The following is a 70,355-nucleotide window of genomic DNA, read 5'->3' on the forward strand; positions in this document are numbered from 1 at the left end:
CGCGTACGCAAATGGCGGCCCCCATAGGGAGCCGCCATTCGCATTCCTTATTTGGTCGCTGTAGTCTACGTAAATGTTTACGTAGACTACGGCGAAAATAAGGGCAACACAAATAGCGTTGCCCTTATTTTCGCCGTAGTCTACGTAAACATTTACGTAGATTACAGTGACCAAATAAGGAACGGGAATGGCAGCTCCCTATGGGGGCCGTCATTATCCGTATGCGCTTTTTTTTTTTTTAAAGTCACCCGTGATAGGCTACGTGACGATTTACGTAGCCTATCACGGCTGACTTTGCAAATCTAGCCGTGATAGGCTACGTTAATCGTCACGTAGCCTATCACGGGGGCGTTTTTGTTTTTGTTTCTTTTATTGCAATGGCGGCGGCAGCAGCCGGTCGAAAGATCGGCTGCCGCCCCCGCCCCTGACGAAGACCCGACGAACCGCCGGCCGGACCCGCCGCCGGGAGGGACATTCGGCAAAGGTAAGTCCCGTCCCGGGGGTGTGTGCGGGGGGTGGGGAGAATTTCTCCCCGAAACTTGTTTGGGGGGCCGAACACGTTGGCGCTCGGCCCCCCGAAGTTTCGGGGAGAAATTCTCCGCCATCCCTACTCCAGGGAGAAGATACAGAAAAGCTTAGATCAACAGAGCTGTCAGTTATAATAACCTCCCAAACTGGGGAGGAACAAGTTGTTTGGACAGGCATCTTTATAGATCTAGTGCAGAATATCTCACTTCAAATGTACTGTTTGGGTAAGGAAGTTGCACAGAGCCTATGATCACCATGGGACTTCTGAAAATACTGCTGATTACAATAATTATAGTAATCCCAGTGCAATTTATCTGTTTTAACAAAGTCCTCCGAATGAGGAAAAAAACATGTCCCTGTGATCCCACCCTGAGTTATGGTTGCTCCATCGTAGAACAGTACAACTGTATAGGGAGCTATGTTGGGCTGGTGCAACCTCTTGGAGAGTTGGCCTAACTTTCTGATAAGGATTGGCACAGGAGCAGTGGGATGAAATGGGATGGTTGATGTCCAGCCAAAATCCCTCTCCTGGTCAAGGACATTGGAAGCTTCCTTCTACTGAGTCCGGCCAGGAGTTGTCTTTAGCCTTCTCTTACTATTAAGGGTACTCCCAAGACTCTGAAAGGCTCTTTCCCTGCCATGCAAGTTTCGATCCTTTTAACTGGATCCTTCATACCTTTTATGATCATTCACTCTGCTACTGAGCTATCTCCCCTCATTCTTTCCCGACCAAACATTGGTCCTGTTTGCCCAGCAAAACAACCAATACACTGGGTTGTGGTGTGTGCCAGTGTTTATTTTAAATATTCGAGCCATGACTGCAGCTTGTGATGTAGTGTGAACCTAGTAGGGTTGTGTGAATGTTAAACAACCCTTCGAGATCCCATGGGTTCTTTAACCCTTGCACGACCCACCCGCATTGGGTTTGGATGACCTGGCAATCTGAAGTCACAGCTTGAATTCTTAGGATGGCACCCACGTGTACCATGGTTTGTTGTGGCTTACATATTCCATGATGAGCTGCAGCTATTGTGTGAACCCAGTCAATGTATCTTCATGGGTCCTGATATGCAGGAGCGTTCTAGACAGGCCTCTTTATGTCATCTAGTAGTTTTGATGTGGCTCATATTGTAGAAGATGGATGCCACTCATTTTCTAATATTCAATAAGCAAAAAGGCTTATGTTCAACGAGCCCCCCCCCCCAGTTAAGGTTAAACACCTATTGACCAAGTACCAAATGCAGGGAAATTGTGAGCTCCTGTTTTGGAGTTCCTTGGTGGATCACATATGTTCTATCCCAATTCTGGAAAAGAGTATGCCAATGGACGTGCTGACTGGCAGTGATGGGAGTTCTGCAACTCTCCTCCTCGCTTTCCAGGAAATGTAAACCAAATGCTTGGTTCTATGGCATGAATAACATTATCCTCACAACAATCCTGTGAGGAAGGTTAGGCAAAGAGTAAATGAGTCAGGTTTGAAAGAGGCAGGGATTCTAATCGTCTTGTTTTAAACAACTCTTTCTCCCTAAAACTTTCACAAGTCTTCTTGCAATTTTCAGGTTATGTAAAACCAACACATCTTTCTGGCAGCTGTAAGATTTGTCAAACCATTTCGATTCTATGAAGGTTATAATGAGTCACCTCATCAACTTACATGGACAGAACACACATTTTACTGACCACCTTAACTATAGCTGCTCTGGCGGTGGCGGCTATAATCTAACCACTGTATCTTATCCCTTCAGTATAACTCCTGCATTGAGCAGGAGGTTGGACTCAATAGTGTTATAGGCCCCTTCCAAACCTTCTATTCTATTCTGTTCTGTTCTATTCTATTCTATTCTATTCATGATTCTATGAGTTTTCTCAAGTTCTGTTTGGTGGGTTGTTTGGCAAACTGTGGGGCTGGAGGGTTGGGTGCAGGTTGAATGTCCTGGTAAATCAGACTGTGATGAGAGTCCAACTCATGGACCAATATCCCAGTAGAATCGGGGTGGGGTGGGGCTCCATATCACCCAACCTTTCTTAGCAAATTCAGCCCCACCGCAAACCTAGGGATGGCGGAGAATTTCTCCCCGAAACTTTGGGGGGCCGAGCGCCAATGTGTTCAGCCCCCTGAACAAGTTTCGGAGAGAAATTCTCTGCCCCCCCACCTCCCGCACCGCCCCCCGGGACAGGACTTACCTTTCCCGAATGTCCCTCCTGGTGGCGGGTCCGGCCGGCTGTTCGTCGGGTCTTCGTCTGGGGCGGGAGCGGCAGCCGGTCTTTTGACCATTCCAATAAAAGAAAAAAAAAACACGCCCCCGTGATAGGCTACGTGATGATTAACGTAGCCTATCATGGCTAGATTTGCAAAGTCAGCCATGATAGGCTACGTAAATCGTCACGTAGCCTATCACGGGTGACTTAAAAAAAAAGAGAAAAAAAGCGCGTACGGATAATGGCGGCCCTCATAGGGAGCCGCCATTCACGTTCCTTATTTGGTCGCTGTAGTCTACGTAAAGATTACGTAGACTACGGTGAAAATAAGGGCAACGCTATTTGCGTTGCCCTTATTTTCGCCGTAGTCTACATAAAGATTTCCGTAGACTACAGCGACCAAATAAGGAACACGAATGGCGGCTCCCTATGGGGGCCGCCATTTGCGTACGTGCTTTTTTTTTTTTTTAAAGTCAACCGTGATAGGCTACATGACGATTTACATAGCCTATCACGGCTGACTTTGCAGATCTAGCCATGATAGGCTACGTTAATCGTCATGTAGCCTATCACGGGGGCGTTTTTTTTTTAAACTTTTAATTTCGTGGCCGGGCGAGGCGAGGCGCCTCCTCCCTGGCCTGAATTTCGGCCAGGCGAGGCGGGAAGCCTCCCCCCCCCCGGCCTGAACTTCGCGGGGAGAGCAGCGAAGTGCCTCCCCCCCACCGCAAAAAGCTGAGAGACCAGATAAGTGACTTTCGTGCACCCCTACGCAAACCTACCAAACAGCATAATCATCTCTTTCTCCTTCTCAGCCACTGATAATATGAGCTAAATGACAGGGTTTCTGCCCACCCTCTAAATCAGCTGTGATGAGGGAGAGGGAGAGAGAGAAAGAGCAAGCGAGCAAGAGAGAGATTGCTAATGGGCATGTCTGTGCTTATTGTTAGTCCCACTGACTACATGTACAAAAATTTTTTTTTTAAAGGACTAAACAAAATGGAATGTCAAAAAAAAAAAAAATCCCACCAACTCCAAAACAATACAAAGACAAATCCTTCATGGTTTCTGTTTTAAAATCTCTGGTTTCTTCAGGAAGCAGGACAAAAGAATGGTTGCCAAACTTATTTCAAAGTTATTTTTGACAGAGGGTGCAGGTATAAGGAGCATATGTCTGCTCCTTATACCTGCATTGAGGTATAAGGAGCAGACATCTCTTGTTACATGGCTCCCATTCTGTTTCTGGACACAATTCAAAGTGCTTTTCATGCCTATATAGTCCTACATCAATTGGGACCTGACTATTTCATACACTGCATTCTTTCTGTATGATTCTACCCAGCTTTTAATGAACTGCCTTTCCTAAGGATGACATCACTTCCCCTCCCAGTTCTAAACATTATTTCTTCTTACTAACTGCTCTCTGGTGTTCAGCTCAGGCCTTAATATAATAATGTAGAACTTGGGGAGGAAGATACAACCCAATAAGCCAGCACCAGAGGCCAAGATGGAGAAGACCTCCACAGCCACCATGTATTTCCCCTTGGTGCTCAGGTAGGTTGGCACAAAAGACACCCAAACACTGCAGAAGACCAACATGCTGAAAGTGATCAGCTTGGCTTCATTGAAAGTATCAGGCAACTTCCTGGCAAAGAAAGCCACAGTGAAGCTGATGAGGGCCAAAATCCCCATGTAGCCCAGGACAATGTAGAACGCGAGGGCTGAGCCTTCATTGCATTGAACTATGATTGCGCCAACCTGGGAGTGCCTGTCAAACTCTGGGAAGGGGGGAGAAGTTGCCAGCCACGCAGCACAGATGCCAGCTTGAATAAGAGAAGAAACAATGATAACTGATACTGCAAGTCTCTTCCCTACCCATTTCCTCATCCTGTTTCCAGGCTTTGTGGCCATGAAGGCCAAAACCACAGTGATGGTTTTTGCTAACACACAAGCAACAGCGATAGAGAAGATGATGCCAAACATTGTTTGTCTCAGAAGGCAGGTCACCTTCCCAGGCCATCCAATGAATAAGAAAGAGCAAAGAAAGCAGAGGAGCAGAGAGGAGAGCAGGGCACACGTGATGCTCCAGTTGTTGGCTTTGACAATGGGGGTTTTCCAGTGCAGACTGAAATTCCCAATCACAACAACTGTGATCACAGAAAGGAATACAGCTAATGAGGCCAGAACGACTCCCAAGGGCTCCTCATAAGATAGGGAGCTCATTTTTTTGAGAATACATTGGTCCTGGTTCTTGTTTGGATACTGATCTTCTGGGCACGTCTCACATTGGTCTGCATCTGAAAATAAGGAAAGTCTTAGTATTGCCAGAATAAACAAAAAACTTTTGCTTTCACCTAATGTCATCTTGCAGTTTTGCAACATCAGTGATGGTTGCTCTATCAGGTTGTCCTCTGTGTTAGGGAAAGCTTTCATATACTTGTGTGTAAACAAAACAGACTAGAATTGTATTAAAGCAGGATTTAAAAATTCTGGATACGTTTCCAAGTAACTTACCCTTCTGGGTTGAAATCCTCCCTTTAGAGCACTCAAGGCAATCATAGCAACAAACTTGCTTCCCCTGCTGGATGAACATGCTCTGCCCAGGGTGGCAGCTCCCCACACAGGTTGAACTGGGCAGCATCTAGTTGTAACCACAAAGAAGGACATATCAGTTGGAAACTGCTGTAATAAAACTTCTGAAGTGTTCAAAAGTTACTTTATGTCAGTGGTTCTTTTGTCCAGTTGAACCTGTTCTGGAGGGGGTTGCAATTTTCCTAAAGGAGCAGGTTCATTATTTGGGGTGCTCTTATATTCAGCTTTGTCACAGAGGCGGCTTTGATGGCTCCAAGTGCCTTTTTTTAAGGTTACGCTGATATACTATGACCCTACATGAACCAAGATAGCTTTGTCACAGTTACTCACACTCTCATAATCTCTCATTTGATTATTATAAAACATTATGTCTTTGAAAACAGTCCAGAAATATCACTTATTCCAAAATAATGTGGCTCAACTGTTAACTGGGACTAGCTGATGTGATCATATAATGCCAGTATGTCTTCATATGCACTTGCTGCCAGTCCATTTCCAGGCTCAGTTAAAAGCGCTAATTTTAACCTTTCAGACTCTAAATGGTTTCGGGTCAGGTTACCTGAAGGAACTTCTCCTCACATATTTAACTATTTGGACACTAAAAGCATCATCTGAGGCCCTCCTCCAGGTTCCCCTGCCAAATTAGATTAGGCAGGTGCCTAATAGACAGATGGCTTTTTAGTGGTGGCACCCCATTTATGGAATGCTCTCCCTAGAGAAGCTCACCAGGCACCTAAATTATGAACTTTCCAGTGCCAGGTGAACATCTTTGTATTCTCCCAGGTATTTTAATACTGTTTTTAGTGCTTTAAAATGCTGATTTTGATGTTGTGATGGTTTTATTCTTTGGTGCTGGTTTTGTCAGGATGTTTTTTTTTGTTTTATTTTGATGTTTGTACTGTGTAGTTTGGTGTATTGTGCACCACCCAGGAAACTTTAGTTGTTCAATGGTGTAAAAGTACAGTTAATAAGTAAATAAAATCTGGGTTACTGCACATTCCACTTCCCACAAATGAAACCCAGACTGTTTCATTTATTCTTCATTCAAGATAATTGGGACCCAGAGCCTCTAACTACAATCACCCAAACAGCTATCTCAGCATTGGCAACCACAACCAGAGAACCCCAACCTGTTCAGCCCCTGATCCAAATATTCACTCTCGTCTCACAATTCAGTCTTTACTACACTAATACAGTGGATTTTTGTCCCTTCTGTAATTCTCAGAATTTCCACAGGAATGTAAAATCTTGGCACCAGTATCCAAGGTCAGCATCTCAGAAACCAAAGTCTTAGTACTTCAGCATGACCCATCTCTAGACTGAGATATATTCAAAGAGTTATAAACAGAGCAAAAGGATTTCTCTTATCCTTAACCTTGAAAATAAAGTTGTTGGAGCTTTTCTATTCATGTGTATAAACATATATATGAACTAATATTTTCTTATCTGCTAATAGTAGCAAAGCTGTTCATTGCTAAGAAGAGGAAAAATGCAGAAATAATTACACACAGAGAATGGATATCCAAGGTTTGGGAATTTGCACAGTTAAAGCTTAATAAATGGTAGTCATCAGGATCTGAAATTTGTAGAAAGTTGAGTCAGTTTATTGATCATTGGAGGACAAATTATGAGGTGGAAAATAATGTGTATTCATTCATCACTATTGTGTATGTAATTGTTTAACTAAACCTAATAATTTTGTGGAATTTCAGAAGTGGATAATATATAGAGTGATTTTGTGTAGATTTTTGTATTTTGTTGACACTTTTATTCAGCATTTTTAACATGAACATATAAGTCACAATAAAAGAGAGAAATAATCAGCCAAGCCATGCACTGCAGATCACTAGTGGAAGATATACTGGTCTCAAGTTGTAGGTTTTGTCAAGCCAAGGGTGTTAGGCAGGCCAAAGGGCCAATCTGGGTCTGAGGGGATAAATTCTATGTTGTGATTTGAGTTCATCGATCAAATGCGTCGCCCAGCTTGAATTCTGCCATTCTGGAATTCATCAGTAAAGAAGCAAAGACTCCTGCCTCTCTTTTTCTCCAGTGCAAAAAGCCACTCTTAGTTACTTGAAGGCTTCTGATAACTATTTTAAAACAAATGGAGGTGGATTAATAGTGTGGCTTGAGAAATTTATCTCCCTCATACCTAGATAGCCTAGCTGCAACCGAGCTACAGTGAATTTAGCCTAAATGTATCACTGCCTTGTTGTGGCGAAGGGGCTTGCGTAACTCTGTGAAGCCATAAGCTACACTGTGCAGGGCCATCCAAGACGGACAGGTCATGGCAGAGAGTTCTGACATAATGTGGTCCACTGGAGAAGGAAATGGCAACCCACGCCAGCATTCTTGCCAAGAAAACCCCATGGAACGTATCACAAGGCTAAAAGATATGATGCCGGAAGATGAGCCCCTCAGGTCGGAAGGTGTCCAATATACTACTGGGGAAGAGCAGAGGGTATTTCCAAGTAGCGCCAGAAAGAGTGAAGCGGCTGGGCCAAAGCTGAAAGGACACTCAGCTGTGGATGTGTCTGGTGGTGAAAAGAAAATCCGATGCTGTAAAGAACAATATTGTTTAGGAACCTGGAATGTCAGATCAATGAATCAAGGTAAGCTGGAGGTGGTCAAACATGAGATGGCAAGATTGAACATCGACATCTTGGGAATCAGCGAACCAAAATGGACAGGCATGGGCGAATTTAATTCAGGTGACCATCATATCTACTGCTGTGGGCAAGAATCCCTGAGAAGAAATGGAGTAGCACTCATAGTCAAGAAAAGGGTGGGAAAAGCAGTACTGGGGTACAATCTTAAAAACGATAGAATGATCTCAGTACGAATCCAAGGCAAACCATTCAACGTCACAGTAATTCAAGTCCATGCCCCAACCACTGATGCCGAAGAAGCTGAGGTTGATTGGTTCTATGAAGACCTACAACACCTTCTAGAACTAACACCAACAAAAGATGTCCTCTTCATCATAGGGGATTGGAATGATAAAGTAGGAAGTCAAGAAATCACCAGGATAACAGGCAGGCATGGCCTTGGTGTACAAAATGAAGCAGGACAAAAGCTAATAGAGTTTTGCCAAGAGAACACGCTGATTATAGCAAACACTCTATTCCAACAGCACAAGAGATGACTCTACACATGGACATCACCAGATGGTCAATATCGAGATCAGATTGATTATGTCCTTTGCAGCCAAAGATGGAGAAGCTCTATACAGTCAGTCAAAACAAGACCTGGAGCTGCCTGTGGCTCAGATCATGAGCTTCTTGTTGCAAAATTTCAGCTTAAATTGAAGAACGTAGGGAAAACCACTAAACCATTCAGGTATGACCTCAATCATATCCCTTATGAATATACAGTGGAGGTGAGGAATAGATTTAAGGGATTAGACCGGATAGACAGAGTGCCTGAGGAACTATGGACGGAGGTCCATAACATTGTTCAGGAGGCAGCAACTCAATCCATCCCAAAGAAAAAGAAATGCAAGAAAGCCAAGTGGCTGTCTGATGAGGCTTTACAAGTAGCTGAGGAAAGAAGGGAAGCAAAAAGCAAGGGAGAAAGGGGAAGATATATCCAACTGAATGCAGAGTTCCAGAGAATAGCAAGGAGAGACAAGAAGGCCTTCTTAAATGAACAATGCAAAGAAATCGAGGAAAACAACAGAATGGGAAAGACTAGAGATCTCTTCAAGAAAATCGGAGATCTCAAGGGAACGTTTTGTGCAAAGACAGGCATGATAAAGGACAAAGAAGGCAGGGACCTAACAGAAGCAGATGAGATTAAGGAGAGGTGGACAGAATACACAGAAGAACTATACAGGAAAGATCTGAATGTCCCTGATAGCCATGATAGTGTGGTCACTGAACTTGAGCTGGACATCTTTGAGAGTGAAGTCAAGTGGGCCTTAGGAAGCATGACTAACAACAAAGCTAGCGGAGATGACAGTATTCCAGCTGAGCTATTTAAAATCCTAAAAGATGATGCTGTTAAAGTGCTGCATTCAATATGCCAACAAATTTGGAACACTCAACAATGGCCGCATGACTGGAAAAGGTCAGTTTACATTCCAATTCCAAAGAAGAGCAATGCCAAAGAGTGTTCAAACTACGGCACAATTGCGCTCATTTCACATGCCAGCAAGGTTATGCTCAAAATCCTACAAGCTAGGCTTCAGTAGTATGTGAACCGAGAACTACCGGAAGTACAAGTTGGGTTTCGAAGAGGCAGAGGAACTAGAGATCAAATCGCCAACATTCGCTGGATCATGGAGAAAGCAAGAGAATTCCAGAAAAACAACTATTTCTGCTTCATTGACTACGCTAAAGCCTTTGATTGTGTGGATCATAACAAACTCTGGCAAATTCTTAAAGTGATGGGAGTACCAGACCACCTTACCTGTCTCCTGAGAAACCTGTACGAGGGTCAAGAAGCAACAGTAAGAACCAGACATGGAACAACCGAGTGGTTCAAAATTGGGAAAGGAGTACGACAAGGCTGCATATTGTCGCCCTGCTTATTTAACTTATATGCAGAGTACATCATGAGAAACGCCGGGTTGGATGAATCACAGGTCGGAATTAAGACTGCTGGGAGAATTATCAACAACCTCCGATATGCAGACGATACCACCCTAATGGCAGAAAGCGAAGAGGATCTCAACAGCCTCTTGTTGAGGGTGAAAGAGGAGAGTGCAAAAGCTGGTTTGAAACTCAACATTAAAAAAAACGAAGATCATGGCATCTGGCCCCATCACTTCCTGGCATATAGAAGGGGAAGAAATCGAAGCGGTGACAGATTTTCCTTTCTTGGGCTCCAAGATCACTGCAGATGGTGACTGTAGCCATGAAATTAAAAGACACTTGCTCCTTGGGAGGAAAGCTATGGCAAACCTAGACAGCATAGTAAGAAGCAGAGACATCACCTTGCCGACAAAGGTCCATCTAATCAAATCGTTTTCCCAGTAGTAATATATGGCTGTGAGAGCTGGACTATAAGGAAGGCTGAGCGCTGAAGAATTGATGCTTTTGAACTGTGGTGCTGGAGAAGACTCTTACGAGTCCCCTGGACCACAAGGAGGTCAAATCAGTCTATCCTAAAGGAAATCAACCCTGATTGCTCATTGGAAGGACAGATAATGAAGCTGAAGCTCCAATATTTTGGCCACCTAATGCGAAGAGAAAACTCTCTGGAAAAGACCCTGATGCTGGGAAAGACTGAAGGCAAAAGGAGAAGGGGACGGCAGAGGATGAGATGGCTAGATAGCATCACGGATGCAATGAATATGAACTTGAGCACGCTCCGGGAGAGAGCGCAGGACAGGAAGACCTGGCGTGCTATGGTCCATGGGGTCACGAAGAGTCGGACACGACTGAACGACTGAACAACAACAACAACATAGCCCAGTTGCAGTGAATTTATACCCATCATATCTGGATAGCCTAGTGAGTTGCATGTGGAGCTGCCTCTGAAGATGGTCTGGAAACTTTGCCTAGCACAAAATATGGCTGTGAGAACTCTAACCGGGACCAGGTGTTATGATCACACCACACCACTCTTTTTTCATCTGCACTGGCTCCCCATTTGTTTCTGGACCCAATTCAAAGTTTTGGGTTTGATCTATAAATCTCTGCATGGCTTGGGATCTCAGTACCTGATGGAGCACCCCCGTCCCCATACCCAGCCATATTTTATTGTAATCCACCAAAGTCCTTTCCCAAGTGCCTCACATACTTTGACTTTGAGGATAGCAACAAGAGAGAAAGCTTTTTCAGTGCTGGCCCCCCTACCTATTAAAAGCTGTTTCAAAGAAAGTTCACCTGGATCCCACATTGCTATATTTCCTTGGCCAGGCTAGGAAACTGTTATTTTTGAAGTACTGTAGTCTTCACATTCTATTATTTTCATCCCTGCAATGTAGTTTTTCTCTTCTTCTATCTGATGGTTATTTTTTAAATTCTTATTAAAAGATGATGATAGTTGTTGTTGTTGTTGTTGCTGTTATTATTGTTATTGTTATTATTTATTATATTTCTATACCGCCTCATAGACGAAGCTCTCTGGGTGGTTTACAAAAGTTAAAACATGAAAATACAATATACAAAGTTTAAAAACCATTGGCGTAAAACATGCGGACAAACAACATATAATTAAAAACAACTTTGAACTAAAAACAATTTGTTTAAAAAACCCAACAATGAAACACAGCTTAAAATAACACTGCTTAAAAATAATATACATAAGTCAGCAAAAGGAACAAGAGTCCTCAAAAGGGAAGGCCTGCCGGAATAACAGCATCTTTCATGCCTGCTTAAAAACCTTCAACGAGGTCAGCAGGCGCATTTCAACCGGCAGGTCGTTCCACAACTGAAGGGTGGCAAAGGAGAAGGTCCTCTTGCATGTGGCTGCCGATCTCACATTAGGCAGCCGTGGCAGGGAGCCCTCCGAGGACCTTAGGTGGCAGACTGGGACGTAGGGGAGAAGGCGCTCCCTAACACTGTATGTGTGTGTAGTTTTTATTTTGAATTTAGGGTGCAATTTTATGGCTGCTAGTCAGTGGCTAGACGGCGATAGGATTGGTCAGTTTCCGGGAACTGACTGCGCTCTGAGGTTTCCCCACTCCCTCCCTTGCTGCCTTGTAGGTGGCATGGATTGCCCCCAGGCTCCACCTTCATAAGAGCAGCATGGAGTGGGGCAAAAGGGGGAGTTCTCAGGGGCAGAACAGGGTGGGAAGTGTGGAAGTGCCAGTACGATGCTTCCTATGCATCGTCCAGCCTCCCCACCCTGCATGTTCTGAGGTCCCATGGCTAGACAGTTGAAATCGTCCGTCTAGCCATGAATGCAGGAGACATGCTCCTCCCACCGTGCGTTGGATAGGCTCTCGCCTCCGAGTTCAGAGGCGGCTGCCTCTGCACATAGGATTTCTCCCTCACATGCACTCCTTGAATTATTATTACATCTTGTACAACACCCAGACAGATTTGTTTATGGAGCATTTAAGACAAAAAATAAAAAAGAGTACGAGGACCACGTAAGCTGCCTTGGGTTCCTTACAAGTTGGGATAAGGCAGGATATAAAGGTAATAAATAAATAAATAAATAAGACAATATTATTTTATTTATTATTTTATTTAAATATTACTAGGCTGCCTTTCCAGCATATCCTGCATATTCCGATCAAGAATCAACCCTCCTGGATATCACTCTCTGGAACGTGTTTATAAAACTCTGCTGCTGATGCCGATGATGATGAAAATAATAGGGATGTACGAAAGTCACTTACCTTTCCGCGGATTATGTTGATGGTGGGGGGGGAGGTGTTCCGTCCCTCCCCCCGGAATCCTCGACAGGGAGAGCGATCCGTTCCTCCCTCCCGGAATCCTCCACGGCCGGCTGTGCTCCGCGGAAGCTCCGCGGAGCAGCCAGCCAGGCCCAGCCAGGCCAGAGCCATCCGCAGCTGGATTTCTGGCCGCGGGGGGCTCTGGGAAAAAAAACCGCGTACGCAAATGGCGGCGGCTATGGCCATTATTTATTTTTGGCCGTCTTAATCTACGTAAATATTTACGTAGACTATGACAGCGAAAATAAAGGGGAATGCAAATAGTGTAGTGGACGCTATTTGTGTCCCTTTTAGATTCACCGTTTTAGCCTACGTAAATATTTACGTAGGTTAAAACGGCAAATCAAAAAGGGACGCAAATAGCGCCCGCTATGCTATTTGCGTTCCCCTTTATTTTCGCTGTCATAGTCTACATAAATATTTACGTAGACTAAGACGGCCAAAAATAAGGAATGCAAATGGCGGCAGCCATAGCCGCCGCCATTTGCGTACGCGTTTTTTTTTTTAAAACCCAGCCATGATAGGCTATGTAAATCTTTACATAGCCTATCATGTCGTGTTTTTTTTTAAACCCAGCCATGATAGGCTATGTAAATCTTTACGTAGCCTATCACATCTTTTTTTTTTTTTTACAAGACTGCAAATGGCGGTGGTGAACCAGCCACCGCAGCTGCCACTGGAGCTGCCACTACTGCCTGGAAGATCCACCCCAGGTAAGTCTCGTCCCGGGGGGGATCCGTGGGGGGGCGGGGAGGTGGCAGGCCATTCCGCCACGGAGTTCGGGGGGCTGAATGCACTGGCATTCAGCCTCACCGAGACCCGTGGCGGAATTCTCTGACATCCCTAGAAAATAAAAAAACAATAATCATTCCCACCTGACTGAACTTGTGATTCCACACAATTCCACTTCCATGGATGGTGAACACATCCTCTGGAGTTGCCTCAGGGTCTATCCTTCCAACTCGGATTCTCTGGAAAGATTCATTGGGGAAGGTGACAAAGTTGATGAGATCATATCCGCCTGCCAGGTCGCCATTGTCATCAAAAAATATTTCTTCCCCAGCACTATTATTAAAGCAGATGCTTCTCAGAAAAGAGTGAAGCTGGATTGGAGGGAGTAATTTTTTTCACAATTTAGTGTTGATATATTTATGAGAAGAATTTATAAGCAGCCCTTATCCTTACACATACCGGGGTGGTGAGACAGTCAGAAATGGGTAATGTTATTTCCATGGAACTTGCCAGATTGTGACCTTTAGGATGCTTCCTACTGAAGCTTTCATTATGCAATTACTCTGCCTCACAGAATTTTATGGGGGGTCCAGACAATGTCACCTCACCTTCCATTTGTAAGTCCCCCCCTCAAACTCCTCCTGCTTTTGCATCATTTTTTCTTTCTTTCCACAGACGATCTGTTAAGAAGGGAAAGATGGAATAGCTGCACAGTGTCGTTGGAAGCACTAGAAGCTTCCCTCCAAGAAGTACCCTTTGGCTTTCAGGGAGGGAATAGGCTAGGAGTATACAGTGACATGTATTAGCCAGTCAAAAAGGGCCATAAGAGAAGATGCACATGCCAGAGACATCTCGGGAGGGACAAAATGTAGAGGTGTTTCTATGCAAATGCTAGAAGCCTTTGGGCCACAATGGGACAGTTGGAGTGCCTTTTTTTTAAAGGTGAACCCAGATATAATGCGCAATTCAGAAACCTGTTGGAATGGGACGGGGGGGACGGACACTAGTGAGATGCAGTCATCTCTTGATATAAACTATCGGAAGGACAGGAAAGGAAGTACTGAAGGTGTTGCACTGTACATCAAAGAGGGTCTAGCATCAAGCAGACTAGAAAACCTAAAAGGGATAGATTTCCCAACAGAAGGACTGTGCAACTGAAGCACTGTTTTAATACTGGGCTCCAAAAATAATTTAGTACTAGGGACATGCTATTGTGCCCCTGATCAGAATGCTCAGCATGGTCTTGAGATGGAAAACAAAATTAGAGGAATTTCTCAGTGCCCTAAATGACTGTTCCCTATATCAGTTGGTCATGGTATTGGCCAGATGGGAGGCAACCCTGGATTTAATCCTAAGTGGTGCCACCCAGGACCTAGTACAAGATGTAAGTGAAACCAGTTTGAAACCGGGACCACAGCGCTCTCAGATTTAATAGATATTTAAGTGGAAATTGCCAAGGAAGTCCAACACAGCCGTATTTGACTTCAAAAGAAGACTCTAAAATGAGGGAACTGGTAAAAAGGAAGTTGAACGGGGATCTCAAGAAGGTTAATTCCCTTCAAAATGCTTGATTAGTCAAAACTGCAATAAGAGAAGCCCAGCTAGAATGTATAAAACAGGTCAGGAAAGATACCACTAAGTCCAAGGGGTCACCAGCATGACTAATGAGCAGTGTTAAGGCAGCTATTAGAGAAAAGAAGGCTTCCTTCAGAAAATGGAAGTCTTGCCCACATAGGGAGAACAACTTGGAGCACAAACTTGCACAATGGAGATGCAGGCAGACAACAAGAGATTCAAAAAAGAATTTAAGGAGCATATCGCTAACAATATCAAGGTCAACTAGGGATGTAGTTGAACTACTGATCTATTGAATCCAGCCCCCCAAAGTCTGTGGAGGATCGGATCTCCTACCACCGCCTCCCCTGCGAAGTTCTCGCCGGCGGATCCTGCCTGCTGCTGGCTCCGAAGCCCCAGCGATATGGCCGCCATTGCTGTATCACTGGCTGGACTGACAAACTGCAGATGCAAATGGCATCTGGCGTAGCGGACGCCATTTGCATCCCTGCTGTTTGACATGATAGGCTGCATAAAGGTTTACGTAGCCTATCGCGCAAAGGAACAGGGACGCAAATACGCCATTTGTGTCCCTGTTCCTTCGCGCAATAGGCTACATAAAGATTTATGTAGTCTATCACATCAAAGAGCAGGGACGCAAATGGTGTCCGCAGTTCGTCAGTCCAGTAGGGATGTCAGAGAATTCCGCCACGGATCTTGGGGAGGCTGAATGCCAGCGCATTCGGCCCCCCAAAATCAGTGGCGGAATGGTCTGCCCCCCCCCCCAGGACGAGACTTACTTGGGGCGGATCTTCCTGGCGGTGACGGCGGCTCCGGCGGCAGCTCCGGCGGCGGCTCTGGTGGCGGTTCGGCTGCGGCGGCCGGTCTTCCGACCAGCTGCCACCGCTGCCATTTCCAGTTTTAAAAAAAAAAAAGATGTGATAGGCTACGTAAAGATTTATGTAGTAGCCTATCACGGCTAGGTTTAAAAAAAAATGTGATAGGCTACATAAATGTTTACGTAGCCTATCACAGCTGACTTAAAAAACAACAACAACGTGCGTACGCAAATGGCGGTGGCCACGGCCACCGCTATTTGCATTCCTTATTTTGGCATGTCTTAGTCTACGTCAAGATTTAAGTAGACTAAGATGGCAAAAATAAGGGGAATGCAAATAGTTTTTTTTTTAAGTCAGCCGTGATAGGCTACGTAAACATTTACGAAGCCTATCACGGCTGACTGCAGGGACGCAAACGGCGGTGGCTACAGCTGCCGCCATTTACGTCCCTGCTAGCCAGCGGCCGGATGTCCAGCTGCTGGCAGAGCTGGCCGGCGGCTCCGCAAAATCCCTGCGGAGCACAGCCGGCCGGCCGGCCAGGATTCCGGGGGGGGGGGAGGAACGGACCGCCTCCCCCCTCATCCAGGATTCTGGGGGGAGGGATGGAGCACCTCCCCCCCACCATCAACATAATCCACGAAAGGTAAGTGACTTTCGTACATCCCTACAGTCCAGCCAGCAATATGGCAATGGCGGCTGTATCACTGGGGCTCCGGAGAAGGCCGGTGGCTCTGTGGAATCGCCGTGGAGTGGAGCTGGCCAGTGAGGATTCGGGGGAGAGGGATGGATTGCCTCCCCCCCGTGGACACCCCCCCCGCCGGAACGGCAGGTAAGTAATTCGTACATCCCTAAGGTCAACAATACAGAATTCTTTAAATGTATCAGAAGCAGGAAACCAACTAGGGAGGCAGTTGGACCACTGGATGACGATGGCGTTAAAGGAGTACTGAAGGAGGGCAAGGAGGCTGCAAAGAAATCAGTTGCTGCAGGACATGGGTGGCAGTGGCGGGTGCTGTTGTATCTATGTCCTGCTTGTGGTTTTCCAGTTGGTTGGCCACTGATTGGCTGCTATGGTTGGCCAATGCTGGACTAGATGGACCTTTGTGTGATCCAGCACAGCTCTTTTTATACTCTTAGGTCATTGTCAACATTACCAAGCTAGATGGTTCAATGGTCTATGTTCCTAATCCAGGGATTGGACCTTAGAACTTTACTATGTGATGGCTGTTGTCTATGACTGTGCTATAACTCCCCCCAGTGGCAGGGACCATGTTGCCAGGGAAAAAGCCCCATTGCCTGTTTTCCATGCCAGCCTCGAAATATATGAAGCAATAGAAAAGAAATAGTCAGGGATGAGTCCAAGCCCCTCGAGATGTGTGACAGCTCTGATTCTGAATCAGAGGTGGAATAGCTAGAGCAGAGCCTGGGGAAGGAACTTTCCCCAGAGTCCCAAGGTTTTGACAAACAGATGACCCAGGCTGAGTTGCTGCCTCCTCCCTCCACCTCAAGAACTCAAGTTTCCGAGGAGGAGGAAGAAGAGGGGTGTGACTTGAGAGACGCTAGAGAGCGTTGCAAGTCGAAGCAATAGGAGTTAGGGAAAGGGCTCAGATGCTCTGCCAGGATAGGCACTCTTAGAAGCCAATGTAGGAGGGAGCCGCTGTAAGGGAGGGGCATCACTGCAAGGCAAGTTTGGCTGTGAGGTTCACAGGCAAACTGTTGGCAACTTCACTACCCTCTGGTTCATCTTCTTTATTTGGAGATTGCAGATTAGTTATTCAGAGCCTGGGGCAGTCTGAGAGCTTCCTTGAATCTGTATTAGTAGAAAGGCTAGTCTTTAGCAAAATAAAGTCATAATAGCCTGAAGCTTTGATTCCCTGTGGTGTTAATTGTGAAGTGGGAGGACAATCTATTTGTGACAGAAATTAGTATTTTCCCCTCATCCAAAGAGCTGTCACAGTCATCTTATGGTGCTTTATGATTCGTAACTGCAACAACCTGCCATCGCTGAACTTTCCAGAGGTTCCATGTGTCCCCATCTCCTGTTGATTTCTGTTTGGCTCTTGCTAGATACATGGCATGGAGAGCATGTGCAACAGCATACACAGCATTGTAGATATTGTAGCTTTGGCCCGACATTCCCATTTCAAACACAGATCCAGGAAGGATTCCCAACTTCTCCTCCCTAGTGCAGTTTTTCTTGCTCCATGAATAAAGGTTATATTGTGGGAGGGAACAGGAGAATGCTGTCATCCAGAACTCCTGGATGAGATAGATATTAGACTGATATGGATTTATGCTTTTGAGGAAGTCCAGAAATCTTGGCACCACATTTGTATGGAGATTGAAGGATAAGGTACCATTGAAGGATTTTGTGGTGAATTTAGTCCCACCCAATACAGTAGTGTAATCCCATTCAGCTGTTGTGATCCACACCCTCTCTATAGGATGCTTATCATAAATTTCATAGAAGTACAAAACTATTTGTAAACCCTCCAGAGACTGATGGTCTCCATGGATAAGAATCACATTGACTTCACTCAGTGAGAGAGTCAATTGAAGTGGTCTCAATTTTTCTTGAATTGTTTCATCTGATAAAAACTGAGACACTACTGGGATCATCTGCATCCAAGCAATGCAGATATTACTCTGCAAAAGCCTTGGTCTCAGGGTTCGAAGGAAGGTTTCTCCACTGGCATCATCTGCAACAATGAGTCCGATCCAGTTCCATCCAAAATGCTTGAGGAGATGAACAATCCCAACATACTGAGGACCTTCATTTGGGACCATCTTGTAGAAAGAAGGGAACTGAATTTTGTCTCCCAACACTGGATCAAAGGAGCCATAGTTGAGCTAATGGGAAAGATATGATGTTTCTTAATCTGAGGAAACCATCCCTTTCTTCTCCATCACAAAGTGACTCTATTGAAATGTCTGTCAATGTTAAAATCTTGATCTCATTAAACAGGACCTTCTAGCCAATGCTGTGGTTTCTAAAAGTCTGATCTTACACTTCCTAGTAAACTTACCTTGTGCTATCAGTATTCAAGTTCTGCAATGATATTAAGCAGTATGTGGAAAAAACCTGTCTTTCTCAAGGTTTACATTTCTGCCATGCATCATTCACACCTTGGATTCTTAAGCTGCAATCCTATATAAATTTAGATGTGAAAAAGCTGTAATGGAGCTTTTTTCAGAGTAGACATAAAGGATTGCACTGTCTGTGCTGTGGTTTCTTGTCCAGGAACCACCATAGATGTTGAAATGGCAATGCAGCCAATTATGAGGTCTGAGGGCTGGGCAGAGACTTTCTCCTTAGAAATGTCGATGTGTGGCAAAGTAGATCCAATCACTCTCACTGTGGTCACCATCTAATTCTGAATACATACCTGTGGTATCTTGTACGTATTAATGACACTAGCCATCTGGATGGAATTTTGGGAGGTAAGACCACCAACGACAGCCATTAATTTATCTTCCCTGGCACAGTTGTAATTGGGAGGATCCCCTTGCCCCATGAAGAGAAGACGAAGCATGTTAAAACAGGATTGCCTTGGATTAAATCCATTCTCATAAATCTTGTATCCTAGCGTGGTGTTGGGTAACAATTCTTCATCCTTGTTGATTTCATGAATGGCGAAAACAAAGGCAAGGACATGTTGGTAGTTTTTAGGTATCATGCTGCAATGAGATTGTCATATCATTTCAAATCTTGACATCAGAGATCCAAGTGCATTACAGCTTTTATTGTGGTTTGGCAATCTAAGATCCAGTGCTCTGCAGTGGCTAAACTGTTAGATTGGGATGCGAGAAACCAAAAACCAAATCCCCGCTCACTTGTGAAGTTCACTGAGGCTGCAATTCTTTTCCTACTTTTCTAGTTGAACCTCATGGAACACAGTAGAACTTGCTACTAAGTACATTTCCTCTACTGTCTCCTCTGAATAGCAAGGGTGCCCACATGATTCTGAAAGGTCTGTCCCTGCCATGCTACTTGAGGTCCTTCCAACTCGATACTTCATCATTTTTCTGAATACAGATCATGACCTGTGCTACTGGACTATGGATCCTCATGATGATCTAGCCACTGAAATGGATAGTTATATTTATGTATTTATTGAAAGCAGTTTTACTCTGCACTTTAGTCAATAAGGCTCCCAGAGTAGCTTACAAACCAACAACAACAACAACAACAACAACACAAGACATTGGCCTGTTTGGCATGATCAATTTGAATCAGAGTGGCTTTGAGTCCATGGGCACCCATTCCATAACCCAACCCTCGCTGGTAGGTTGTCGTGTCATCCAAACCCAGTGGGGGGACATGGGGTTGGCATGGTTAACAAGCCACCCATAACCCTAAAACAGCCCAGGGGTAATGGACTGTTCTTTCTCAATGCCAAACCCGCATTTTTGCTGGGTTCAAAAATGTGCGAGCAAGGGTTGGATTACAGCACGGGTGCCCATGGCCACTCAGCATAGGCCACAAGCTATGGTGGCTTATGTAAGCCACTGTTGCTCAATAGGACCTAGTAAACCTGGCCATTTCCTTCTCTCAGGCTTACAATCCATATGAAATGACACAAGAGGGAAAAGGGATGGGAATGGAGGAAGGAGGGAAACCAAATCTCCGACAACAGTTCTTAAAGTTACAGCATTCTTATCATGATCCTTTGAGACTGAAAGAGTTGAGACAGAAGTGGAGAAAAAGGAGCTGGTATATCAGGGGTGGTGGTCAGTGTGACAGGTGGGGCTTCGAGCACATCCGTAGAGGAGGAGCCAGGGGCTCACGAGAGGATTCCCCACCCACTCCCTGGCAGAGATACAATATAATATTAAAGACATTCAGTTAGATTTTAAATAGTTTATAACAATGTAAATTATTATAATATATTATTATATAATATAAATTAATACATTAATAAATTAATAAATTATAATGAAATATACAGTGTGTGTGTGTGTGTGTGTGTGTATGTATGTATATATATATATATATATATATATATATATGATAGCAGAGATGCAACAGAATATTAAATTCATTCAGAGAGATTCCCCCCCCCCATTACTCCCAGGCAGAGATGCAATAGAATATTAAATTTATTCCAACAAATTTTCACTAGTTCCACAGCTTACTCTCAGGCAGTGATTCAATAAACTCACCAAGCAGCTCTACTGCTTAAAAACAACAACAATAGGCCAATGTAGGGATGTACATTTGGTTGGGGGCAGCGGTCCTCAGCAGGGAAATCCATGCTGCTTGGAACCCCATGGATTTTCCCAGAGCCTTACCGCGTCCCTCGGATTTCATGGGGCAGCTCTCCTCCATTCTAAACTGCGTGATTGGCTAATGGTGGCTGACATTAGCCAATTGCGCTGTTTAGAATGGAGGAGAGCTACCTTGCAGGAAAACCGATGGACACGGAGGCAAGTGGGGTGGGCCTGCTGCGGACTTTGCAGGCCAGGTTCTTGAGAATCTGGCCTTATTTGAGTCTGCAGTGTATTTCTCCGCCATCCCTAGGCCAGAGAGAGAGAGAGAGAGAGAGATTTTTCCCCTCACATCCATTCATTCTGCTGCTACTGTTGCCTCTGCTTCCTCCCCCATTGCTGAGAGAGTACAGACAATGACATAGACATGGAAGGAGGAGAGAACTGAGGTACTATTCCACCATTTGCCTTCACCAACACCCTTCTGACCCATCCTTTTGGGAAGGATCAGGGTCAGATTCAATTGGCTGCCCCAGTCACAAATGTTATGCTTTTGAAGTTTTTTTTTTTTTTAAGAAATAACTAACCCCCAGTTTCAGAGGTGCAAGCCCTCCAGGAAGGGATGCCTTTTTCTTTCTTTTACTAGTGGTGTGTGAGTGCATGCAGAGTTTTCAGAATGATGCAGATGCCACCTGTCAGACCCGTAATTCTTTCCTGGTCTGTCACTCCTGCAGCATAGCAGCAACATCTGAAATGATGGAAGAAGAAGAAGCCAGTGAGGCATGGTGTGGACTTGCCCTCTTGTGACTTCTGCAAACCCTTGGCCTCCTCAGCCCATGTCCTGGTTCCAATCAACTTTAGCTAAACTTTTGACATTTTGGCTGGTACTGACCAGAACAACATCAACAAAATGTTCTTTCCTCTAGGAACCTGCGTGAAAGGCAAAACATTGACATATGTAGGTTTTCAAATCTGTATCTCTGTGACATGATAAATATTAGCAGCTCTTCCATTTCTAAAGGCCAGAGAGCTGTTAAAGGTTAGAGCCTCTATATTATCTGGGATGCCTTGAGGGGATTGCAAAGGCAAGGTCTGCTAACAGTGACTGGATACAGTAAATACTTTTACAGTGTGTGAGCGGGTCTGGGGGCAAAGGCCCATCAAAACCTCCTTGGTCCATGGACTCCATCAGACACACAGCAGCTAGAAATAGGCTTTAACTCCAAAGTTTAATAAGAAAGACTCTCCTAGTTGTAACAATGGTAGTTTCCGGACAGAACATAAAACAACTGAGGAACAGCTCATTCATTAGATGAATTCTCTCCACCTTCACCTACGGCTGACACCGGGCAGGTAAATAATTCCCGCACAGTTTGTCTCTGCCAAATGCACAAGGAGAAACCGTGCCCACAGCTGCTAAATTCTTCTCTGATGTTTCTCCCAGGTACCATTCCTTGAGAAAAGGCCAACCCCTCCAGCCTTGGGCAGTTAAGTCCATTGAAGCCTTTTTGGAGCTTGCTCTTAAAGGGGCAATGTAGGAAGAGGGGTAGGTCTCTTCTGACCCCAGTATGTTAAGCGACTCCTGACAGGTGACTCCTGACAGGCGTATAGAGGAGCAGAGGTTGGTGTTTCCTATGTAAAAAGCCATTCCTTCCTCCTGTCTTGCTTCTGCTGCTCCTGCTCTCTGTGTCTCTGTTGATCTCCCTGTCTCTTCTCCACCTCCTTCCCAGCTATCTCCTTTCCCCTTTTTATCCAGTGCCACCATGCTTTTCCTCCTATCATCCTCTTCACCCCCTCCCTCTTCTGGGTGAATGGCACTGCTGTGTAAGGGCGAGGGTCACCCCGGCAACACAGGGATGGGTATGACAGGTGCTGGGTCTTGGTAAGAGACGGCGAGCCCTGCTGATCTCTCACACAGTGCAATGCTATAGATGTCAGACTGAGCTCATAGGATGTACCTCCAGATCAGTGTATATAGGCTTGCGGACTTCACATCTTGGAACCTATACTCACCAACCACAGTGTCCTAAGTGTATTGCTTGAAGAAGAAAATGTATCTTCTAAAAAGCAAGGAAAAGAATAATTTGCATTCAGGAATGTATTGACCCTGAAGATAAAAAGGGTCATGATTAACTTACTCATATCAGCTTGCCCACAGCAACAGAGGCCCTCCTCACTTCCCACCTTTGAGGCAGTGGGATGTACAAGTACACAAGAGAAGCTCTTTTCTTCAGTGGCCCCACACGTCTGGAATGGGTTGCCATCAAGTGTCCCTCAGGCCCTATCAGTGCAGGCTTTTAGGAAGGCCCTGAAGACCTACGTGTTTATTCTGGCCTCCTGATTATGTGTGTGAGTTTTTATTGTTGTTTTATACATTGTTGTTTTTATGAAATTGTATCTATTTTATTTGTTATTGTAACTATTTGTGCTCACTTAACATGCCAGCAAGGTTATGCTCAAAATCCTACAAGCCAGACTTCAGCAGTATGTGAACTGAGAACTACTGGAAGTACAAGCTGGGTTTCGAAGAGGCAGAGGAACTAGAGATCAAATCGCCAACATTCGCTGGATCATGGAGAAAGCAAGAGAATTCCAGAAAAACGTCTATTTCTGCTTCATTGACTATGCTAAAGCCTTTGATTGTGTGGATCACAACAAACTGTGGCAAATTCTTAAAGAGATGGGAGTACCAGACCACCTTACCTGTCTCCTGAGAAACCTGTACGAGGGTCAAGAAGCAACAGTAAGAACCAGACATGGAACAACCAATTGGTTCAAAATTGGGAAAGGAGTACAACAAGGCTGCATATTGTCGCCCTGCTTATTTAACTTATATGCAGAGTACATCATGAGAAACGCCGGGTTGGATGAATCACAGGTCGGAATTAAGATTGCTGGGAGAATTATCAACAACCTCAGATACACAGATGATACCACCCTAATGGCAGAAAGCGAAGAGGATCTCAAGAGCCTCTTGTTGAGGGTGAAAGTGGAGAGTGCAAAAGCTGGTTTGAAACTCAACATTAAAAAAACTAAGATCGTGGCATCTGGCCCCATCACTTCCTGGCATATAGAAGGGGAAGAAATGGAAGCAGTGACAGATTTTATTTTCTTGGGCTCCAAGATCACCGCAGATGGTGACTGTAGCCATGAAATTAAAAGACGCTTGCTCCTTAGGAGGAAAGCTATGGCAAACCTAGACAGCATAGTGAGAAGCAGAGACATCACCTTGCTGACAAAGGTCCGTAGAATCAAAGCTATGGTTTTCCCAGTAGTAATGTATGGCTGTGAGAGCTGGACTATAAGGAAGGCTGAGTGCTGAAGAATTGATGCTTTCGAACTGTGGTGCTGGAGAAGACTCTTACGAGTCCCCTGGGCTGCAAGGAGGTCAAATCAGTCAATCCTAAAGGAAATCAACCCTGACTGCTCATTGGAAGGACAGATACTGAAGCTCAAATATTTTGGCCACCTAATGCGAAGAGAAAACTCCCTGGAAAAGATCCTGATGCTGGGAAAGATTGAAGGCAAAAGGAGAAGGGGACGGCAGAGGATGAGATGGCTAGATAGCATCACCGATGCAATGAATATGAACTTGAGCACACTCTGGGAGAGAGTGGAGATCAGGAAGGCCTGGCGTGCTATGGTCCATGTGGTCACGAAGAGTCAGACACGACTTAACAACTGAACAACAATCTATTTTATAGTTGTAAGCTGCTTTGGGAGGGCTCCTGACCTGAAAGGTGGCCTTGAGATAGTTCAAATGAATAAATAGACATAAAAGCAGAAGAGTATAGGAAAACCTTAGTGAATGTAATACCGGAAAATTATAAGACATCGCCTATTATTCTTCCTTCTTTTTCTTTTATAATTTTGTTTCTCATTTCTTTAATTGATAAAATAAAATAGTAATAAACCAAATGAGATGTATTTCATTTTTTCTTGTTTGTTTGTAGGGTGGAAATGAATTGGTGGTGTTTTTTTTTCTCATTTTTCTTTTTAAAAAATTGCTTTCTAAACTATGAAATCTTTACTGTTGATCTGCTCCATCTATATCTGGTGATGTGATTCTGTACATGTCTGCTCAAAAATAAGTCCCATTGAGTTCAATGTGGCTTAATCCCCAATAAGTGGGTACAAGATTGCAGCCTAAATCTAAACCATTGTGAGCTCAATGGAACTTACTTTAAAGTAAGGTTGTACAGTGGGGGAACAGGGGAAGAGGGACACACTGGGTGATATGGAGTTGTTTCTGCCTCCCACCCCCCTGCATAATCTGGAAAAAAATAAAATAAAGAGATAAATGGCATCCATAGTGGCTGCAGAGTGCCCAAACAGTGACAATTAGCTTGTTTGCAAGCTACTTTTGACGTTTTTGGTGCTCCAAAACCACTACAGCTGGTATTTATTTAATTAATAAAAGAACTTTGGGAACAGTGGGGAGCAGGTGGCAGGACCCACATGCATCCTGTAGGTTGCATGCTACCCATCTGTTGTAGGCCTTACAGCCCTGTCTTATACATGGCTCTGTAGAAGTCCCATGGAGGGAAATTTAAACTGGGCTTGGAAGTTAAGGACAACTTCTGATTTTGATTTTAGACTTCCTTCAGCATCTCCAAAAAGCATCTGGACTTTTCTACCTATGAATATCTACATCTGCAGAAACAAAACACTGTACCCACAGAAAGTAGAACTGGCATTTTGAGCAACTCCATTGGAGGACTATGGATGAGCGCGTATGGATATGTTCCACAACAATGAATATCCTTCTTCTTTCTCAAGCCAACTCCAAAAACATCTTTATTAATTGAGACCTGGAAAAATTTGAATAAAGACCAAATCTACTCTTGACCTGCTGATGGTGGTTTCTACTAGCTGGAGTGGTGGAAAATTAATCTGAATGTACATCATCAAGGTTTAGAGAAGAATGCAAGAGTGAAGGGAGAAATAAGGTCATGCTTAACAGAAGTAATTTATTTTCTGCTGCTAATAATTATCATTGCACACAGTACATATGTGTGTGTGTGTGTGTTCAAAGATAAGAACAACTTACGCAGCTGTCATTTCAGAGACATCTGGCAGTTTCGTAAACTCTGGCACATTGAAGTTCATAAGTGTGATGGATACAAATTCACTAATGATCACTTTATCTGTAGAACTATATGAATGAGTTGCAACTCTTGTTCTCCAACTGCATATGGAAGAGTGCAAACTCTTGCTGGAAGAATAATGCATCAGGAGCAGAAGCAAAATCAGATGGGATGCTGACAAATCTGGGGCCAAGCCCCAATTCAGCCACTTCATTATAACCAATGCCCACCAGCAACACTATCAGTCTTGGCAGAAGTTACAGAAAACTTGGATTGACAGACCTGTGCCTGCCACACTCTGATCGAGATTGGGGTGGAGCAAGTCATCGGCACAGGTGTCTTTGTAGACTGAACGTAGCATAAAAATGGGCTGCTTTTGGTCTACGTTTTGCATGTTGCCTCTGATGGCTCATAGGGCTTCCCAAAATAGCACTGTGGATCATAGTAATTTTCATGATTAAAGGGCAGATAATCTGTTTTGCTGAAGTCTTCTAGTGTCAATGCAACCAAAGGAAATATGTTGGTGTTATTCCATAACAGGACATGATCTGCTCCATTTTGGGGCAGTAAAACTATATAGAGTTATGTAGTGGGGGGAAGCAGTCCCTTGGGGATTTGATCAAACTTTCTGAATAGAGAAAGATTGCCTTGGGACCAGTGGAAAGAAAGAGGCTGGTGATTGCCCAGTCTATATCCCTATCCTGGTCAAGTTCACCTGAAATTGCCTGCTAAGAAACCAGATCATTAGTCCACCTATTCCAGTACTGTCTACTCTAACTAGCAAGGATGTGCCAAGGTCTCTCAGAGGTCTCTCCCTGCCATGCAACCTAAGACCCTTTCAACTGGAAATGCTGTCAAATGAACCTGGAGTGTTGGGCATGCAAAAGATGAGGTCTGCTATTGACCTGTGGACCCACCTGCCCTCAGAGCTAGTCACTTAAGCAGACAATTATAATAGCACCCCAGGTAACAGTTCCCTTCTGCCACCTCCTAGAGATGCCCTCTTAGATATCATTATGGTCTCTCCCAAAAGCAGCCTAAGGATGCTACATTCCATGACCACTTTTGTCCTAGTGTTTTCAATCTACGGCGATTATTGGGTAGGGATGGCACAGGTGTCTGGTGGGGGCTTGAAGCTTGGCCATTTCTGGATGCAGGGAATGCTGAACAAATTTGCGGATGACACAAAATTGGGCAGGATAGCTAATACTTTGGAAGACAGAAACAAAATTCAAAGTGATCTTGATAGACTGAAGTGCTGGGCAGAAAATAACAGAATGACATTTAATAGGGATAAATGCCAAGTTCTGCACCTAGGAAAAAGAAACCAAATGCACACTTACAAGATGGGGCATACATGGCTCAACAACACTACAAGCGAGAAGGATCTTGGAATTGTTGTCGATCACAAGCTGAATATGAGCCAACAATGTGATGTGGCTGCAAAAAATGCAAATGCTATTTTGGGCTGCATTCATAGAAGCATAGCTTCCAAATCCCGGGACGTACTAGTTCCCCTCTACTCAGCACAGGTTAGGCCTCATCTGGAGTACTGTGTCCAGTTCTGGGCACCACACTTTAAAAAGGATGCAGATAAACTGGAGAGGATTCAGAGGAGGGCAACAAAGCTGATCAGGGAACTGGAAACAAAGCCCTGTGAAGAGAGACAGAAAGAACTGGGCATATTTAGCCTTGAGAAGAGAAGACTGAGGGGAGATAGGATAGTGCACTTCAAGTACTCGAAAGGTTGTCACAGAGAGGAAGGCCAGGATCTCTTCTCAATCATCCCAGAATGCAGGATGCGGAATAATGGGCTCAAGTTACAGGAAGCCAGATCATCAGGAAAAACTTCCTGAGAGTTAGAGCAATATGACAATGGAACCAATCCTAGGGAGGTGGTGGGCTCTCTCACACTGGAGGCATTCAAGACGAGGCTGGACAGACATCTGTCAGGGATGCTCTGACATGGATTCCTGCATTGAGCAGGGGGTTGGACTCGATGGTCTTGTAGGCCCCTTCCAACCCTACTATTCTATGATTGCTTCATCCCCCAGACACCAGTCCTGGGATCCCCAAGCTTGCCCAACTCGGTGCTTAAATGGATCACTTATGCCTGTAATGCTGTGTCGATGGCTGCTTTAAGGCCACCATTTGCGTAAATGGCCCTTTACAAAAAAGGGCAAGCTGCCATTTTCATGCAAAATGGTGGCTTGGCAAGGGAGCAGGCAGCTGCGCTCCACTCACTGGGTGCCTGCAGACTGCGTGGCTGGCGGGGGTCCAGCGCGCAGTGTGTGGGGCGAGCTATGGTGAGTCTGCCCATCCCTCCTATCAGGTGCAGGTGCTACAGTGTGAATAACATGTCTGTAGCACAGGGCCACCAGAGGCTACACCTAGAAATCATTCCTCCATTATATTTTGATATTCAATTAACAAAAAAGTTAAGGTTAACCAAAAAATGTGAAAGCTATACAGTTTTCAACCAAGCAGCAAAAAGCTAAGGCTCACAAACCTTAACACCACATCTTCCCTAAAGAGGCAGAAAGTGCAGGTGAAATTCTCATTCTCCCACTGCAGATGAACTATGTGGACGGGATGAAGAATATGATATGCAGAGGTGACTGTGGGGTTGTGGAAAACTGATGGCGAAAAGCTTTGGGCCACCTAATTCTCCCTTTTTTAGAGTAGCCTTCCTCAACTTGGTGCCCACCAGATGTGCTGCACTGTAACTCCTATCAGCCTTAGCTGAATGAAAGTGAGGGGTAGAGGTGTATGAACCCCACTCACCAGTCTGCCTGGGGGTCTGCAGGGGGAGGGAGGCAATCTATTCCTCCCCCCGGAATCCTCCCTGGCCAGCTTTGCTCTGCTGCGAGTCCGTGGAGCCCACTGCCCGTCTGCGGACGCAAGTGCCCTGACCCCACGCCCGGCTTGCCTGGCTGCGGGGGGGGGGGCTGTTGCGGGTGGCGGGGGGAGGACGGGACAAGGGCGAAGGCCATTGGCCTTCGCCCCTGGGGTCTCCAAGGGGTGGGTCTAGCCGGCCACTATTTAGGCCGCGCTGCCCCGCAGCCTCCTCATTCCGGCTATTCCAGCTGGAATTTTCGCACCCTTTTTTAAGCGGCAGCACATCACGTCCTCCCTCGTCCTTGATGGCGGCGGCGGCAGTGCGGCGGCAACCCCAGGGACAAGGCGGTGGCTTGGCGACGGCAACTCCGGGGACAAGGCGGCGGCGGCGCGGAGGCAACCCCAGGGAGGAAGCGGCGGCTCGACGGCGTGGCGGCGGCAACCCCAGGGATGAGGCGGCGGCGCAGCGGTGCCTTCGGGATGAGGCGGCTGCTTGGTGGCGCGGCGGCAGCTCGGCAGCAGCATTCCCGGGACAACGCAGCTATTGTGCTGCATGGTTTGCTCCCCTCCCCCGGCACAAGCGAGAGGCTTTTCACCCTTCCCTCCCACTTTCTTTGGTGCTCTAGTTTCCGCGGCGTTTCTCCCCCCCCCAGCTGATTTCAGAAGGGGAGAGTCTCCTGTTTTTGCCCCTTTCTCGCTCCATAACACCTTACAGTTGCGTGTGTTTGTGGGCTTGGGGGGGTCTCCGTTGGCTTTCCAGCGCTTTCGGGAAGCTGTTTTAAGGTTAGGGAAGGGAAAGGGTTCTGGTGCCTGGGCGTACCTCCTCCTTTTCACCTCTGTGGGCCGTTTATCTGCGGCTGCCTTGAGATTTTCTAGGGATGGCGGAGAATTTCTCCCCAAAACTTCGGGGGGCTGAGCGCCAATGTGTTCGGCCCCCCGAACAAGTTTCAGGGAGAAATTCTCCGCCCCCCCCCGCCCCCCACACCTCCCCCCCGGGACGGGACTTACATTTGGCGAATGTCCCTCCCGGCGGCGGGTCCGGCCGGCGGTTCGTTGGGTCTTCGTCCGGGGCGGGAGCGGCAACCGGTCTTTCGACCGGCTGCCACCGCCGCCATTCCAATAAAAGAAAAAAAAAACAACGCCCCCGTGATAGGCTACGTGACGATTAACGTAGCCTATCACGGCTAGATTTGCAAAGTCAGCCGTGATAGGCTACGTAAATCGTCACGTAGCCTATCACAGGTGACTTTAAAAAAAAAAAGCGCGTACGGATAATGGTGGCCCCCATAGGGAGCCGCCATTCCCGTTCCTTATTTGGTCGCTGTAGTCTACGTAAAGATTACGTAGACTACGGCAAAAATAAGGGCAGCGCTATTTGCGTTGCCCTTATTTTCGCCGTAGTCTACGTAAAGATTTACGTAGACTACAGCGACCAAATAAGGAACACGAATGGCGGCTCCCTATGGGGGCCGCCATTTGCGTACGTGCTTTTTTTTTTTTTTTAAAGTCACCCGTGATAGGCTACGTGACGATTTACGTAGCCTATCACGGCTGACTTTGCAGATCTAGCCGTGATAGGCTACGTTAATCGTCACGTAGCCTATCACGGGGGTGTTTGTTTGTTTTTTTAACTTTTAATTTCGCAGCCGGGCGAGGCGAGGCGCCTCCTCCCCGGCCTGAATTTCGGCCGGGTGAGGCGGGAAGCCTCCCCCCCGGCCTGAGTTTCGGCCGGGCGAGGCGGGAAGCCTCCCCCCCTGGCCTGAACTTTGCGGGGGGAGCAGCGAAGCGCCTCCTCCCCACCGCGAAAAGCTGCGAGACCAGGTAAGTGACTTTCGTGCACCCCTAAGATTTTCCCGGGCTTTCTTTAGCACTCTGCTGCCCCCTAGTGGCCTGTTGTGCCTTCACCCCCCCTTTGCTTTATAAAGGTAGATAGGGGGAGGGAGGAGAAAATAAATTATATAAATAAATAAATAAATAAATAAAAAGGGGGGGAGCAGTTGTTTAGGGGGGGCTCAAGTAAGGCTCAAGGCTTCGCCTGGAAAGTATAGGGTGCGTTTTTATATAAAGAATAACAGTAACGAAAGACAAAGCAAACAAATAGACAAATTAATTTACACGCAATTGATAGTATAATATTATTACCAATAAATAAATAAATAAGAATTATAGAAAGAGAAATTGGAAACATACGAAATATATCCATAGGTAAGTGCATTTCATTCAGGGTTCCATTTAAAGCCAGTTGGCAGATCTCCCAACACACAGCGATGCCACCCAAGAAGGGTTTGGGGGGGGGGGAAGGCAAGGGCAAAGCCGCTTTCCCCCCAGCTAAAGCCCCCTGCCCCCCAGCTAAGCGCCACTTCCGTAGGGCCGACTCTTCCTCATCTGACGATGAGGATCAAGACATGGCCCTCATTCTGGCCAGACTGGAGGCTGCTGAACGGGACTTAGGGATCCCTGCATTAATCACCCCTGCCAGGCGGGCTCCCCGGACTTCAAGGGTTACTAGAGGGCAAGCTCGCAAGGATCTATTAATATCTATTTCAGAGAGGCTGGCAGCAATCGAGGCTTCCAAGAAGGTCGTCACCGTCACTGGGCAAACAGCATCTGCACCAGCCCCAGCGCTCGCATGCCCATCTTCGGAGCAGCCCCCTCCGGTGCAAGGGTCGCCGGCACCCGTCTCTCTAGCTCCTGCAGTTTTAGACCGCAGCCAGATCCCTGACATGGCAAACAACCTTTGTTCAGGTGAGGTTTCAGTCCCTGGGGGGTCCGTGCCAACGACTGGCTGTAACCAGTTCCCGCCATACGGGTGGTTCCCCTTTTCAGCGGGGATGAGTTGGCCTTTTCACTCCCCAGTAGGGGGCATCCCAGGGTTCCCTCACCCTGGTGTACCACCCCACCGCTTCAGCTCAGGTTACACACTCCCGGCACTAAGCCATGCCACACCAGGTGGGGCCGCCATTACAATGGGCATCCCTGCATCTGCCCAATCCCAGGGGCCCCCCGTCCCTGCTCCAAACCTCTCAGGTGGGGTTTACAGGGGAGGAGCACCCACGGCCCCTCCGGCTGCTGAGCCTTCTTCGGCTGGTGACAGAGTGGCTCCTCAGCACGCCCCATCCACCATGGCTGCCTGCGCAGCTGTGTGGCAAGGCCCCGTAGGCGGGAGCTCCGAGGAGCTTGGGGTGGGCAGCAATGACCCTTATGCCCAGGTAGAGAATAGGGCAATCCCGACCGGGGGTACATTCACTCCCCTGGGATATCACCTATTGCCAGCAACAAAAGAGAAAATACTCCGGGGAGAATTTGTTGACATCTTCTCCCTGTTATTCCGTGAGTCTGAAACAAAGGAAGGGGAGAAATCTAGTGATAGGGATCAGGAGAGGGTCAGGCGTAAGAAGGTGTCACGCACATGGGCAAATTGGCTGCCCAGCTTTTTAATATATATGGGTGTCATTCAGCAAAAGCACCCAGAGCGGGGTTGGGTCCTCACTAAGTATTTGGATATTATATATAGGGCCTACACCGAATACGAGGGCGGAGCCTGGCTGGCCTATGATGAATCCTTCCGTATGCGGGCGGCATTTGACCCCACGTTGCGCTGGGACACCAAAGATCAGGATCTTTGGCTGCAGTTTATGACCCCTGCCAGGCCGGGTTTTGGCGAGTGATCTGATAGTGGGCACATACTAGCTAAGCTGACGCCTGCCTCAGCCCCTAAGGCTGGGGTGGGACAGCTGGTTCAACACCACGCTCTCTGTTGGGAGTTTGGTTCCAAGGGCATCTGCTTTAAAAACCCATGCAGATTTCGCCACGCATGCTCCATTTGCGGGGGACAACACGCCTTCATTGGCTGCCCAAAGGCCAAAGGTCAGCGGGGCCCAAATCGTGAATGGCAGGGTGGTAGGAAGCCTGGGGGCAGCACACAACCTCCGCCAAAAGGGACCCAGTCCAATTAAGTTGCAGCCCCTACGGCACCTTTTGAAGCGCTACCCGCTTCGGAAGGACGCCCGCTACTTGGAAGAGGGATTTTCCCTGGGTTTTAGGATTCCGTTTCAGGGCCAACGCCAGGCCCAAATTTGCCAGAATCAGAAATCTATTGCAGGTTTCGAACACCTAGTCTTGGATAAGATCAATAAGGAAGTGGTCACGGGGCGGGTCATTGGTCCATTCGATTCCCCTCCTTTCCCCAACCTCAGGGTCTCCCCTTTGGGCATTGTGCCTAAAAAGGCCGCAGGTGAATACCAGCTGATCCACAACTTGTCCTTCCCCAGGGGGGAGTCTGTGAATGACACCATTCCTGAGCACCTGTGCTCTGTTCACTACACGCCATTTGATGCGGCAGTATCTATGGTGAAGGCACTGGGCCCTGGGGCCCTCACGGGAAAATGCGACATTAAATCCGCATTCCGCCTCTTGCCAATTTCCCCCGATGATTTCGACCTTTTAGGATTCAGTTTTTCTGGTCAGTTCTACGTCGACAGGGCCCTACCCATGGGATGTTCCGTGTCCTGTGCTATGTTTGAGAAGTTCAGTTCCTTTTTGGAATGGGCTCTGATTGATAAAACCGGGTCCCATAGCATCGTGCACTACCTCGACGATTTCCTATTTGTAGGTCCATCTGACACCCCCCAGTGCGCACGGCTAATGCAGGAATTTTCCACCCTCACAAATGAGCTGGGTGTACCTTTGGCGGGGGGAAAAACCGAGGGCCCTTCCCCCACTATTAAATTTTTGGGCATAGAACTGGACTCCGTGAATCAGTTGTGTAAGCTCCTGGCGGACAAATTACAGGCCCTAAAGGATAGGATAAAGCACATGCTTCATTCTAAGAAAGTCACGCTGTTGGCATTGCAGGAAGTTGATGGGCATCTTAATTTCGCCTCTTGGGTAGTTGCCCCTGGCAGGGCCTTCCTTAGACGCCTTTGTAATGCCATGTGGGGCCTGCGCTTGCCGCACCATCGCATTCGGGTATCATCAGCCATGAAAGATGATCTTTTTGCGTGGCTGCATTTCCTTAACGCATTCAATGGCGTTTCCTTCTGGAGGAAGGAGTTGCTATTGGAAGCAGAACTTCAGATACATTCAGATTCATCTGGGGCCCTAGGCTTTGGGGTTGTGTTTCGCGATCGATGGTGCCACACACGTTGGCCGGCTGAGTGGTTAGCCCTAGGTGTCAGAAGAGACCTTACTTTCTTAGAGCTCTTTCCGATATACGTTGCCGCGCACCTGTGGGCAGCCCAGCTTGCTAATTCTGTCGTGCATTTTTGGTGCGACAACCAAGCCACTGTCCAGGTCATTAATTCTTTGTCATCGCGCAACAGTAGGGTCATTGCTTCGGGCTTTCATTCTGCAGTGCCTGTGTTTTAATATTTTATTCCGTGCACGACACATTCCTGGCATGGATAATGCCTTGGCTGATGCATTGTCACGAAACCAGGTGCAACGTTTCCGAGAACTGGCCCCCTGGGCGCGGGCTATTCCGGACACCAATCCAGCCGCTCTGTGGGAAGTTGGCTGGAAGAGGCGGAACAGGCCATCCTGCAGTCCTTAGCCCCCAGCACGACAGCGGCTTACGCCAGGTCAGGCAGGGAGTTCTTTTCATTCCGGGTGGCTGCACATCTTCCACAGTGCTGGCCAATACTGGTCGATCACCTTCTGCAGTTTTGCGTGCATGCCCACAGGCAGGGCCTAGCGGCCCGGACCATCGGGGGTAGGCTTGCTGCACTTGCCTTCTGGTCTAAAATGAAGGGTGTAGCAGATAACACCATGGACTTCCGGGTCCGGCGGATGCTTCAGGGCTGGTCCAGGGGGTCCCCATTGCCTCCTGACCCTAGACGCCCTCTGTCACCAGACATATTGCTGGGCTTGCGGGATCTGTGGCCTTCCTTGTGCAAATCCCCTCAAGAAGCCTTGTTATTTCATGCTGCAGCTCTTACAGCATTCTTTGGGGCATTCCGGATATCGGAGTTGGTGGTGTCTGTTTGTTTGTTTGTTTGATTATTTATTTATCCTTTTATCCTTTTTTCCTTTTTAATGCTTCCACAGTATCTCATGATGTTTTATGATTTGTAATTGTGATTACCTGCCATGGTTGAACTTTCTGGTGGTTCCATCTGTCCCCATCTCCTCTTGATTTGTGTCTGGCTCTTGCTAAATATATAGCATGGAGAGCATGTGCTACAGCATAGACAGCATTGTAGATACTGTAGCTCTGGCCAGACATTCCCTTTTCAAAGAACAATCCAGAAAGGCTCCCCAGCTTCTCCTTCCCAGTGCAAATTTTAATACCTGGCTGATATAAATTATATTTTGGGAGAGAACAGTCAAACACAGTGTACCAGAAATTCTGGATGAAAAAAATATTTGACTGATATGGATTTATGCTCTCGAGAAAGTCCGGAAATCCTGGCACCACATTGATATGGAGAGTGAATGACAAGGTGCCATTGAAGGATATTGGGGTGAATTTGACTCCAGGAAGAATAGCCATGTAATCCCATTCAGCTGTTGTGATCCAGACCTTCTCTCTAGGATGCTTATAATACATTTCCTTGTAGAACAGAGCTAGTTGTAAACCCTGCAGAGACTGATTATCTCCATAGACAAGAATCACTTTGATTTCACTAAATGAGAGAGTTGATAGAATTGGTCTCAATTTTACTTGAAGTATTTTTATTGGTGAAAAAATTGTCACTATTGGGATCACCTCTGTCCAAGCAATGCAAAGACCATTCTGAAAAAGCCTTGGTTTTAAAGTCTGAAGGAAGTTTTCTCCACTATCATCATCTGAAACAATGAGGCCAATCCAGTTCCATCCAAAATGCTTGAGTAGCTGAACAATACCAACAGACTGAGTTCCTTTGCTTGGGCCCATCCGGTAGAAAGAAGGGAACTGAATTTTGTCCTTCAGCACTGGATCAAAGGAGCCATAGCTGAGCTAATGGGAATGGTATGACAGTTTATAATATCATAAACCATGCCTTTCTTCTAAAACAGAAACTGACTCTGTACAAAGGCCTGTCAAGGTTAATGTCCTTATCTCATTGAATATGACTTTCTAGCCAATGTTGTGGGTTCTAATAGTCCAATATCTTACATGTCTTAGTAAATGTATGTTGTATTAGCAACATTCAGCTTATAGTATGAGAAGAAGCAAGATGTAGAGGAATCTGTCTCCCAAGGGTTTACATTTCCACCACACACACTCACAGCTTAGATTCTTAAACTGCATTCCTACTACAATTTACATGGGAGTACGCTCTATTGAACTCAATGGGTCTTACTTCTTTGTAGACATCTATAAGATTGCACTCTCAGTTTTGTGGGTTCTTGTTTCTAGGAAATACCTGAATACCAAAATGGCAGTGCAGCCAATTAAGAGCTCAGTGGGCTGGGCAGAGAACTTTGCCCTCAGCAGTTTTGATGTTGGACAAAAGTAGATACAAACACTGTCAGTGTGGTTGCTTCTATCTAATTCTGAAGACATACCTGTGGTATCTTGTAGGCATTAAAGACATTGGCTATCTGGATGGAGTTTTGGGAGGTGAGACCACCAATAACAGCCATTAATTTAGCTTCCTTGACACAGTTGTAATTGGGAAAATCTCCTTGTCCTGTAAAACGAAGGTGCAGAGTGTTCCAAGAGGTTACCCTTGAATTAAAAGCATTCTCACAAATCTTGAATCCCAGTGTGGTGTTGGGTAAGAATTCAGCATCCTTCTTGATCTCATGAAGGGCAAAAACAAAGGCAAGGACATGCTGGTAGTTTTTTGGAATCATGCTGCAATGAGATTTTCGCATCATCTTAAATCTTGCCATCACCAATCCAACTGCATGACAACTTGCATTGTGATTTGCCTATCAAAGTTGCATATTACTACACGTATTATAGAAAAATCTTGCTCAAATGAATGATTTGAGGATAGTCTCCTAAGACAACATGAACATACGGAAGTATCTTTGCAGTGTTTAAAGTGTTGGATTGGGTTGTGGGAAACCCCAAACCAAATCTCTGTTCACTTGTGAATTTCAGTCAGGCTGCAATTCTCATGCCACTTTATTTTGTGTAAACCCCATTGGGACTTAATTCTGAGTAAACATGACCAGGCAGCTCTGTCAGTATTGTTGTCAAAGACACTCTCTCTTTTCCTAATCTACCTTACTGGGTTGTTGTTAAGAAAGATGTCCCTCTGAACTTTGCAGAGCAAGCACAAGACACAGAGAAATGACTACAGACATAGAGCCATTCACTGGTGGTGAGAAGGTTTCAATGGAGGCCTTCCTGCTCCCCTCACCGCATCAAAAAATCAATCTCTCCCACCCATATTCCCTTCAATCTCTCTCTTGGGGCACATCAACTTCTCATTTATTTCTTTTCTTTCCTTCCAACTATCTGTCTCCCTCTGACCACTGCTTCTGCTTCTGCTTCTTCTTCTTCTTCTTCTTCTTCTTCTTCTTCTTCTTCTTCTTCTTCTTCTTCTTCTTCTTCTTCTTCTTCTCTCTTTCTCTCTTTCTCTCTCCCCCTTCCTTCCTTTTTTCTTTCTCTGTCTCTCTGTCAATTTTGTATATGCAGATCTACTGAAAACACAGCATTGCACTTGCAGAGAGAAAAGGTAGCATTTTTTGTGGAAAAAGTCCAAATTACACTTGGACTACTATGGATGAGCACTTATGGATTTTTCTGACAAAGATGAATATTCTGCCTCTGCCCCGAAGCCAACTCCCAAACCATTTTTCATAACTGAGATCTGGAGAGATTTTGATAAAGACCGGGTCTAATCTTGACCTACTGATGGCTCTGTTTCTACTAGCTGTAGTGCTGTGAAATGATTCTGAATGAACATCACCAAAATTTATTATTTTTATTATTGAATTTATATCCCGCCTTTTTTCCTCTTGCAAGGAACCCAAGGCGGCTTACATTCTCCTCCTCCTCTCCATTTTATCCTCAAAACAACAACCTGTGAGGTAGGTTGGGCTGAGAGTCTGTGACTGGCCCAGTCACCCAGTGAGCTTCCATGGCCAAGTGGGGACTAGAACCCAGATTTCCCGGCTCCCAGTCCAGCACTCTCACCACTACACGTACTTTGTCAACCTAACTCTGAGAACTGCATGCGGAACTTTAAAAAAATGCTAAAGAACTACTTACGTGGCATCCTTTGGAAAATATGGGTGTTCCTCAAATGATGGCACATTGAAGGTTCAAAGCATGATGGATACAAATTCACCAATGAAAACAGCATCTGAAAAACTATCTATATGTGCTCGAACTGTTGTTCTCCTCCTGCATATAGAGGGGTTCAAATTCTTGCTGGAGGAATAATGCAGCAAGAGCAAAAGCAAAATCAGATTGGATGCTGACAAAACTGGGGCTGACCCCCAACTGGACCCCTTCATGAACACTAGTGGCCACCATCAACAAAATCAGTCCTGGCAGAAGATACAGAAAAACATGGACTGATATAGAGCTGAACCTGCCTCAAAGCAACCTCCCAGATTCAGGTAGAGCACCTTTTTTGACATGAGTCTTTGTAGACTCAGTGTAGAATATCACACTTCAACTGTACTGGTTTTGGTATGTAATTTGCATGGGGCCCACGTTCCCACATAGGGCTTCTGAAAACAGCTCTGCTGATTACAGGAATTGTAATAATTCCAGGGCAGGTAATCTGTTTTGTCAAACTCTTCACATCTCAGAACAAGCAATGCAATGTCTCTGCGATCCCCCTCTAGAGCATTGTCTGCTTCAAGTTAGTTGCACTGCTTGAGACAGTGCAACTATCCAGAGAACTATGTTGGGGTGAAGAAGCCTGCTGGAGAGTTGACTTTATTGTATTTATTGCATTTATTAGGGACGTACGAAAGTCACTTACCGTTTCGCGGATCTGCTTCGCGGTGGGGGGGGGGAGGCGCTCCGTCTCTCCCCCCGGAATCCTCGACTGGGGGAGGAGGCGATCCGGTCCTCCCCCCCAGAATCCTGCCTGGCTGGCTTCGCTCCACTGTGGCTCTGTGGAGCAGCCAGCCAGGGCCGTCCACAGCCGGATTTCCGGCCACGGACGGGCTGCTGAGGATGCAAATGGTGGCTGCTGTAGCGGCCACCATTTGCGTCCAGCCAGGCTGCCGTGATTAGGGATGGCAGAGAATTCCGCCATGGATCTCGGTGAGGCCAAATGTCAGTACATTTGGCCCCCCGAAATCTGTGGCGGAACGGCCTGCCTCCCCCCGCCTCCCCGCGGATCCCTGCCTGGACGAGACTTACCTGGGGCAGATCTTCCAGGCAGTGGCGGCTCTGGCGGCGGCTTTGGCGGCGGTGGCTTTGGCGGCGGCGGCTGCGGCGGCTGGTCTTCCGACAGGCCGCCTCTGCCGCCATTTGCAGTTTTTTTTTTTTTACAGAGATGTGATAGGCTACGTATGTCTTTATGTAGCCTAAAACATCTGGGTAAAAAAAAAAAAAAGGCGTATGCAAATGGGCCATCTTAGTCTAAGCAAATAATTACGTAGACTAAGATGGCGAACATAAGGAATGCCATTTGCGTAAGCGATTTCCCGCCCCCCCAGAGCCCTCCGCGTCCGGAAATCCAGCTGCGGACGGCTCTGGCCTGGCTGGGCCTGGCCGGCTGCTCCGTGGAGCTGCCGCGGAGCACAGCCAGCCGCAGAGGATTCCGGGGGGGAGGAACGGAGCGCTTCTCCCCTGTCCAGGATTCCGGGAGGAGGGACGGAACGCCTCCCCCCCCACCATCAACATAATCCATGGAAGGTAAGTGACTTTCGTACATCCCTAGCTGTGATAGGCTACGTAAGTATTTACATAGCCTATCACGGCAAAGTAAAAAAAAAACAAACGCGTACGCAAATGGCAGTGGCTACGGCGGCCGCCATTTGGGTTCCCTATTTTTTGCCATTTTATCCTACGTAAATATTTACATAGGCTATTACGGAGGGAAAAAAAGGGGAATGCAAATAGCGCCCACTACACTATTTGCGTTTCCCTTTTTTTCACTGTAACAGCCTACGTAAATATTTACGTAGGATAAAATGGCAAAAAATAGGGAACGCAAATGGCGGCTGCCATAGCCGCCATTTGCATATGCATTTTTTTTTTTACCTTGCTGTGATAGGCTACTTAAATATACTTATGTAGCCTATCATGGCCTCCGCAGGGACGCAAAAGGTGTCCCTGCATTAGCTGTGATAGGCTATGCAAGTATTTACGTAGCCTATGACGTCTATGAAGAAGAAGCGAATGGTGGCGGCGGATGCAGCCGCCATTCGCAAGTTGGCGCGGACGGCAGAGGGTAAGTGCTCCATTTTGCATGCCTGCAGTGGGTTGGGGGCTCCGTTCCAGGCCCATTTCGTGGGGTGGGGGGTTGGGGGGGCTTCGTTCCGCCATGGATTTTGGGGGGCCGAATGCACTGGCATTCGGCCTCACCAAGATCAGTGGCGGAATTCTCCACCATTCCTATGCATTTTACATTTTTATACTGCCCAATAGCCAAAGCTCTCAAGATGCAAGGGTTGGCATAGGATCAGTGGGAAGAAATAGGATGGTGGATGTCCAGTCGACATCCCTATCCTGGTCAAGGGCATAGAAAGCACCTCCTACTGGGTCAGACCATTTGTTCACTACTGTCTACTGTGAGTAGCAAGGTTACTCCCAAGAGTTCTGTAAGTTCTGTAAGTTCTGATGTGGGCATTCAAAAGCAAGCCTCATTCAGCACAATGGGAGTTACTTCTGAGGAGATACTAATGGGTTTCTTATGGGAAAAAGAGCAGTAAACACAAAGACAGAAACCAAGGAAAACCGGAGCCTCGAGATCGTGCTGTGCCATGCCAATTGAGGGGGTTCTCTGTTATTTATGTGGGCATTCAGAGGGAAAGCCTCATTCAGCACAATGGAGGAAGTACCCCTTGGCTGGGGTCACTGTGAAAGGCACACCCCTGGGCAGGCCTAGCATACCTGAGCTAAATGTGGGGGTTGGGGCCTACAACAACTATACTAGGGAGAACCTGATGTAAGGAAAAGAATCAGACTTCAAACAGTCTCAGGAAATCCGGTGTTTCCCTGATTCAGCTCTGGGGTGGCTGTTCGATAGCCACAACATCATCTATCCCTAATGACCTCAACACGTAGCTGGCTCGGAGTAAAGCGCTGGTGGAAACACCCCCCTGATGTCCTCTTCATGTTTTTACTACCAGCTGCAAGTGCCACCTCCAGTGCTAGCTTTGCGAAGCCCAATGCCATTGGGGGCATGCTGGCTGGGAGTTGCAGTCCAACCCCTCTTTAGGGCACCAGGTTGGGGAAGACGTAAAAGGAAATGTGCTGTGGCTTGAGACTGGCTAAAAGCAGCATTAACTGGCTTCAGAGGAATTTTCTGCCTTCCCCATGTTAGCTAGATCTCTGTATGCATTACAAACTGAGCTTATTGGCTTTCCCCTTGTACTCTTAACAACCGCTTGATTTGCAGAAGTTCACAAGATGCATTTTTTCTTAGAATGAGGACCTTCTGATAGTTGAAGCTTCACCTGGTAATTGTATTATGATTAATAATTAAATGCATGTGTTGCTTCTCACTGCAAAAAGCAGTCTTCAAGCAACATATAGATAAAAATACAGAAATCCATAAACCATAATAATAACAAAATGGCAACCCTACAGAGCAAATGAAGGATGATGCATAAAATGGACTTTGTCTGGTAACTGAGAAGTTAGGACTGAGCAATGAAGGAGTTTGCAATTTGTGGGTCAAGGGAAAAGAGCTGGAAGCATTTCAGGATTGCACCTTCATTTATCAGAAGCCTCCGAACTCATAGGCTTTTGATCATCCTAATCTCATCTGGGCTGATGCCAGCAGGGCCACAGGAACAGGAGGCCATCTCCCCCCCCATCCTCCATCTTTAGTATTTGTTGCTAGATGGGCTTCTGAACCAGTCTAGCAAGGCCACTCCAGAGGGGGAGGGAAGGCAAGTTGAGGGGCCTCTGGATCTATTGTATCCTGGCCTCCCCAGTCTTCTCCCCTTCCTGGCCACCAGACTGCCCCCTTTCCCCTTCACTTTTTAGACCTTGGAGTGCAGCTGGCATGATTCTTTCTGCGCCAGCTGTGAGGGGGCAGGGGCTGGAGGGGTCGGGCCTCCAACTCCCCCTTCTGAGGTCTAAGCACAGTCCAAGCCCCCCTATGGTCCCTGGGAAGCTGTCCCAGGGACCATAGTATTGCTTTCATAAATAGTAAGGAAGGGGAGGAAGGGGTGAAAAACCGTGTGTGTGTGTGTGTGTGTGTGTGTGTGTGTGTATGCATATATATGCCACACTTTGGCCCTAAAAGGAGTGGCTCATGATAAAATAATTCTGAGAATTATTGTCTCAGTTGCTGTTGCACAAATATGGGAGGGTTGAGGGTTTTGCGGTTGTTGTTGTTTTAGACCTGCAAATTTGTGGGTGCATGGAGGGTAAATTCAATTGCAAGCAAGCACAACATGTGACTTTGCACAACATCGTCACTGATCATGGGGAATGTCTGTTAAGGCATCAGCCTTAGTTTCCCATTTTCTGGAGCTTGAGCCAACATGAGATAGCCTTAACTCTGGTCTTAAATTGACAGGTTTTTTTTTTTTTTAATTCATTGCCTTTACCTGTTGTTGTTTTTTTGAAAAAGAAATGTATAATTACAGCGTTGGCAATCCTCTCCTCTTCCCAATGTATTTGAATCTGGTTTCTTGCAAGTTTACCGACATGATAGATGGGATTATAAATACTTAACGAATGGTAATCATGATTTCATTTCAAGACTCAGGGTTCTAACATCTCAGAGAGAACTTCCAGAGACAGAGGAGGCTGCAGGCCATCACAAGCAGAAAGTGATGAAAATGGTGAAGGAGGAGGTGGAACCAGCCAGCTCACCTCTGCTTCCCTTCCTCATGAGTACAGGTCACACACCATGAGAATGACTTACTAGAGCTAGATTCTCACACTCATCTTACTGATTGTGCAGAAATTCTGACCGGCTGCATGTTCAGTGTAATGTGTGAATATGCCCCTAGCGTGAGACATGATCCTTGCATGTACCTTTCCAACCACCTCACAAGTCAGAGGAAGGACTGACCGGGCCCGTGTGCTGAATTTCTCCTTTGGGGCCGGTGGTGTGAGGCCCTGATCCTTCTGCTCCCCCACCAGTCTATTCCATCCCCACGCTCATCAGAGTCTGTGAGGGTCAAACTGCAGGTTACTTTAGAGACATTTTTCTGTTCTCTTACGCAAAAGTGTGTTCATGGGCAGTTCCGGATCCAGGTTTCTGAGTGCTCTTGGGCAAGATATCTGAAATAGGCCCCCCTCCCTCGGTGAGTCTACTTGTTGTTCATTGTTCAGTCGTTAAGTCGTGTCCAACTCTTCGTGACCCCATGGAACATAGCACACCAGGCCTTCCTGTACTTCCATGGGGTTTTCTTGGCAAGAATACTGGAGTGGGTTGCCATTTCCTTCTCCAGTGGACCACATATTTTCAGAACTCTCCACCATGACCTGTCCATCTTGGGTGGCCCTGCACGGCATAGCTTATGGCTTCACTGAGTTACGCAACCCCTTCGCCACAACAAGGCAGTGATCCATGAAGGGGTGAGTCCACTTACTCACCCCATTGGCACCAGCTGCTATTGCTCCGCTTCTCTTCCTCATCTTTGCTAATGCTTACTTGCTTGCCTGGCAGAGAGCCAGTGAGCAAGGAGGCAATGGGACCAACTGGTCCTCCTTCTCACCTACACTGTTGTCTGAGCCAGAGGGAGAGGCAGGTGAAGAAGGAGTTTGCCATGGTGCAGTACAAACTCCAGGAGGCTGTTGTCAGTGGGCTCCTGCTGGGATGTGGGCACTTGGGAGGTGCTCAACAAGGCCTACCATTGATGCTGTCGCTGCTCATGGTACCACATATAGACCAGGACCCTAAGTGGTGTGAAAAGGGCTTTAACTCTTTCCCCTGAATCTGGAATTTACATTATGAAGTGATGCCTTTTGGGCAATATAAACTGGAGGCATGGTGTGTGTGTGTGTGTGTGTGTGTGTGAGAGAGAGAGAGAGAGAGAGAGGAGGAGGAGGAGGAGGATTAAAGTCTACCTACAGCCCTCCTCATGCTAGGGTCCCAATCCATGTAGTAACATGTAGCCTCACTTTGTGAGCTACATTCCATAACCAAATGAAGACGATTCCCTCTGTAATGTCTATTATAAAGTTTTGTGTTTATATTAGGTACCATTTCTTACTGTTCCTTCAATTAAACCTTCCGTAAGAAATAATAATGATATCATTGGTACTTTTATAAACTGGCAATTTGATGGCTGTAATTCCACTCAATATCCACATCTTGAAGCCAATTTCCCAGACCTTGTGTTCATTCCAGCCAAGACCCTCCAGCCAATCCACTCATTTTAAGAGGAATTCCACACCTTCTTGAATCCTTGGTTACAAAAGCCACAGTGACAGTTTAACTGTCACTTGTCAAACTGCCAGCCTAACCTGCAAACTTTGTATCTCTTCTGCCCTAACCAGGAGTAAAAGTCACAAGTTTATTCCCATTCTTCATCAAGTGCTATATTTGGAAATGTGTGTGTCTGCGTGTGTGTGTGTGCGTGTGCACGCGCATGTGGGAGTGGGTGGATGTGTATGAATTACTATATTATGTGTGAGAATGGTTATTTGTATGTATGAATGTGTGTAGAAACAGGAATGGATGTGTGAGAATGGATGTGTGTGCGCACACATACACGTATATTAGGAACATATAGGAATTTTGGTTCAGTTCACAAATCACACAAAATTAATGATCCCAAATGTGAACAGGAGCACAATTTCTCCACAATGGTGTTAGTGTTCACAAAATGTGTACCTCACAACTTTCTCAAATTCGGAACTTTCTCCAGATGCACAGAGGTTGCGTTCCCTTCATGCCACCCTGGCTTGAAGGTAACTAAGAGAAGAAGGAGGGCACAGATGACATAGATAGTCTGGCACTTTTTTAGACTCGTCTCCTTATCTCTACTTAATATCATGTAGTTATGCTATGGCCCATATTATACAAGCTGGATGCCACTAATTTTCTAATAAGTATCTCACCTCAACAATGGTTCCTGCCTAAGATGCCCTCATTTCCAGAGTGTCAATGGAAGTAAACATAGAAATAATGAGGAGGTGTTCTTGGACCTCTTCAGAGCATTAGAATGGTCAAAATGAACAGGAAACATTAATATTGGCAGGTGCAGTGATGGTGGGTTTTAAAAAGAAGGTCATTCTTATCATTTGGAGAGGCAAAATTGCATCTGGTAAGCAGGTTTGCCTTAATTATTTTTTTTAACAATTTTGGGGCAGGGGTGGGGTAGGGTCCAGGAAGTCTTGAGGAATGACCACAAACACACTGTGGGGCCATATGTGGCCAATGAGCTATAACATTTGGACCCCTGCCCTAGAGGCATCCCATTAGGACAATTATAAGGCAGTCTATGTGGGGCTGACTTTGAATAGTATTCAGAAACTTCAGAATGCTGTAGCCAGAATATTGAGTTGGATCAGTGATAGGGAGCACATGACTCTTGTTACAACAGCTTTCCTGGCAACCAGACCCTTTCTGGCAACAACTGAACATGCTGTTTATGATCTATAAAGCCCTATGTGATTTAAGACCACTGATCTGTGGTCACTGAAGGACCACTTTCTACCATATGGCACTGGCCATGTTTTAATTTCCCTCTCAGTCCTAACCATTCTTTTTCCTCACTAACTGCTCTCTGGTGTTCAGCTCAGGCCTCAGTATAATAATGTAGATTTTGGGGAGGAAGATACAACCCAATAAGCCAGAACCAGAGGCCAAGATAGAGAAGACCTCCACAGCCACCATGTATTTCCCCTTGGTGCTCAGGTAGGTTGGCACAAAAGACAGCCAAACACTGCAGAAGACCAACATGCTGAAAGTGATCAGCTTGGCTTCATTGAAAGTATCAGGCAGCCTCCTAGCAAAGAAAGCCACAGTGAAGCTGATGAGGGCCAAAAGCCCCATGTAGCCCAGGACAATGTAGAACATGAGGGCTGAGCCTTCATTGCATTGAACTGTGATGGTGTCAACCTGGGAGTGCATGTCAAACTCTGGGAAGGGGGGAGAAGTTGCCAGCCACACAGCACAGATGCCAGCTTGAATGAGTGAAGAGAGAATGATGACTGATACTGCAAGTCTCTTCCCAATCCATTTCCTCATCCTGCTTCCAGGCTTTGTGGCCATGAAGGCCAAAACCACAGTGATGGTCTTTGCTAACACACAAGCAGCAGCGATGGAGAAGATGATGCCAAACAGTGCTTGTCTCAGAAGGCAGGTCACCTTCCTAGGCCACCCAATGAACAAGAAGGAGCAGAGAAAGCAGAGCAGCAGAGAGGAGAGAAGGCTACACGTGATGCTCCAATTGTTGGCTTTGACGATGGGAGTATTATGGTGCTGAATGAAGGTCAACATCACAACCACTGTGATCATAGAATGGAAAAGAGTTAAGGATGCCAGTGCAATTCCCAAGGGCTCCTCATAGGATAGGTAGCTTATTTCCTTGGGAATACATTGGTCCTGGTTCTTGTTTGGATACTGATCTTCTGGGCACATCTCACATTGCTCTGCATCTGAAGGTAAAAAGCAAAGTTTGAGTATTTCCAGAATACACAAATACTTTAGTTTTCATCTAATTTCCCAATGAACAAAATGCAGTTTCCTGTTTTTAACTTCAATGATGGTTGATCTCTTAGGCTGACCTTTTTGTAAAGAAATGCTGTCATATATTTGGGCGTAGTCAAAACTAACTGGAATTACCTTCAACCTGACTTCAAATCTTCTAGAGTATTTTCCAAATAACTCTGGATTCCTTCACTTACCCAATGTTATTGAAATCCTCCCTTTTGGGCACTCAACGCAATCATAGCAACACATTGGCTTCCCCTGCTGGATGAACATGCTCTGTCCAGGGTGGCAGCTCTCAACACAGGTGGAACTGGGCAGCCTCTAATAATAACAAAAAGTAAGGATATGTTATTTAGACATTGTTGTAACAATGCTTCCGAGATGTTTTCTGCTAAGAACAGATCTCACTGCCCAAGAAGGAAACCCAAATCATTAAAAAAAACATTCTTTGTTAAAGACATAAGGGGCCTAGTGCCTCTAACTACAGACACCCAAACAGCCATGTCATCATCAACAACAAGAGGGCCTTTGTCCTCTGTTCCAAATATTCACACATGGCTCACAATTGTAATGTTGACATATAATCTGTACTATCAATATAAGGTAGCTCCCTCCCCCCGTTAATTCTCAGCTTTTCAACAGGAATAAAGGAAAGAATTGGGATCAGCATTAAGGGTCTGCATCTTGGATACCAAGGTCTTAGAACATCAGTTTGACCCAAGACTGTCCAGAGATTGTATGTGCATTCCTATGTTAAGGACCGTCCGTAAACTGAGCATGTTAAAAGTTGATTGGATTCAGGGGTGGGGTAGTTTAACCTTTTTAAAATTGAAACAGTTTGACCAATCATTCTGACCTTTTGAAAGGTTAGACAAAAGTGTTGAGTTTACATACCCTGAGAAAGTCAGGAAGATCTGTGAATGCTCAAGGGAGAAAAAAGGAGTTTATGGCACAATCCTATTAGGATACCCGTCAGCCTCCGAACTCAGAGGCTGAAGGGAATCCTATGCAAAGCAGGAGAAGCATGGAGGCAATCTTCACCTCTGCACTCCTCGCACTCTGTATTTCAGCTAGACGGGTGTTTTTTGCCCATCTAGCTGAGGAATTGGGGGCGGGGAGAAGGAGGCAGGGGAGTGGTGGAGGATACATCATAAGCCAGCCTCCACAGTCCCCTGCCCTCCCCGCCCATGGGAATGCTCCCATTCCCTCCTCTCCGAGGTCGCTGTTGCAAGTTTGGCGAGGCAGCTGGTGCAGTTGTCTCTGTGCCAGCTGTGAGGGGGAGGGGAGCTCATACTCCTGGGCCCGAGGTCAGAGCACTGTTTCTGACCTTGGATTCTGGAATCTGAACTATCCTATGCCCCCCCCCCCCCCGATTCTGTCTCGGGGCCATAGGATTGCAGTCTTAAAGACAAAAAGTGAAAGCAAGTGGCCATCTGTTGAAAGTGACTTTGAAAGTATGTTGACAATGTAGGAATGTTGGAGGGAATGTTCTTTCCCCCTTTTCTTGTATGCACTTGCCTGCTGCCTGATGTGAATTTCAGATTCTGTATAGCTCACATTTACTGGTAAACTGATTTTTTTCATTAGTCTATATTTATCTGATAATTTGGGCAAGGCTTATTATCTCAGGGATCTCTAAGCTTCTGTAGTTTGTTTTACAGGTTCCATGTAGGAATCTAAACATCATGATAATATTGGTTTAGTAAGGGCTGTAATTATCGTTCATATTTCTTCCAACTGTTAGATGACCAGATTGGTCAAAAAATGTGCTTGGGACATTGGTATTGCGTGTTTGTACAGCATTTTATTTGGAAATCAGTATTGTGTCTATGTACATGTGATATACTAATGGGCGTGTTTGGACTGCTAATCAATTATTTTAATTATTTTAATATTTCTTTGTGAAATATCAGTATTTATATTAAAATTGTTATTTTTATTAAAGGAGTCATCTATGCTGTTAAATGTCCATGCAGTCTGATATATGTTGGCCTGACCCCCGAACTATCAGGATTAGGATATATGAACACAAGAGCTGCATCCATTCTGGAAGGCTCCAGGCTCCCATGGTGAAACACTTAGGGATGTCAGAGAATTTCGCCACGAATCTCAAGGAGGCTGAATGCCAGCGCATTCTTGCCCCCCGAAATCGGTGGTGGAACAGTCTGCCCCCCACCCCCCCCGGGACGGGACTTACCTTCCTGGCGGCGGCGGTGGCTGCGGTTTGGCGGCGGCAGTTTGGCGGCGGCGGCAGCTGTGGCGGCTGGTCTTCCGACTGGCTGCCACCGCCATTTCCAGTAAAACAAAACAAAACAAAAAAATGTGATAGGCTACGTAAAGATTTACGTAGCCTATCACGGCTAGATTTTTAAAAAACACTGTGATAGGCTACGTAAATGTTTACATAGCCTATCACGGCTGATTTAAAAGAAAAAAAAAAACGGCGAAAATAAGGGGAACGCAAATAGCGTAGCATCTACGCTATTTGCATTCCCCTTATTTTCGCCGTCTTAGTCTACATAAACATTTACGTAGACTAAGACGTGCCAAAATAAGGAACACAAATGGCGGCGCCCATGGGCGCCGCCATTTGCATACGCGCATTTTTTCCCTTTTAAATCAGCTGTGATAGGCTACGTAAACATTTACGTAGCCTATCACGACTGACTGCAGGGACGGAAACGGCGACGGCTATGGCTGCCGCCATTTGTGGAGCTGGCTAGCCAGGATTCGGGGGGGGAGGGATGGAGCGCCTCCCCCCCGGCTAGAATTTCGGGGGGAGGGACGGAGCGCCTCCCCCCCCGGCCAGAATTTCAGGGGGAGGGACGGAGCGCCTCCCCCCCGCCAGAATTTCGGGGGGAGGGACGGAGCGCCTCCCCCCCACCGCGAATGTCACCCTTCGAAAAGGAAGTGACTTTCGTACATCCCTAGAAACACTTCAGTGACATGGGGCATGATGGAAATGATTTAAAGTTCTCAACACTTGAAAGGATACAAGGACATGAGACTAGGCTACATCACCAACTGAGAAGAAGAGAAATCTTCTGGATTTCTACTTTAAAGACAATGCTGCCCTATGGACTAAATGAAGAGTGTAATTGGATGCCAGTCTTATAAACTCCCCTTTTTTATAGTCACATTTTTTGAAGATTTCAAAGGGTTTTCACCTTAGGCAAACATGTCTTTCTATTCTTCTTGTATTGGAGTTGGTGTGAAGCTGTTGGTGGAAAACCATTTTCTTCAACATTTCATTTCATTTTTTAAATAAGCAGTTTACATGTAATGATAGTCAACAGGACTAATATAATATAAGCCTGGCATATTCAGCAGCTCTGTCCCTTTCCTCATGCACCTGTTTCTAGAAGATTCACCCCCCACCAACCTGCCAAGCAGTCCACCAAACAGTACTTGATTGGCTCTTGAAGGATTGAAGGTCTGTGTTCTACTGACAGGAGTACAGTGAAGTAGCTAGAACAATAGCCTTGCGTAATGAAACTCAGTCCAGACAAGACGGAGGTACTGTTAGTGGGTGGTTCGTCTGCCCGGCTAGGTGATATTCAACCTCTTCTGGAGGGGGTTGCACTCCCCCTAAAGGATCAGGTTCGTAGTTTGGGGGTGCTCTTGGATCCAGAACTGTCACTTGAGGCACAGGTGAACTCAGTGGCACGGAGCACTTCTTATCAGCTTAGGCTGGTATACCAACTACGCCCTTATCTGGACAGAGATAGCCTAGCTACAGTTACCCATGCTCTGATAGCTTCTCGTCTGGATTACTGCAATACCATATACATGGGGCTGCCTTTGAAAACAGTCCAGAAACTTCAGCTGGTCCAAAATAGGGCAGCAAGATTGTTAACAGGGACTGGCCTGCGAGCTCATATTATGCCAGTACTTTTTCAGCTGCACTGGCTGCCGGTCCATTTCCGGGCCCGATTCAAAGTGCGGGTATTAACATTTAAAAACCTTAACGGCTTGGGGCCAGGCCTTCCTTATCTGAAGGATTGCCTCCTCCTGTATGTGCCTGCCCGGACCTTAAGATCATCGTCAGCAGCCCTTCTCCGTGAGCCCCTGCCAAAGGAAGTGAGGTGGGTGGTTACTAGGAGGAGGGCTTTTTCTGCTATGGCACCCCGGCTCTGGAATGAGCTCCCTGGTGAGGTTCGCCTGGCACCTACATTGTATTCCTTTCGGTGCCAGGTGAAGACCTTTTTATTTTCCCAGGCATTTTAGCTTTCTAAACTTTTAGCTTTGCTGTTTTAAACATTTGTATTTTAAACTCCTGCACTGCTGCTAGGTTTTATTGTGGTTGTATTGTTATATTGTGGGTTTAATGTTCTGTATATTTTAAATTGTTTTATTGTGTGTTGTTTGGTTTTAATTTTTGTGAACCGCCCAGAGAGCTTTGGCTATTGGGTGGTATAGAAATGAAATGAATGAATGAGTAAATAAATAAATAAATAAATAAATGGAGAGTGATAAAAGGGGGAAGGACACAATTTCAGTCACCTCCTGGAAATGGAGGCAGAAATTCAACTGGGAAAGGTGGAATCCCCATCTCTTTATGAGGTGTTTGGGATAAGCCAAGTGAACATCTCCCTGCATTGATAGTTGCTGGGAAGACACTTCAAATTCTACTGAAGGGAGTAAGATACAGTGGTTAGAGCAACAATGTGGTTGCTCTAATCACTGTTCCTTGAGTTATGGGTCACATAAAAGGGGTGACCATTTTTGTTCTCTCCAGGAAATGCAGGCAGAAGTTCTCCTGGGAATGAGGATATAAACATCTCTCTATAAGATTTTTTGGCTATGCCAGGAGAACATCTACGTGCCTTGATAGTAACTGAGAGGACTCCTTGAGTTCTGTTGGAGGGTGTAAGATATGGGGATTAGAGTCATGCATATTTACTTAAAAGAAAAACCCATTGAATACTGTGGGGTTTACTCACAAGCAAATTTATTTATGCCACTGTCATTTTGAATGAATATGCAGAAGCATCCAGTCAGTGGAAAAGCTGATCCGTAACAAGGAACTCGGTGTGTCTGATTTCCTTGATCAAAACTTATTAATTTTATCTCACTTTAGGCAAAAGTGAACTCTGGATAACATTTACAATGTATAAACACTTGCGGCCATTGTTGAGTGTTCCAAATTTGTTGGCATATTGAATGCAGCACTTTAACAGCATCATCTTTTAGGATTTTAAATAACTCAGATGGAATATTGTCATCTCAGCTAGCTTTGTTGTTAGTAATGCTTCCTAAGGCCCACTTGACTTCACTCTCTAGGATGTCTGGCTCAAATTCAGTGACCGCACTATCATGGCTCTCAGGGACATTAAGATCTTTCCTATATAGTTCTTCTGTGAATTCTTGCCACCTCTTCTGAATCTCATCTGCTTCTGTTAGGTCCCTGCCTTCTTTGTCCTTTATCATGCCCGTCTTTGCACAAAACGTTCCCTTGAGATCTCCGATTTTCTTGAAGAGATCTCTAGTCTTTCCCATTCTGTTGTTTTCCTCGATTTCTTTGCATTGTTCATTTAAGAAGGCCTTCTTGTCCCTCCTTGCTATTCTCTGGAACTCTGCTGCATTCAGTTGGGTATATCTTCCCCTTGTCATACCTGAATGGTTTAGTGGTTTTCCCTACGTTCTTCAATTTAAGCTGAAATTTTGCAACAAGAAGCTCATGATCTGAGCCACAGTCAGCTCCAGGTCTTGTTTTTACTGACTGTATAGAGCTTCTCCATCTTTGGCTGCAAAGGACATAATCAATCTGGTTTCGATATTGACCATCTGGTGATGTCCATGTGTAGAGTCGTCTCTTGTGCTGTTGGAAAAGAGTGTTTGCTATGATCAGCGTGTTCTCTTGGCAAAACTCTATTAGCCTTTGTCCTGCTTCATTTTGTACACCAAGGCCATGCTTGCCTGTTATCCCGGTGATTTCTTGACTTCCTACTTTAGCATTCCAATCCCCTATGATGAAGAAGACATCTTTTTTTGGTGTTAGTTCTAGAAGGTGTTGTAGGTCTTCATAGAACCGATCAACCTCAGCTTCTTCGGCCTCAGTGGTTGGGGCATAGACTTGAATTACTGTGATGTTGAATGGTTTGCCTTGGATTCGTACTGAGATCATTCTATCATTTTTAAGATTGTACCCCAGTACTGCTTTTCCCACCCTTTTGTTGACTATGAGTGCTACTCCATTTCTTCTCAGGGATTCTTGCCCACAATAGTAGATATGATGGTCACCTGAATTAAATTCGCCCATGCCTGTCCATTTTAGTTCGCTGATTCCCAAGATGTCGATGTTCAATCTTGCCATCTCATGTTTGACCACCTCCAACTTACCTTGATTCACTGATCTGACATTCCAGGTTCCTAAACAATATTGTTCTTTACAGCATCGGATTTTCTTTTCACCACCAGACACATCTACAGCTGAGTGTCCTTTCGGCTTTGGCCCAGCTGCTTCACTCTTTCTGGCGCTACTTGGAAATTCCCTCTGCTCTTCCCCAGTAGTATATTGGACACCTTCCGACCTGAGGGGCTCATCTTCCGGTGTCATCTCTTTTAGCCTTGTGATGCGTTCCATGGGGTTTTCTTGGCAAGAATACTGGAGTGGGTTGCCATTTCCTTCTCCAGTGGACCACATTTTGTCAGAACTCTCTGCCATGACCTGTCCGTCTTGGGTGGCCCTGCACAGCATAGCTTATGGCTTCACTGAGTTACGCAAGCCCCTTCACCACAACAAGGCAGTAATCTATGAAGGGGCAGCATTTGTAGCTGTACTTATTTCCCAGCAATTTTGGAAAGCAGTGTTTTAATATCTGAAGCACAGGTGCAGACTATTCCCACTTCGGGGTAAAATGGAATGATAAATCAGAAAGGAAACATTTCTATTATCTTATTAATTGTGTATTAAGTGTGTATTGTACTGCTGAACATTCCAGTACTAAATGAATGTTTAAGTCCGATTGATTATAATGGATTTTCCTTTTATTATAATGGATTTTCCTTTTATTTACAGTGCAGTCATATACTTGTCTACCAAGAAGTACATCCCACTGAGTAGAATGAGTCATACTTCCCAAGGAAGTATAGGATTTCAGCCCTGGTATATTATTGTCAGAGAGAGCACAAGTTCTGGGGGCCATGTATTAATTTGAAAATGGGTTTGGTCTCATATCCCTTGATTTGATTTTATGTTAGATGTCGACGTGGTGTAAGGTCCAGACTGAGAGTGGTTTGGTGGCCAACTGAATAATATCTGGTATTCAGTTTCTCCATTAAATAAATCCATGACATTCAATAAACAAAACCCCTACTGTGTACAAAAAAAAGGGGGGGGGCAAAGTTAAGGCTATACAGTTTTCAACAAAGCACCAACAAGCCGTATTAAGAACACCTTAACACCAAATCTTCCTTAAGGAGGCAGAAAGTTCAACAAATTATCTTAGAACTGCCTTGCTTAGGCATCCAAGAGTCATTAGTTTCACCTAGCTGACCTTGGAGCTGCAGTTCTGGAGGGCTCTGGGTTGGGGGAGTCTGCTCGAAAAAAAGGAAGATCTGGGCAGCCTTAGATTGTTCATTATCTGCTTTCCACAACCTCACAGCCACCACTGCATGTGTATTCCCTATCCTGTCCACATGGTTTATCTGCTTGGGAGAATTTCACTTGCGCTTTCATCTTTTATGTATGTATGTATGTATGTATATGTAAACCATTTTTTGTTTTGTTTATTGAATTACTTTACAGTTGCCATTCATTTCAATGAATTGTGTATGGAAGAATTTTCCAGAGGATTGTACTCAGTGGACCAAATCTAATTGTCTTCAACTCTTCCATCTTTAATGGCATCCCACATTCACCATCTTTGCTAACAATGTCATACAGAGCAACAGTAGTGATGTGGTTTGAACTTTCATATTGGATGGTCATTTCAGTTTATAGGATTTATATTGTTGATTGTTTCTATAGGGAATCCACTTGTATTTTTGTGTTGTTGTTCTTGTTTATTTATTTGGCATCTGATAAACCCAATAAATAAATAAATAAATATGGGGTATGTACAGCATATTCTGAACAAGAATCAACCATCCTGGATACCAGTATCCAGAATGTGCTTTAAAAAATGCTGATGAAAGTCATAGTAATAAAAATAATAATCATTCCCACCTCATTAAACTTGTGATTCCACACAATAACACTTCCATTAATGGTAAACACATTGTCTGGAGTAGTCTTGGGGTCCACCCTTCCAACTTGGACTCTCTGGAAGGATTCATTGGGAAAGGTGATATAGTTGTTGAGATCGTATCCACCCAACAGGTCGCTATGATCATCGAAACATATTTCTTCTCCAGCACTATTATTAAAGCAGATGTTTCTCAGAAAAGCATGAATCTGGATTGGAGGAGAAAAAAAGTATACTGTGTATTTTTAACTAATCTATTAGAAGTATTTATAAACCAATGTTCATCCTTAGATGTATCAGGGCAGTCAGATAATCAGAAATGGATAATGTTGTTTCCTTTGAACTTGCCAAGCTATGACAATTTGGGTACTTCCAGATAAATCTTTTATAATCCAAGGGCCCTGCCTCATTTACAAAATTTTATAGGAGGTCCAGATGATGTGGCCTTCTGCATGTATGTCTTTCTACCCTTTTTTCTTTACATCATTTTCCTTATCATCCTTTCCTCTGTTAAGGAGGGAAAGACGACATTGCTGTACGGTGTCTTTGATTGGTAGCACTAGGAGTCCTCCATCCAGAAGCACTCCTAGACTTAAAATATTTATTTTCCCAAGTATGAATGCCATGAAAGATGAATTTGCAAGTGCCTGTCCTAGCCAAATGGTCAAAATGCTTCACCAAAGCTGGGATGGAAGATGAGAAGTGAAATAAATATTCTGGTGGTGGAGTGTTTGACGATGAACCCATGATACTTTGATATACTGTGTTAGACCACTGGCATGCCTTACAGTATTCTTGATATGCCTGTAGATGCAAATACCTGCCATGGCTGAATTTTCCAGAGGTTCCAGCTATCCGCAACTCCCCTTGGTTTCTGTTTGGCTCTTGCTAAATTCATGGCATGGACAGCATGTGCAACAGCATAGACGGCATTGTAGATATTATAGCTCTGACCAGACATCCCCATTTCAAAGGTATGTCCAGGAAGGCTTCCAAGCTTCTCCTTCCCAGTGCAGATTTCTTTGCTTGATGTATAAAGGTTGTATTGTGGGAGTGAACAGAGGAATGCTGAGACCCAGAACCTTCGGAGGAAATAAATATTTGACTGATACGGATTTATGCTCTTGAGGAAGTCCAGGAATCCTGGCACCACGTTTGTATGGAGAGCGAATGACAAAGTGCCATTGAAGGATTTTGCGGGGAATTTGTACCCAGCTAATACAGTAGTGTAATCCCATTCAGCTGTTGTAATCCACACCCATTCTATAGGATACATATTGACAATTGCATTGATGCACAGAAACATGTGTAAACCCACCAGAGATTTATTGTCTCCATAGACAAGGATCACATTGATTTCATTTAATGAGAAAGTTGAATGAACTGCTCTCAGTTTTTCATCAAGTATTTTATATGGTAAAAATGGTGTCAGTATGGGGATCACCAGTGTCCAAGCAATGCAAGTTTTACTCTGCAAAAGCCTTGGGCTCAGGGTTCGAAGAAAGGTTTCTGCACTGTCATCATCTGAAACAATGAGGCCAATCCAATTCCACCCAAAATGCTTGAGTAGCTGAACAATCCCATCATACTGAGGACTTTCGTTTGGGACCATCCGGTAGAAAGAAGGGAATCGAATTTTGTCTCTCAACCCAGGATCAAAGGAGCCGTAGCTGAGCTAATGGGAAGCATATTATATTTTTTTAATCTGATAAAACCATCCCTTTCTTCTCAAACATAAACTGAGTCTATTGAACTGCCTGGCAATGTTAAAATTTTGGTTTCTTGGAATAGGACATTTTGCAAATGTGGTTTCTAACAGTTCAGACTTACATTTCCCAGTAAACTTAATTAGACTATCAATATCCAGGTTATAATCTGGTACTAAGTAGGATGTGGAAGGAACTGGTTCTCTCATGGTTTACATTTCTGTAGGGATGTACGAATCCCTTACCTTGTTCTGGGTGGGGGCATCCGCAGTGGAGGGAGGCGATCTATCCCTCCCCCCGGAATCCTCCCCGGCCATCTCCACTCTGTGGTGAGTCCATGGAGCTGCTGGCTGGGACTGACCACTGCCTGACTTCTGGCCACAGCTGGTCTTTGGACGCAAATGGCATCCACTGCCTTTTGCCATGATAGGCTGCGTAAATCTTTACATAGCCTATCATGGCAAAAGGCAGGGACGTAAATGGCATTCGCTATGCTGGACACCATTTGTTTCCGAAGAGAAGCAGTGGCGGACAGCGGAGGGCAGCTAGGTGGGCTGGACCTGCTGACGACCAGGTAGGGTCTGTCCTGGGGGGATTCTGTGGGGTGGCGGGGGAGGGGGTAGCCTGTTCCACCATGGACTCCAGGGGGCCAGATTCTAAAGAATCCATCCTGATTGGAGTCCATGGTAGATTTCTCTGCCATCCCTACATTTCTTACAGGCAACATTCACAGCTACAATCTCATAACAATGTACACTGAGTATAAGTCCCATCAACCTCAATGGGGATTACTTCTAGGAATACCATTTTAGAATAGATGTTTTTGTTTCAAGGAATCTTCATCAATCCTGATATGCCATGCAACGAATTAAGAGTTCAGAGGGCTGGGCAGGGAATTTTGCCAGTAACAATTTTTATGTGGTGGGAGTCAAGTAGATGCAAACAATCTCATTGCGGTTGCCTCTATCTAATTCTGATCACATACCTGTGGTAGCTTGTATATAGTAAAGACATTTGCCATCTGAATGGAGCTTTGGGAGGTTAGTCCACCAACAACAGCCATTAATTGATCTTTCTGGACACAGTTGTAATTGGGAGGGTCCCCTTCTCCAGTGAAGAGAATATTCAGAGTGTTCAAATAGGTTTGCCAAGAATTAAAAGCATTCTGGTAAATCTTTGATCTGAATGTGGTGTTGGTTAACAATTCAGCATTCTTATTGATCTCGTCAATGGCAAAAACAAAGGCAAGGATATGCTGGTAGTTTTTTCGGATTGTGCTGCAATGAAATTGTCACATCAGCTTAAATGTTGACATCAGAGATCTAACTGCATTACAGTTTGCATTCAGTAAATTGCATTTTGCATTCTCATCTAAGTTAATTGGATGTGCCACAAATACTTTCTCAAACTAATGACATGAAGATGGTCATCAAGTTAACATGAGTGAAATTATATGATCAGTACAGCCAAAGACGTCCAATGCTCTGCAGTGGCTAATGTGGATCGGGATGTTGAAAACCTCCAATGAAATCCATGTTCACCTGCGATGTTCACTCAGGCTGCAATTCTGTTCCCATTTAGCCAGGTGTAAACGCCACTGAACACAGCAGGACTTACTTCTGAGTAGACATGAATAGGATGCCCTGTATACTTGTGAAAGGCCTTACTAACTTTACTAAGTTGTTGTGAAGATATGATGTCCCTCTGAGCTTTACAGAGCAAGCACAGAACACAAAGAAATGATGACAGGCCTAGAACCAATGGTAGTGGGTAAATTTCAGTGCAGGTCTCGCTGCTCCCCTCCATCCATGGAAGGATCCATCTCTCCCACCCCATCTTCTCTCCAGCCTCCCTCTGGTGCACATTATCTCCTCCCCTATCTGTGTCCCTCCCAACCATCTGTCTTCTTTTTACTACCTCTCTGCTTATATCGCTTTCTCCTTTCCCACTATGGAGGAAAGCTATCTTGTTGAAAACATCCAAATTGCTCCTGGAGTATCATCAAGGAACAGTTATGAATTATTCCTAGCAGGATGAAATTTTTGCCTCCAAACCAACTCCAAAAATGCTTTCTGTAACTGAAACCAGGAGATATTTTGATAAGAATGAGGTCTAATCTGATGGCTGTATTTTCTGCTAGCTGGCGTGAGTGGACATGGTTCTGAATAAGCACCACCAAAGTTTACAGAGGAACCAAAGGAAGAGACAGGCTACTGCATATACTGCATGGCAGTCCACAAAGGGGGTGGAGTCCGACGGACTTCTCCCCATCCAGGCTCCTGGACCCTGCTTGCTGAACCCTGGGGCACTGATGGACCCAGCTGCCAAGTGCCCCAGAGCTTGGTGAGTGGCCTGGGGCTCAGTGAGCAGCTGGGTGTGCCACGACACCCCAGTGCTGTCGCCCTGGCCTCCTCAAGAGGAGCCAGAGTGAGTGCACTGGGCGCTGGCCATGCTGGGACCTGTCCAGTGTCTGCTGACTGCCAAGGAAGCCCTTGACAGCTGGCACAGGGAGGAAGGCCTCCCAAGAAGGCCAGAGCGAGAGCACTGGGGGCTGGCCATACCGAGGACTTGGCAGTCAAGCCGTTGTGTACAGAAAGCACAAGGGCTTGACTGCTGGAGTCCTTGCCACAGAGGGGAGAGGCAGCTCACATGGCTTGGAGGGCAGGTGGGGCGAGCATGGAGAGTCTCTCCAAGTGGGTCTGGGCCATGCAAGCTGGGGGGGGGCAGCTCGTCCAGCTCCCCTGCACCCTGGGCAGATATGGGTCCATCCATCCCGCTAATAAATCCAATAAATAAATAAATAAATAAATGACTGAAAAGTAAGTAATGAATAATAATATTTTATTTTGTCAAGCTGAGAATGATCATAGGGCATAGAGCAGAACACCTTTTAAAAACTGATCACTTTTTATAAGGGTAAAGAACTACTTACACAGCTTTTTTTGCAGAGGGATATGGGTGTTCCATAAACTGCAGTAGGGAGAAGTTGGCAATTGTAATAGATACGAATTCACCAATGATGATCTCATCTGAAGGATGGTATGAATGAGTTTGCGCTTTACTCTCCCAACTGCCTATGGAGGAGATCAAACCATTCCTGGAAGAAGAATGCAGCAAGAGCAGAAGCAAAATCAGATGGGATGTTGACAGCTCTGGCATCAAGTTCCAAAGAGGGTCCTTCATGTTCACCAGTGGCCACCATCAGCTGTATTGGCTGCGGCGGAGGCTTGGACTGACAGAGCTGTGCCTGTCTCAAAATAACCTCCCAGATTAGGATGGACCAAGCCTTGTTTGGACACGAGATTCTATAGATTCAGTGTGGAATATCACACTTCAGTTGTCCTGTTTTGTTTTGTTGTGTTATGTAATTTGCACAGGGCCTGTGAAACCCCATGCGGTTTCAGAAAATAAGTACTGTTGATTACAGTAATTTTAATAATTCCAGCGCAGGTCATGCGCTTTGACAAAGTCCTCTAGTCTCGGACTGAGCCAAAAAAATGTGCTTCTGTGGTCCCACAATAGAGCATGGCCTACTCCATCTTGGAACTGTATAGTTGTCTAGAGAACTCTTGGAAAATTGGCCTGTCTGGATAGATAAGGTTTGGCATAGGTTCACTGGGAAAAAACAGGATGACTGATCTTCAGTTGACATCCCTATCCTGCTCAAGGGTGTTTGGAAGATGCCTTCTACCACGTCAGACCATCAATCCAGTACTGTCTACTCCGACTAGCAGGGTGCTCCCAAGATAGGCAGTGGTCTCTCTTTGCCATGCAATTTGAGCTCCGTTTAACTGGATCCTTCCTAGGGATGTGCGGTAGTCACTTACCTTTTCAAAGGGGGTGATTCACGGTGGTGGGGAGGTGCTCTGCCCATCCCCTCAAAATCCTAACAGAGCTGGCTCTGCTCCACGGCAACTCCGTGGAGCTGCCGGCCAGGTGCATTCGCAGGTGTGTGGAGCCTGTGGACACAAATGGTGGCGGTGACGGCAGCCGCCATTTGCGTTCCTGTTTTTTTGCCGTGATAGGCTACATAAATGTTATGTGCCTAGGATCGCTTTGGCCAATTCTGAAGCCCAGACAGCCTGTCTGAGCAAATGTAACAGCTTGCTAGAGAAGGGAGGGGGAGAGGAGAAGTTGAGAGGAGGGAACTAGGGATGGGCAGATTACTTACCCCCTTCCGGGTGGGGGCATCCGCTGGGGGGGGAGGCAATCTGTCCCTCTCCCTGGAATCTTCCCCAGCTGGCTCCGCTCCACGGTGAGTCCGCGGAGCTGCCGGCTGCGCCCGCCCGCAGCCGGACTTCTGTCTGCAAACAGTGTGCGGTGTAGCGGGTGCCATTTGCGTCCCTGCGTTAGCCATGATAGGCTACGTAACTATTTACGTAGCCTATCACGGCAAAGAGTAGTGATGCAAATGGCGTAGTGGATGCCATTTGTGTCCCTACTCTTTGCTGTGATAGGCTACGTAAATACTTATTTAGCCTATCACAGCTAAAGTAGGGAGGAAATGGTAGCCGCAGACCAGGGCAGCCATTCATGGCCACAGACTACGGGTGTATGGATTTCCCACCATCTGTTCCGGTGGGGAATCCGTGAGGGGGGAGGTGATCCATTCCCCCCCCTGAATCCTCCAGAGCTGTTCCGCTCTGCTCGGATTCCGGGGGGGGGGGAACTGGCTTGGGGGTGCTTACTTTCCCTCCTGCCAGCCAGAGCCATTCGCCTCCTCCCTGTCCCTGCTGATTGCCTTAAAAAAAAAGTCTTTTTTTAAAAAGGGTGATTGGGAGGATGTGCCCATAGATCTATACGCAAATAGAGACATGAATCTTGGGTATAAGTCTATGTGTCCATAGGCTTATACGCAAGATTCACAGCTCTATTTTGTGTACAAGTCTATGGGCACATCCTGCTGATCTCATGTGCCCATAGACTTATACGCAAAATAGAGTGGTGAATCTTGCATATAAGCCTATGGACACATCCTCCCGATTGCCATTTCTTTTTTTAAAAAAGACATTTTTTTTTAAGGCAATCATCAGGGACAGGGAGAAGGCGAACGGCTCTGGCTGGAAGAAGCAGCTGAGTGCCGTTCTGCCTCCAGTCCTCCTGGAGCAGAGGTAAGTGGTCCCAATCCGCTGTGGATTCCTGAGGCTGGATTCCAAAGAATCCAGCCTCATTTGAATCTGCAGTGGATTTCTCTGACATCCCTACCACAGACTGGGGCAGCGGATGGACCGGAGAGGCCGATGCCAGGTATGGTCCGTCCTGGGAAAATTTTGTGGGGTGGCAAGGGAGAGTGCTCTGTTCTGCCAGAGATTCTGGGGGGCCAGATTCTAAAGCATCCAGCCTCATTGGAGTCTTTGGAAAGGCTTCAATCTTTGGGCTATTTAGTTTAGAAGAAAGTCAAATAAGGGGTGGGGGAAGGTTTATAAAATTATATAGAGTAGAGAAAGTGGAGCAGTGCAATTAATAAATAAGTCTCACAGAGTTCAGTCAGTGTGACTTTTCCAGGTAATGTGTATTGTAATTTGCAGCCAAAGAGATGTTTAACTTTTATTTCTTTCCTTAATGGGAGCCTTGGGTCAGTGGCAGATTCAAGACAGACAAAAGGAAAGTACTTTTGCACTTCAAAACCAACAACAACAGCAGCAACCTACACCAGAGGTTAGGAATAGTGACCTCCTAATGGTTACCTAAACACCTTCTGATTAAGATCTCTAATCCCCTCTGTGGCTGACAGTTTTTTTTTACCTTTTGATTTAGTTTCTGAGACAATGACATTTTATGCATGGCTAGCACAAAAACCACTAGACCAAACTGTCTGAGGTTTGTCAGTTTCTGTCACCTCCATTCAGGATGCCAGGTGCCCAAATTTCATGCACTTCTGTGGAAGCACTGAAGAATTATTGCTCTTTGTTTTGAGAGATTTCCTTGCAAAAAGCAAATTCTACCTGTGCCTAGCACAAAATCTACTGGGCCAAACTATCTGAACATTGGTATTTTCAGTTACCTCCATTGGGGCTGCCAGGTTCCCAAATTTCATGTATTTATCATAAAAACTGCAAAATGTATGGTCATTTCTGTTTTCCAATGCAAGTCAATGGGGAAACATAAAATCTGAATAATTCGGCTATCCAAACTGTGATTTGGATCTGAATCCGAAGTCAATTGTAAAATTCTCTTGAATGCAGGCTACTTCATACACAATAATTACCATGGACATCCATTTTTCTAGTCCTATGCAGAAGTTTGTTAGCAGTAGAATTCTATGCAGATCTACTCAGAAGCAAGGACTTACCAGCCAGGCATACCAGTAGGATCGCAGCATATGTGTACAAATAAAGAATAGGACACTTTAGTACAGAGCAAGGAAAACACAATTTCCAAATGAAGTCTCTGTCACCTGCAGGTATTACAACAAGTGTAACCTTCCGCAACCTGGTCCCTTCCAGATGTGTGGGACTGCATGTCCCATCATTGCCAGCCTGCATGGCTGTTGATTGGACTGTTGCATAACAACAAAGTCAATGGAGTACTAAAGGAGAATAAGGAGATTGTGGAGAAGCTGACTGAATTCTTTTCATCTGTCTTTACTGCAGAAGATGAAGGGCAGATACCTGTCTCTGAACTGATGTTTTGAGTAGGGATGGCGGAGAATTCCGCCATGGATTTCAGTGAGTCCGAATGCCAGTGCATTCGGCCTCCCGAAATCCGTGGCAGAACGGTCTGCCACCCCCCCGGGGACGAGACTTACCCGGGGCGGATGTTCTGGATGGTGGCGGCTCCAGCGGCAGCTTTGGTGGTGGCGGCGGCTGGTTTTTCGACCGGCTGCCATGGTCGCCATTTGCAGTCTGGTCTTTGCTGTAATAGGCTACGTAAGTCTTTATGTAGCCTATCATGTCTGGGTACCCCCCCCAAAACCAGCGAACGCAAATGACGGCGGCTACGGCGGCCGCCATTTGCGTTCCTTATTTTTCGCTGTTTTAGTCTATGTAAATATTCACGTAGACTATAACGGCAAAAAAAAAAGGGGAACGCAAATAGCGTAGTGGGCGCTATTTGCGTTCCTTTTTGATTTGCCGTTTTAGCCTACGTAAATATTTATTACGTAGCCCACTACGCTATTTGCGTTCCCCTTTTTCCCCCGCCATAATAGTCTACGTAAATATTTACGTAGACTAAAACGGCGAAAAATAAGGAACGCAAATGGTGGCCGCCATAGCCACCACCATTTGCGGACCCTGGTTTTTGGTTGTTTTTTTTTACCCAGACATGATAGGCTACGTAAAGATTTGCGTAGCATATCACAGCTCCCTGGCTGGATGCAAATGGTGGCTGCTACGGCGGCTGCCATTTGCATCCGCACCAGCCAGTCCACGGCTGAAAATCCGGCTGCGGACAGCCCTGGCCTGGCCGGCTGCTCTGCGGAGCCACCGCGGAGCAGAGCCGGCCGTCGAGGATTCCGGGGGGGAGGACCGGATCACCTCCCGCCCTGTTGAGGATTCCAGGGGGAGGGACGGAGCACCCCCCCCCATGAACAGAATCCGTGGAAAGGTAAGTGACTTTTGTACATCCCTAGTTTTGAGGAAGTGAGTGGGAGGAAAGGTCACCACAAATAGTGGTGACAAGAGTTGGAGCTAGATCAAATGTGCTCTTTCCTGACAAGATACAGTTCTCTTGGGACTATATCACTTTGGAATGCAGATGGGGAAGATCACATTTGAACTCTGCACCATATCAAAAAATTCCCTGCATGCAAAATGGTATTACATCCACCTGGGAGAAAACTTCTATCCTAATCTTCCAAGTGCTTCCCCCAAGGGAAGCTCAGAATGCAGCAACGAGGGACAGGGCCTTGTCAGTGGTGGCCCCCCATCTGTAGAATGAGCTCCTGGATGAGGTCCGCAAGGCGCCAACAGTGTTTTCTTTTCGACACCAGGTTAAGACCTATCTCTTTTCCCAGGCATTTGGCAGCACATGATGAGTTTTAATCGGTCCTGAATGTGCCTTTAGTTATGATTGACGGTTCAAAGTTGTTTTTAGTTTTATGTTGTTTGTGTATACTCTTTGTGTGCCTTTATGTCAATAAATTTTAAACTTTTCATATTGTATTTTAATGTTTTAACTTCTGTAAACAGACCAGAGAGCTTTGGCGATGGGGCGGTATAGAGATAGGGATGTACGAAAGTCACTTACCTTTCCACGGATTATGTTCATGGTGGGGGGGAAGGCGTTCCGTCCCTCCCCCCGGAATCCTTGACAGCCAGCTGTGCTCTGCGGCAGCTCCACAGAGCAGCCAGCCAGGCCCAGCCCAGGCCAGAGCCGTCCGCAGCCAGATTTCCGGCCGCGGAGGGCTCTGGGTAAAGAAAACCAACCCTCCCCTGCGTTTGCAAATGGGGGGATTGTTTTTTTTTACAGGGGGTTGTTTTTTGGGGGGGGGGTTGTTTTTTTTTACAGGGACGTCATAGGCTACGTAAAGATTTACGTAGCCTATTATGGCTGGGTTAAAAAAAAAACGCGTACGCAAATGGCGCCGCCATTTGCATTCCTTATTTTTCACTGTCTTAGTCTACGTAAATATTGACATAGACTATTACGGCGAAAATAAAGGGGAACGCAAATAGCGTAGCGGGTGCTACTTGCGTCCCTTTTTGATTCGCCGTTTTAGCCTATATAAATATTTATGTAGGCTAAAACGGCGAATCAAAAAGGGACACAAATAGCACCCACTATGCTATTTGCGTTCCTCTTTATTTTCGCCGTAATAGTCTACGTAAATATTTACGTAGACTAAGATGGCGAAAAATAAGGAACGCAAATGGCGGCGCCATTTGCGTACGCGTTTTTTTTTTAACCCAGCCATAATAGGCTACGTAAATCTTTACGTAGCCTATGACGTCCCTGTAAAAAAAAACAACCCCCCAAACCCTCCAGACTGCAAATGGCGGCGGCGGCAGCTGGTCGGAAGACCAGCCACCGGAGCCGCTGCCCCCCGGAACATCTGCCCCAGGTAAGTCTCGTCCCTGGGGGGATCCGTGGGGGGGCGGCAAGCCGTTCTGCCACAGATTTCAGGGGGCCGAATGCACTGGCATTCGGCCTCACTGAGATCTGTGGCGGAATTCTCTGACATCCCTATATGGAAATGTAAATCCTCCTCCTCCTCCTCATCATCATCATTGCCAAGATTCGCTATTTTTTGTAGGGAGATTTTGATGGGTGGAGACATTCAGTCTGATCTGTTCACCACCATGCATGCTTCAGTTTGGATGACTGCAATGCGCTCTATGTGGGGCTGCCTTTGAAAACTATTCAAAACCTTCAGCTGGTCCAGAATGCTGCAGCCAGTCTCCTGAGCAGGCTTGTTACAGGGAGCACATAACTCCCTTGTTACAACGGCTTCAGTGACTAGCAGTGTGTTTCCAGATAGAATTCAAAGTCCTTGCTGTCACCATAAAGCCCTGTAGGGTGTGGGACGAGCCTCCCTGAAAGACCGCCTTCTCCCACGTGAGCCAGCCCAGGATTTAGCTCTTTGAGAGAGGCCCGTCTTTTGCTACTGCCGCATTCAGAGGCAGGTTTGATGGCAACGCAGGAGAGGGCCTTCTCAGTGGCTGCTCCCAGGCTGTGGCCTCCCTGCCAAGGTTGGCTCCCTCTCTGCTGTCCTTCCACTGGAAGGAAAACCCATTTGTATTCAAGCAGGCCTCTTGAGTTAGGCACTGCTTTCTTCTTCTTCTGTTATTGCTGTGTTTAATTGCATTTTAATGTATTTGTTTATTATTTTTGATCATTTTATTAATCTATGATGATAAGCAGTATGGAGTATCATTTTCTTGGTAGAAAGGGGGGGTATAAATTCAAACATGTGATCTGCCTCACACCATTCTGATGTGGTACAGTCCTGGGAGAGCCCTACCACGTGCTTTCCTCCTTAAATATTTAAATTGGCTCTTGACCGATATGAAAGACTGGTCAGTGTATGGCCTCAGATGTGGACAGGATCTGTTGACCGTATATATACACCAGTGCAAAGGGCAATAAAGGTCAGTATTCAGCCTGTATCATTTTATTTATAGGAGTTACAGGAGCTCTGGGGGAAAGTGACCATGTTATACTTCAGTTCTTGGTTCTAAGGGAAGCAAAAGCCGAGTGTAGTCAAATGCGTATCCTGGATTTTAGGAAAGCTGATTTTAATCAGCTCAGAACAATGATCAACAAGGTCCCATGGCAAGCGACTCTAACGAGAAAAGGAGTCCAAGATGGGTGGGAGCTTTTAAAAAAGGAAATTCTCAAGGCACAATTACGAACAATTCCAACAAGAAGAAAAGGGGAAGACAACAGAAGAAGCCAATGTGGCGTCACTAAAAGCTTAGAGATGACCTGAAAACAAAAAAGCACACTTACAGGAAGTGGAAAGAAGGCCAAGCAACAAAGGAAGGGTACAGGCAGGTAGCACAGAATTGCAGGGATGGCATCAGGAAGGCTAAAGCTGAGAGGGATGCTAAAAGCAACAAAAAAAGGCTTTCTTCAGTTACGTGCATAGTAAAAGACAGAAGAAAGAAATGGTGGTTGAGCTATTAAATAAGGATGGCAAAATGATAACACATGACAAAGAAAAGGCAGAAATGCTCAATTCCAACTTTAGCTCAGTCTTCTTCCAAAAGAGAGTCTATGACCCCACTGGCAAAGGCAAAGTACAGGCTGAAGAGGCAGGATTGCAGCTTAAGGTCAATAGGCATATGGTCAAAGAACACCTAATTACTTTGAATGAGTTCAAATCTCCAGGGCCAGATGAACTGCATCCTCGAGTAATAAAGGAACTGGCAGAAGAACTCTCAGAACCACTGTCTATTCTCTTTGAGAACTCATGGAGGACGGGTGAAGTGCCAGATGACTGGAGGAGAGCTAATGTTGTCCCTATCTTCAGAAAGGGTAAAAAGGAGGAACCTGGGAATTACAGACCAGTCAGTCTGACATCAATCCCTGGGAAAATTCTAGAGCAGATCATAAAGCAATCCATCTGCAAGCACCTGGAAAACAATGCAGTGATGACTCGAAGCCAACATGGATTTGTTAAGAACAAATCCTGCCAGATGAATCTGATCACATTTTTTGATCAAGTCACCTCCTTTGTGGACTGTGGGAATGCTGTACACATCATATACCTCAACTTCAGCAAAGCGTTCGACAAAGTGCCCCATAATCTCCTGATTAGGGATGGGGGAGAATTTCTCCCCGAAACTTCGGGGGGCCGAGTGCCAACGTGTTCGGCCCCCCGAAGTAGTTTCAGGGAGAAATTCTCCGCACCCCCCGCACCCCCCCCGGAACGGGACTTACCTTTCCCGAATGTCCCTCCCGGCGGCGGGTCCCGGCGGCAGTTCGTCAGGTCTTCGTCAGGGGCGGGGGTGGCAGCCGGTCTTTTGACCGGCTGCCGCCGCCGCCATTCCAACAAAAGTAAAAAAAAAAAAAATGCCCCCGTGATAGGCTACGTGACGATTAACGCAGCCTATCACGGCTAGATTTGCAAAGTCAGCCGTGATAGGCTACGTAAATTGTCACGTAGCCTATCACGGGTGACTTTAAAAAAAAAAAAAAGCGCGTACGGCTAATGGCGGCCCCCATAGGGAGCCGCTATTCATGTTCCTTATTTGGTCGCTCTAGTCTACGTAAAGATTACGTAGACTGCGGCGAAAATAAGGGCAATGCTATTTGCGTTGCCCTTATTTTCGCCGTAGTCTACGTAAAGATTTACGTAGACTACAGTGACCAAATAAGGAATGCGAATGGTGGCGCCCTATGGGGGCCGTCATTTGCGTACGCGCTTTTTTTTTTTTTAAAGTCACCCGTGATAGGCTACGTGACGATTAACGTAGCCTATCACGGCTGACTTTGCAGATCTAGCCGTGATAGGCTGCGTTAATCGTCACGTAGCCTATCACAGGGGCGTTTTTTTTAAAAAAACTTTTTATTTCACGGCCGGGCGAGGCAAGGCGCCTCCTCCCCAGCCTGAATTTCGGCCGGGTGAGGTGGGAAGCCTCCTCCCCGGCCTGAATTTCGGCCGGGCGAGGCGGGAAGCCTCCCCCCCCGGCCTGAACTTTGGGGGGAGCAGCGAAGCGCCTCCCCCCCACCGCGAAGCAAGCTGCGAGACCAGGTAAGTGGCTTTCGTGCACTCCTACTCCTGATGAGCAAACTAGCTCAAAGTGGGCTAGATGAAACAACGATCTGGTGGATCCACAGTTGGCTACAGAATCGGTCTCAAAGAGTGCTTCTCAATGGGATCTTCTCAACTGGGGAGAGGTAATGAGTGGGGTACCGCAGGTCCCTCAAATTAAAGTGTTTTCGTTTTAGTCCATGCCATGTATGAGGAGGGAGAGACACACAAAGACAGAAGGCAAAAGAGAGAGGGGAGTGCTGCCCACTTTTGTCTCTGACCATGCCCACAAGTGGCGTTTGTTCACAGGCACACATGGCATGCAGTCCCAAGCAGAATACCTGAGAGGGAATGCAGACCTCTACAAACAAAGGTTTGGAACTCCTGAGTTGATGGGTAGATTAAAATGTATATGACTAATCAATCAAAATTTGTTTTGTTCAGTAATAGCTCTACTAAAAATCTAAGAGTTTTAAAAATAATATTTTAAAATTTTCCATTCACAAAAAGTTATTTGAAATGCATTGCATATCATACCAACTTGTGCCGCTGTGCTTGTGTTTGATCTTTGGTAATCCTCCGTTTCTGTACCATCCCTTCCTTGATAATTCAAGCATTGATTTCAACTGCTACCATTAGAGCATTTATTGGAGGAAAAAACCTAGGGATGTACGAAAGTCATTTACCTTTTCGCGGAATTGATTCGTGGTGTGGGGGAGGCGCTCCATCCCTCCCCCCGGAATCCTCGACGATCTGGTTCTCCTCCCCGGAATCCTGCCCAGCCGGCTCTGCTCCATGGTGGTTCCATGGAGGAGCTGGCCAGGGCTATCCGCAGCCAGAGTTCCGGCCGTGAACGGGCTGCTGCGGATGCTAATGGCAGCTGCTGTAGCGGCCGCCATTTTCATCCAGTCAGGCTGCCGTGATAGGCTACGTAACTACGAAAAAAAGGGGAACGTAAATAACATAGTGGGCGCTATTTGTGTCCCTTCCCCCCCCCCGCCGTAATAGCTTACGTAAATATTTACATAGGCTAAAATGGGGGGAAAAAAGGAATGCAAATGGCACCCACTATGCTATTTGCATTCCCTGTTTTTCACTGTAATAGCCTATGTAAATATTTACGTAAGATAATATGGCGAAAAATAGGGAACGCATTTGCGTACACTTTTGTTGTTGTTGTTTTTGCACAGCCGAGATAGGCTACATAAATACTTATGTAGCCTATCACGGCAAAGACCAGGATGCAAATGGCGGCCGCGGCAGCTGGTCGAAATACCAGCCACCACCGCTGCCGGAGCCGCCGCCGTCCGGAACATCTGCCCCAGGTATGCTTCACCCCGGGGAAATCCGTAGGGGGCGGGGGGTGGTAGGCCGTTCCGCCACGGATTTCGGGGGGGCCGAATGCCAGTGCATTTGGCCCCACTGAAATCTGTGGTGGAATTCTCCACCATCCCTAAAAAAACCACACAATGTTCTAAATTATTCAACTACTGAGGCATGTAGGGAAAGGAAATGCTGGTTGGGGAATGGGAGTTGTAGGACTCTTTTTTTCCATCTAAACAAGCAGAGGATTGCGTCCATAATGAAGTTTCAAAAATGGGGTTAAAGGACACCATATGTGCAAGCATATGACCCATCAAGCTGAACCTAAACCAACAGTTCTGTTTATTTTTACCACTAAGTTTAATTGATATTTTAAAATCATA

At 46.0% G+C, this 70,355-nt stretch overlaps 2 protein-coding genes across 2 annotated transcripts; both read right to left on the reverse strand.

Annotated features, from left to right (window-relative positions):
• Positions 1-4,116: 4,116 nt before the first annotated feature.
• Positions 4,117-19,469, reverse strand: LOC146342399 (vomeronasal type-2 receptor 26-like). Its single transcript, XM_084807826.1, has 5 exons — positions 19,179-19,469; positions 17,788-18,642; positions 13,543-13,770; positions 5,239-5,365; positions 4,117-5,021 (listed from the first exon to the last, which is right to left on the reverse strand). Exons 1-5 carry the CDS (start codon positions 19,467-19,469, stop codon positions 4,117-4,119), a joined length of 2,406 nt encoding a protein of 801 aa, XP_084663952.1.
• A 26,186-nt stretch (positions 19,470-45,655) lies between these two features.
• On the reverse strand, positions 45,656-59,540 carry LOC146342400 (vomeronasal type-2 receptor 26-like). Its single transcript, XM_084808529.1, has 7 exons — positions 59,465-59,540; positions 58,737-58,755; positions 57,496-57,787; positions 55,625-56,479; positions 54,786-55,013; positions 46,810-46,936; positions 45,656-46,560 (listed from the first exon to the last, which is right to left on the reverse strand). The coding sequence occupies exons 1-7, from the start codon at positions 59,475-59,477 to the stop codon at positions 45,656-45,658; spliced, it is 2,439 nt and encodes an 812-aa protein (XP_084664655.1). The 5' UTR covers positions 59,478-59,540.
• Positions 59,541-70,355: the final 10,815 nt, after the last annotated feature.

This window comes from Heloderma suspectum, chromosome 6 (genome assembly GCF_057233095.1).
Source record: "Heloderma suspectum isolate Gila_16-S chromosome 6, 16-S_ref, whole genome shotgun sequence".
In the NCBI taxonomy this organism is placed as follows: domain Eukaryota; kingdom Metazoa; phylum Chordata; class Lepidosauria; order Squamata; family Helodermatidae; genus Heloderma; species Heloderma suspectum.

What these genes read in the sequence shown, in the direction of transcription:
- LOC146342399 (XM_084807826.1), bottom strand. Translation starts at nt 19,469, where the DNA reads ATGATACCTAAAAACTACCAACATGTCCTTGCCTTTGTTTTCGCCATT. An exon ending in GGAATCACAAGTTCAGTCAG is followed by an intron (nt 5,366 to 13,542) that starts GTGGGAATGATT and finishes GGTTACAACTAG; the next exon opens with ATGCTGCCCAGTTCAACCTG. An exon ending in GAGGATTTCAACCCAGAAGG is followed by an intron (nt 5,022 to 5,238) that starts GTAAGTTACTTG and finishes CCTTATTTTCAG; the next exon opens with ATGCAGACCAATGTGAGACG.
- LOC146342400 (XM_084808529.1), bottom strand. An exon ending in CTATATACAAGCTACCACAG is followed by an intron (nt 56,480 to 57,495) that starts GTATGTGATCAG and finishes GCTTCCCATTAG; the next exon opens with CTCAGCTACGGCTCCTTTGA. An exon ending in GAGGATTTCAATAACATTGG is followed by an intron (nt 46,561 to 46,809) that starts GTAAGTGAAGGA and finishes TTTTACCTTCAG; the next exon opens with ATGCAGAGCAATGTGAGATG.